The 72,089-nt window shown below is 42.9% G+C and overlaps 2 long non-coding RNA genes across 2 annotated transcripts in view; both read left to right on the top strand.

The window, feature by feature from the left end:
• Positions 1 to 12,852, top strand: part of LOC113177832 (uncharacterized) — a 17,663-nt gene extending 4,811 nt beyond the window's left edge. Inside the window, exons 2-3 of the long non-coding RNA XR_013342172.1 lie at positions 5,106 to 5,187; positions 12,652 to 12,852. This is a non-coding gene — a long non-coding RNA (uncharacterized LOC113177832). The remainder of the gene's footprint in view (positions 1 to 5,105; positions 5,188 to 12,651) is intronic.
• A 26,843-nt stretch (positions 12,853 to 39,695) lies between these two features.
• LOC144249073 (uncharacterized) lies at positions 39,696 to 45,285 on the top strand. The gene is made up of 4 exons (XR_013342138.1): positions 39,696 to 39,760; positions 43,644 to 43,703; positions 43,807 to 43,945; positions 45,205 to 45,285. It is a non-coding gene; the product is annotated as an uncharacterized LOC144249073 (long non-coding RNA).
• The last annotated feature ends 26,804 nt before the right edge of the window (positions 45,286 to 72,089 follow it).

The following is a 72,089-nucleotide window of genomic DNA, read 5'->3' as shown; positions in this document are numbered from 1 at the left end:
TGAGATGAACAGCACTATGCTGCCCACCAGTCACTTTTCCCATTCCTTTGTCTAGGACCCAGTTAAATGGCCCCAAACCAATTGCAAGGGACACTGGGAGTTGGATAGGCAAACACCTGACAGTCCCTGCCTCAGCCAACAATCCTCACTGCTGGGCTTCTCCAGTACCTCCAGGCAAGGGATCCTACATTCCCCTGGCATTTTTAGAACTAATTTCTTTTCCTAAATTCTAGATTCCCTACACTGCTGACCGTCACACTTCTCAGCTTGAAGGGGATATGGTTATCTGCCCACCGACCCTCCCAGTTCCCCACCCAGTTTGTCATTGAGGTCAAAGCTGTGTCCTGAATGGAGTATAAAGCTATGGAAGACACACCCAGCCCTTCTAGCTGAGACAAAGCCCTCAGGGCCTGTGGGCCACAACAGTCTCTGGAAAGTGAATGGAGTGGCCCTCTGTGGCCTGAGTGCCTTAGCACCTTCACAGTGGATTCTCATTGCTCAGAAGCACTTTCCCTTCCTTCCATCTGGGGTGCAAGTTCAGCAGCATATTGGGGACTCAAGTTTTAGCACTTCCACCTGTGTGTATGTACGTACCAGAAAGCCCCTGTCCATCCCTACAGTCTGGGGTACCCCACAAGCACATCAGTGTTATTGGTTCAGGAACTGACCTAGTTTTAACTTAATTACCTCTTTAAAGACACACTATTTAAGATGTTAAGACTTCAACATATGCATTTTGGTGGAACAAAAAAAAATCTCTAATCAATTTCTGAAGGGCATGGGATCAAGGTGTGAGAAAAGAAAAATGTATTGTGAAAAACATTTTATGGGGGCTGGGGCTATAGCTTAGTGGAAAAGCACTTGCCTAGCTTGTGTGAGGCACTGAGTTTAATCCTCAGCACCACATAAAAATAAGTAAATAAAATAAAAGGCATGCTGTCTGTGTACAACTACGAAAAGAATTTTAAAAAGAAAAAAAATTCATGGGATGGTTCTAGGCCCTTCTTTTGGTCAAAAACATAATTCTCAAATTCTACATTTCAAGAGAGTGGAAAGACATTTACTGTACTGCAGAATTTTATTTTCAAAATCCATTTCTAATAGAGTACTATACAGGCTGGGAAATCTTAAATTTAAAAGCCATCCACTAATAGATTTCTCTCTCTCTCTCTCTCTCTCTCTCTCTCTCTCTCTCTCTCTCTCTATCAGATATTGAACTCAGGGGAACTTAACCCCTGAGCCACATTCCCATTCCTTTTATTGAATTTTATTTTGAGACAGGGTCTCACTGAGTTGCTTAGCATCTCACTAAGTTGCTGAGGCTGGCTTTGAACTTGTGATCCTCTTTCCTCAGCCTCCTGTACTCAACTATCTTTTTTTTTTTTTAATATGAGTTTAAAGTGAGGAAAATCCTTAGAAACCAAAAACAAGGAACTGAAATTCAGACACCATGATAGTTGGCTCACAGACCCCAGACTCCAGCATAATGCTTCATGCTCAGAAGCCAAACCCTGGGGGAGACATGGCAGAGGGGACCCTCCCCAGCAACACAGTGGAATGGCAAGGAAGGGCCCTTGTAGCCTTGGATGTCAGCATGGGCTCTGAATGGAGGCACAAATCTCCTTGAGAATTGGTAAATGAGGCCGGCTTCTATGAGTGGGGTTCAGATTACACTGTCAGGTCTGGCTGTTCCAGTCTAAGAAATCCTTGGTAATGACTTTCAGGCACCTTCCTCTTGATCTAGTAGAAACAGAAGCAGCATTTCTTGAAAGAATTGCTGATTACACCATGGGCCCCATAAGATCTTCCTGACAGGCCTGGTGAAGTCAAGTATGTGATCCATAGTCGCCTGCACGAGAGCAAGAAGGAGCAGACAAAAACCAACAGGAGGACTAACTCCTAGGGCCCCAGGTGACAAAATATCTGCATATACAACTCTAAGTGCACATACAAGTCTGCCCAAATGGTTAAGTTTATTATAATGGGCAACATGAGAAAAGAAGCAGAGCCTATCAAGTAAAGACTTGATGAGTTGGAGACCACAAGGCATAAGATCTCACAGTCAGATGCAAAATGATTAGAAATGAATTCCTAGGATAAAAAGCGGATCACTAAACAGGATCCTATTTCTTTCTTTCCAAAGTAGAATGTCCCCACTCCATGAAAGAAGTGGTGGGGCACAGGGAGATTGTGGTTCCAATCCCAGACCAGCATGGGCACTGTTTAAACTGTTTAAACACAACCCTTTATTTTACTTGATGCCTGTTTTGCCTTCATCTGAGGGACAGCTGCTAGGGTGCCATTGTCCCTGAGAAGCAAGCGTCATCGTCTTCCTGAAGTCTGAGAAATTTAAGACTAATCAACTTGGAGCATGTGAGCCTGAGGTGACTTCAAAGTCCCTTCCTGTTCATCAGCATCATCAACTTGCCCTGGACTTTTGTGAACCAACAAGGTCCACCCAGATTTGGGACTCCGGAGGAGCTGGAGTGACAAATGGATGGTACTGTGGGATGTGGATGCTTCATGGCCGAAGACCCAGTAGCTGCCCTGAGTAGGGCAAGGGTGGGACTCCCTAAGGCCTGCATCAAGAAACTGGGGTAAATGCAAACAAGAAACAAGAAATAGGAAACAAGAAAATAGTTTATTTTAAGCCAAAGAGGAGTGACTGTGGTCTGGGAAGTGGCATTGCATGACATACTCCACCATGCAACTTTTACAGCCACAAAACAAAAATCAATACATTTAGCAAACATTTGGTAGGTCATCAGGTAGGCTGGCTATAAGCAGAGGGAGAAAATCTTTCCTGTAGTTTTAGCCATTACCTTAAATATGCTTAGCTTGGTGGATTCTTATAGGTCTGCAAAGCTTAGTGGTTTATTCTGAGAGTTTTATCTGACGTTATAATGGCAGATACAGGAGTTGAAATTAAGTGGCTACTAAAGAGCCTAAGAAATACCAAGATGCTTGGGATCCCGATCTGAAATCTTCCATCTCTCCTCAATCGCAGTCCTCTTGCTCAGCCAGTCAAACAGTCTGCAAGATCTTCTATATGGGTGCAGCTTCTTCAGAGACCCTCAGCTCTACACCACCATGTGAGGTCAGCTTTTTGGATATATGGATAGTATTTCCAAATTCTATCCCATGGGACACTATGGTGCTAAAAGATGATAACAGCGTTACTGCAAAACCAAAAATAGATCAAAACAAAAACTGAGTCAAATGCATCTGGGGCCAGGCATACCAGTAATCCTAGCAACCTGGTAGGCTGAAGCAGGGGGACCACAAGTTTGAGGCCAGCCTGGACAATTTAGTGAGATCCTGTCTCAAAATTTAAAAAAAGGTTTGGGGATGTTGCTCAATGGTAAAGCTCCCCTGGGTTCAATCCCCAGTGTGTCCGTGCGCGTGCGCGCGCGCACACACACACACACACACACAGAAAAAAAAAGTAAAAGAAACATCTGGGGGAGACTGCATGCTCTATGCCCCTCATAAAACTTCATGTTGCACATTACTATGCTAAAGGGCCCCAAAATCTCTCTAGAAGAAGCCCATTTGCTTTTGTTCAGCCTAGTATTTCCTATACCCATTAGATCCTGGGTCCCATGTCCCACTCTCTTTCTCCTTGTAAGATAGTATTAACATGTTAGTGTTTGGCAAATGTGAATTAAACTACTATGAAATAGCACATCCCACCCACTAGAATAGCTATAATTAAATAGACAATAACAAGTGTGGACATATGTGCAAAAATCCTCACACCGGTGAGAATGGAAAATGGCGCACAACTGAAAAGCAATCCTGGTTCCTCACAAGTGTAATGCAGAGTCAATATGTGACCCAGCCATTCATTCCTAAATGCAAACCTAAGAAAATGAAAATATGTACACAGAAAAAGTCACAAAATGTGTTCAAAGCTTATTATCCATAACAGCTGAAAAGTGGAAACAACCCATATATCCACCATGTGATGAATAGAGGAATGGAACGCGGTGAGTCTGTGCGATGGGGTGTTTTGTCCTAGAGAAGGATGGAGCTCTCACACTGCAGCACAGGCAAACCTGAACACGTGCTGTCTGAAAGGAGCTAGCCACCCAAGCCCATGTGTTTTATGATTCCATTTCTATTCCAGGTGTCCAGAAGAGACCAGCCCAAGTAACTGTTGTAACTGGTTGTTGGGAGCTGGGGGACAGGTGAACAGGGAGCAACTGTTTGTGGGTGTGGGATTTTCTGCTTGAGTGACAGAAACTTATTGTAGTGATGGTTGCATAACTTTGAATTCACTCAAACCACTGTATTATATAATTTACATGAATGAATTGTACATAAATTAGATCTTGATGAAGCTTTTGGTGGGGGAGATTGAACCCAATGTGAAGAATGTGAACCCAAGGGCACTTAAACCACAGAGCCACATCTCCATCCATTTTTAATGTTTTATTTAGAGACAGGGTCTCACTAAGTTGCTTAGGGCCTTTCCAAGTTCCTGAGGCTGGCTTGAACTCACAATCCTCCTGCCTCAGCTTCCTGAGCTGCTGGATTACATGCGTGTGCCACCATACCCAAATGCAATGAGGCTGTTTTCCTTAAACCAGAATGAACATCTACCAATAGGAGGGTTTCACAGCACAGCCTGGGAAGGGCTGCTCTGGAAATCTTTGCCACTCCTGACTAGGCTCTGTGACTAACATAGTAGCTGTTCTGTGTCACCTGTAGCTATGTCACCTATAAAAAGCATCACTGGTATTTGAGAAAATAATGCTTACAGGGTAGGACAGGGTTTAGGGAGCCCCTGTATCAATAAGATGTGCAGAACTAAGCAGCCACTGCTCCGCATGCTTCACACTTTGGTTATGTGACTGTTCTTACAAAATATGTGAGAGGTAACCAAAAAGGGACCCCAGAGTCTTGGAAAGTTTCTAAGATCTGGAGTAAGAGATAGCATTTCACAGGTAACACATTGAATCTCCTCAAAACCACACTACCCCCTTACCCCCAGTTAATGATTGTCACTGACAGGGTCTCCAAACTGACTTGTGGCCACTGGCAAACCTCCGAGGCAGTTCCCCATCTGGACTAATCATACTTGCCTTTTGTTTTCATTTCAGTGAAAGCTGGTGGAATGCAGATGGTTCAGAAACACACCAAGGAAGAAAGAGACAAGGATGACCAGGAATGGGAAAGCCCCAGGTGGGAGACGTCTGGTGACTCTTAACAAACTTTGCAAATAATGATTGTTCTGTTAAACATCAATGTTTGTCCTTCCTCTGTTCTGATAACTCCTGGACAGCTGGACCTGTGCTGTGTATTCTTGCTTTTCCTGTCAATGAGGTAGAATTCTGTGCCACTTGGGCAGGAGACAGGGCATGTAAAGTGCACCATTTTTTCTGTCGGCAACTCACGAGCCCAGGCAGGTGCAGGGACTGCACTGATGTTGGCAGGCTCAGGCAGCCTCTCTGTGCCCTGGGTAAGTCAGGGCCCCTCCCTTCCTGCAAGCCAAGGGGCTGTGCCAGCAGGATCAGGAGACCCTGGAGAAGCTTACTGTGGCTCCTGGGTCTCCAGTGGGGCACAAAGCCACCATCATTTCCCTCCTGGTCCTAGTGGAGGAAATAGGTTAATTCTTGGGACTGCAGGTCCTTTACACTCTAGGTTTCCGTTTACTGTTCCATAGAAGTGTGCACTAACAATCTGTGGACTGCAGTTCTCCACTGGAGCTACAGTTCTGAAACCCCTGGGAACCCTGAGATACTACATTAGTTGAATCTTGGCCATCTGTGCAGCTGGGATGGAGAACTTCTGGTTTAAGAAATGTTTATGAGAAAACCTTACGTGACATCTCTGCTCCCTTTGGGTCTTGGAACCTCTCTGCTTACCTTTATGTTGGGCACCTCTTTTCCTTGGAGGTTCTGAGTTCAAGCTTGGCTCAAGGGCCTCGTCCTTTGCTGTGCTTGACAATAACACTACCTATAGAATAACAAAGATGTCAGAATTTACTAATGTACATGAAAACACTGATCATTGACCTCATTCCATGAAAAATGAAATGTCTCCAATGAGGATGAAGTCTAGAAGGCCATTATGCACATAAGATAAAGCTCTTCTTTCATGTAAGAGCTACCTTTAAGTTTGTGGAAATTCAGTCTATTAAAATCACTAGGAAATGTTAAAATGTTAAAAAGTTAAATTTTAAAATGTATAAATCAAGATATGAAAATCTGGGGCTTATTTTCCTATATCTATATCCTTCTTATAACTCTTATAACTCTTGTAATCCAAGCAAATTGGGAAGCTGAGTAATTTCAGAAATTTAAATTCAGCCTCAGCAACTTAGTGTGGTTTCAAGAAACTTAGCAAGACAGTCTCAAAATTTGAAAAAGTGGAGAGAGGGATTAGGAATGTGGCTCAGTGTATAAAAATACCTAAACTTAAACTGAAATACAAAAATATTAAAGTTTAAAATATTACACTTGAGTGTTAAAAATCAAAAATAGATTTCATATAATTCTTTTCTCAGTATTCAAAAGTGAAAATAGTAATTTTAGATATAGAAAAACAATTATATTCTTTCAAAGATGAAGTTTATTCACTATGCATATATGATATTTATGACTGATATTTCTACAAAATAACTTGATAATGCTTAATAAATTTAAGCAAAATTTAAAGACAACTACTTGTTTTCTAAACTTAAATGAGTTCTGTATTTTACTGATCCTCATATACATCAAGGTGTAATATATAGATAATAACTCTACTATACTCTCACATTTATTATAAATGTTTCATTGTTATATAAGGCATACATTTTGGACAAAATCTGTTCAATGTTCGCCACTAGTATGAGTTTTCAGATGTTCAATGAATTTAAAATGTAAATACATTTTGGAAATATTATTTAACTTTTTAGGGTTTCTGGGCACAATGAATTCTCCAAAAATAAGCAGTGTTTAAGAAACATGTAGCTACATTTTTTTCCATTTGTATTTTCTCTAACCAGTGTGTGTCCACAGGTGCTGAGTGTTGCTGAATAAATTTTAGAGGAATTGTCACATTGTCAATTTTCACATTACAAAATTTTCTCTAAGCTATGGTTATTGTGGTGAGGATTAAATGTTGTCCCTTTCTTAGAGTAATGGTACAATGGTCTCATTTGTAGAGCTTCTCTCCAGTGTGTTTTCTCTGATGTCTAGTAATATATAATATATAATTTAAAATGTTTCTACATTCTCTACATTTAGATGTATTCTTTCCAGAATAAGTAGCCTAGTGGTGAAAAGAACCAATTTCTTATTAAAAGCTTTGCTACATTGTTTCAATTTGTAGGGGTTCTTTTCTGTATAAATTCTGTTGTTAATAAGGTTTAGTCTTTCTTTTTTAAGTGTTTATTTTTAAGTTGTAGTTGGATACAATACCTTTATTTCACTTATTTATTTTTATGTGGTGCAGAGGATCGAACCCAGGATCTGAAACATGTAAGGCTAGCATTCTACCATGGAACCATAACCCCAGGCCCAAGGTTTAGTCTTTCTTTAAAAGTATCATTACTTTATTCACATTTCACATTCACCATGATGTCTGCTGCTGTGGTGAATAAAGTTTTATTTTTTATTAAATGCTTTTCCACATTATTCACTTTTGTATGGCTATTCTCCAGTGTGAGTTCTGTTGTGGTGAATAAGGCCTGTTTTATTGCTAAAAGCTTTGCCACATTCCTTATATTTGTAAGGTTTCTCTCCAGTGTAAATTCTCCTGTGACACATAAGGTGTAATATTTGAGTAAAAACTTTGTCACATACTTTGCACTTGTGAGGCTTCTCTCCAGTGTGAGTTCTGTTGTGGCAAGTAAGGTGGAATTTTTGACTGAAAGCCTTGCCACATTCTGTACATTTGTAGGACTTCTCTCCAGTGTGAGTTCTGATGTGGCAAATAAAGTCTGATTTTCGATCATAAGCTTTACCACAATCTTTACATTTGTAGGGCTTCTCTCCAGTGTGAGTTCTACTGTGGTAAATAAGGTGTGATTTTTGACCAAAAGTTTTGCCACAATCTTTACATTTGTAGGGCTTCTCTCCAGTGTGAGTTCTGATGTGGCAAATAAGGTCTGATTTTCGACGATAAGCTTTACCACAATCTTTACATTTGTAAGGCTTCTCTCCAGTGTGAGTTCTGCTGTGGTAAATAAGGTGTGATTTTTGACCAAAAGCTTTGCCACAATCTTTACATTTGTAGGGCTTCTCTCCAGTGTGAGTTCTGAAGTGGTGAATAAGGTTTGATTTTTGAGCAAAAGCGTTTCCACATTCTTTACATTTGTAGGGCTTCTCTCCATTTCGTGTTCCTCTGTGGTAAATAAGATTTTTTTTTTTTTTTTTTTTTTTTTTTTACTAAAAGCTTTGCAACATTCTTTATATTCGTAGGGCTTCTCTCCAGTATAAATTCTCTGGTGATGAACAAGGCCTGATTTTTTATATGATTTCTGTTGTTCACTCTCACTTGTAGTTTTCCATATTTTCTTTTGTGGTAAATAGTCAAGATCACAACTTTCATATTTTGCACTTATCACTTCATGTAATATATGTTTTAGGCCCTTTTCTGGCTGAAATAAACAAAAATTTTAAAAAATAATACCTATTAGACTGGGATAAATATATTTTGCATACATAAGATGAAGTTAAGGTAAAATAAGTACATCAGGAGTGTACCAGATTAGTAAGTCCAAAGTCACCATAAATCCAAAAAATATATTAGTTCAATAAAAATGTACAGAAAAAATTACCTTGAGAATATTATCCAAATTCTTGTAGAGACCACAGTATCCAAGAGGAGGACATCATTAATAAGAGTAATATAATAAAGTTTAGAAAAGAATCTTTAACAGCCTTTTTTCTTTCATAAGATAGTATTGGGTATTAAGGAAATATCTACCAGCTACCTTCACTGTCAGTAGAATAAGAGAAATGTAAAACATATACAAACATTTCTGGGTTTTTTAAAGTGTGTCCAAAAATTATTTTTGTCTACCATGACATAGAGACATGAAAATAACTAGTAGATTTTGAGTGATAATACCATAAATATTCAACAAGGGTAAAGAAGCAATGAACTCTTAAAAAGAAATAAGAGCAAAAAATTTACTAAGAAATATACACATATATGTCTATAAAATTTTTTTGTAAAAACATTTTAAAAGACTATAAAAACCTTGCATAGCCTGTGGCCATAATATTTGGATGAACTCAACACATGACAATCAAGTATAATAAATTGATTTTTATATTTTTACATTCATGTGATATGAGAATTTCCTTTATTGACAAATACAACTTTATTTATAAATATATGATGGTAATTTATACTATATATACAAGGTAAAATGACTAAATAGAATGAATTAACAATCATTATTTCATATAATTATAAATTTTGTTCTTACAATGTATTGTATTCCTTCTACTAGTATTTATGAAGAACATAATACCCTCACTATGTGGTAAAATAAAACTCTTGACCCTATTACGCTCAATAAAATCAAAATATGGAGACTTTTACTATAATATCAACCCTACACAAAACACAGTCCCTGGTGACAAAATTTTGCTCACTAAATTTCTGACTTCTACGTGTTAATGAAATGCTCCTACAACTTAATATCTGCATGCCAACTTTCACTTAATTCAAAGTCCTGCATATATTTCTTATAACACTTTAAGCGACAAAATATTTTATAACTAAATAATAATAGTATATAAGTACATATTTTTAAACATTTGACATTGATGGGCACACTCATTGAGTCCCTAGCTTTAATACTGAGGAAAATGTTGGCACTAAACACAAAAGCAGAGGTATCTCTTCAATTTTTTTATTTAATTGTTCATGGATACATATTTAGTACTGGCAATTCTGGATCTTTATGTCATCCAACTTTTAATGTTTCATGTGTAATGCTTGAGATTACCCCAAAAATTCTATATCATGAACTACAACACAAGTCTTTTTAAAATTGTTTGAGCCATGCTGTTTCTAAATATCTATGACTTCTCTCAAACAAGACGTACTTTTGCATGACCTCCCAATTAGCAAATATTACAAGGATGCAGCACTGTTCTTGCCTATTTTTATTTATTTAAAAGTTTTTATAACTTTTTCGTGAAAATGGAGTATATAATCTACTGTTGGCTCCTTTAATGAACAAATAAAAAATAGTACAGCAAATATAAACAAAGAGAAGCATGGCTAAAGCCAAGTGACAAAAAAACAAAAATAAAACATTAAGAATTTAACATTAGGATACTGAAAATTATGAATTACTCAAAGAACACTATATAACTATTTTAAAAATGTTTAGACAGTGAAGTTGAAAAATATTAACATCAATGGGCACAATGTTTACGTGAATAATTTTTTTGAGAAAAAATGAGAGGAGTATTCCTAGTGTGCAAATCCGAAATTCAACAAATATGGGAGAGGTTTATTAAGCAGTATCAAGTTTATATATATATAGTGTGTGAAAAGAATCCAAACATGCCACAATAAAAAACAATGATCCAGAAATTAAATCATTAATCAAAATAAAAAATATTTAAAAATTACAAAGTAGAATTATAATGATTTATTCACTTCAAAATATTTATTACTAATGCATTATTGCAAAACACAAAACAAAAGAAAAAATTTAATAACAGAATTTAATCTACAATAGAAAATGTCAAGTAAGTTACAGCAGAGAGCATGGAAAGAAACCAAGCATGATCTGCTCCTAAAGGCCCTATTTGTTTAAAGATGGATAATGCTCCTGCCTTTACATCTCATCATTTTGCTCAATTTTTAATCAGTGAGATATAGTTTTAAATCATGAAATTTCTCATAATTTTTTGGATGAGCTTTTGTTGAGTGAGCAAATTGTATCCTAATACTTGCCTTTTAAAACAGAAACAAACAAAGATCTAGCCTCTATTATATTAATATGCATTATATATTGTTTTATTTACAGTTAATGTGCTCAATATACAACATAAAGTTAATACTCAAAATTGGTCATCTGCATTGAATAGATATTTTATTCTCAAACAGCCATTACCAATAAAATTATGTAATATATGAGGTTCCACCTGACCAGCATGACAAGCTCCTATGCCTTTGCTCACGTGGGGAAAAGCATAGACTGCTACACTTATGCTAACATGTCCTGTTTGCAATTTAGCTTCATGCATGAAAAATAGCAATTACAAATCTACATCAGTGACTTCACAAGCTGATTTCTAAGTTTCATTTAACCCTGGAAGATAAGAGTTCATCCTCAAAAGAGGAGTAACATTAAAAGAGGACCCCAAGATAATAAATTCTAGTTACTTGTTGAGATATAAAACAATTAACAGCCTCAGCTCAACAACTGTTGGCTAAAATGGGGTTAGAATGTACTCTAGATAACTTTGTTACTGCTTTGATTGCTAAACTCACACAAAACTCTGTAAATGCTTTGGTCTTAACAAGAATTTTGCTCTGTTTTTGTACACCAGCTCTGGGAAATTCAGTACTGCCAGATCCTGGACTTCAAGAACCCATTACAATATCTTGACTCACTTGCATAAAATTGTTATACACCTGCAAAAATATCTCATGGTATTCATTGTAGTCTTAGCAGAATAATGTGTCCTTACCATCCACATAGTATTTGATAGGTCAAAATCCTGTGAAGTTTATTCATAAAAGATCTATTTCTCTTGATAAAAACTGTGATGATTCAATGAAGCTTCTTTCTAAGGCAGAATTTAATGCTTTGACATTCTTTTTGCTGAGTTTACCTGGATGAGCTCTATGGGCTTATAAAACTACTATGAAACTCGCCTATGCTATCATAAACAGTACTAGTCATGCCTCCATGGATGTAAATAGGCTTAATGAAGAACAAAAACAACATTGTCAAGCCATACTTGACAATTATGCTGCAATTGATTTTCTGTTATTGTTACATCATAAAGGATATCAGAAATTTAATACCATGTGAACCTTCAATTTAAGTTATAATAGTAATTTTATTTCAAAAAACTTGGATTACCTTAAAGATATCATTAATACGGTTCAACAAGACGATGAATTTTAGACTTGTTTGATTGGTTAACTTCATGTTTACTCAATTTCATCTGGGTCAAAAATATTCATAGGTGGATGTTTACTGATGTTGGAACTTGCTGTTGTCAATGCCTGCCCTATTTTTTGCCCCCACCAGCATTAAGGAGATAAGTAATATTATTTATTCAAAAGGCCTTTAAAAAGGGGGGAGGTATTAGGTATTCTGATCTTGGAATAGACAGGAAAGTGTGGGAGTGATTGTAACTGGCACCCGGAGTCCCACAATTGTAATGCCCAGCAGTTTCTCCCTGAAGATATTAAGACAACTCTACAGGTGTACTATCTAGTTTCTGTGGTAATGTCCTTAGGGAGAAGGGGCTCTATATTTGTATTAATTGTACCTAATCTTGGTTAGCTAGCACATGGGGTTAAAGAAACACTGGGTTAGAATGTAGTCATGGTATCAGAACCTATGTAATTTTGGGGTATTATATGTGCAGCTGCTAAGAGGGGTGGCCATTTTTTTTCTTTTTTCCTTTTCACTGTGTGTGTGTGTGTCTCTCTCTTCTGTTTGCTCCTTTAAAGGTTTCCTAACAAGAAGATTTTAAACAGATCATGCTGGCCCTCACAACAAAAGCTATGTTTTGATGGCTAATCTGAATAAACTGGGACATCATTAAGAAGAAAACAGAGAACAACAAGGAATTTGAAAATGTGATAAATATAGGGCAGTATGTGTTCAATGACTACAATCATAATAAATAAACCTAAGCTTCTGAAAATTTCTTCTGCTGGTTGACTACTCTTTCAACATTTTTTAGTTTGGTTTTCTCCTTGACATTTGAATGACTCAACTGTGTCCCCTACTATGTGTAGTCTATAATAGTTTACATTACTAAATTATACTAGGTACTACTTATCTAAAGTGAAGGATGTGCAACACAAAAAGAAAGAGACAGATTAAAGAGTAAAATTATTTTATATATATATATATATATATATATATATAGAGAGAGAGAGAGAGAGAGAGAGAGAGAGAGAAATATCTGTACTAAAAATGCCCTTTTTCTTTGAAACACAAATCTGAAACTCATTTTTATAGAGAATTTCCAGAAGATACTCTGCAACAGAAGTAAATTAAATAATAATTAGTAATTAATAATTTTAAAGGGAAGTTAAACTTACCCAGGAAAGCCAAGTTTCTATAGTTCTCTAGCATCACATCTCTATATAAATTTTTCTCAGCAGGCTGAAGGCATTCCCACTCCTCTTCAGTAAAATCAATGGCTATATCCATAAATGTTAACAGTTCCTAAAATAAGAATAGGTAAATAAATAACACATTGACCACAGGAATATTTGCACAGTCTGTGATGTAAATACAGTTGAAATTAGAGTTAGTAGACTATCATGTAGGCAGTGTTTTGGAACACAATTATACTATTATCTACTTCTGCAGAAAAAGTGATTTAAGTTCAAAAAAGTATACATACTCCACATTTATGAGACACAATATAGCACCCCGAAGCAAGAAGCTTATTCTGGCCTATCCAGAAGATACTAGAAGAATCAGTGTGTCCTAAGACTACCACCTGTCCTGTGAATGTTTTGTAATAATAATAGCAAGGAAAAGTGGTCAAATAAATGATTCAGTAGAAACCCTCAGGTTGCCTTGGCTTATCTAGTTCCCATGGCCACTGGGTTAGTTTTTTAGGGTTGCCATACAAATGAGCACAAACCAGTTGCGGTAAACAGCAGAAATCTATTCTCTCATGGACATGGAGGCCAGAAGTCTGAAAAGTAAGTGTCAGCAGTGCTTTGATTCCAGGGAAGAACCTTCTCACTTCTGCCCAGATTCTGGTGGCTCCTGGCAATCTTGGCCATTCCTTGGCATTAGCTCATCTCTCTGATCTCTCCATCTTCACAGGCCCTCGTCCCTGCGGTCTGTGTGTCTTTAAGTCTCCTTATTCTAAGATGTACACCAGTCCAACCTCAAGTTAATCACATCTGTAAAACTGTATTTCCAAATTTTTAGGCCACATTCTGAAATTCCACGTTGACGTTAACTTTTTTCGGTAACACTATTCAACCTAGTATACCCACCTCAAATTAATCACTGACCAACAAGGGAAGAAAAAAAACCATAATTGGCTTAGAACTTGGGTTTGTTTCTGCATCAACCATGCATCAGAGTAGCCTGCAATTTTTTTTTTAAATGCTCAGTAAGTGGCAAAACCCATATACCCCGACCAGTAAATCTAATTTCTAGAGATAGGTCCTAGACATCTGAATTTTTTTAAAAGTTCTTCTTCATCCCCAGTGATTCTATTGTGTAGCCAGGGCTGAGACACTGGTTCAGACTCTGATTCTCAACCCTGCTGCATAGTGGAGTCCTACACTGTTAGAACAATTGGTGAAATTTAAACAAGATGGATTACATAATATCACTGAGCCAGTGTTGGTTTCTGATTTTGACCATTGTACTATGGGTCTTTAAATGAATGTTATTGTTTTTAGGAGCAAATTGTAGTGTTAAGGGGTAACAGGGTAAATTTCTCTAAAGGAGTCAGAAGAAAAGTGAGTGGGGGGGGGATGCACATGTGTACACAAGTGTATATGGAGAGAGAGGAAAAATCAAATATGGCTTCTCTAAACTAACATATTAGCCAGAACTTTCTCAGTTATAAAGCAATTTGAATTCTCTTCAGCAAAATGGAAATATATTGGCTCATAAAACTCCAGAGAAACTTGGACATCATACTTGGGGAAGGTCAGAAGGTCACACTGAGACCAGGAGCCTCAACTCTATCAGTCTCACTCTCCGTCTCTGGATCTCTCTCCCTCTCTTGTCCCCCCTCCCCTAAATCAGGCTGGTCTCTGGGGAGACCTAAGTCCCCAGCAGATAGATACTAGAGGCTCACAGTTTCCCAGCCCCACATTCCTCAGCTTTCGACATCAGAAATACTTTTGTTTCTTCCTCATCTCCAATTGTGATAATTTGACTTTGATTGACTCAGTGTGGGTCGGGTACTGCACTGATCAGCCAGCTGCTGGAGGAGAGGAGTGTCCCAAGCAACTATATGAGGACATGGCTACCCTGCTATGGCTGGTGAGTCTGGTGGGAAGTGTTGCCCACTCCACCACCCACCCAGCTGCTCTACACAGCAATATCCAAAAAAGCATTCTGCTAATAATTCTCCTTCTAGGCGGTCAGTAGCATATGAGCGGTCAAAGGACAACAGGCAGATGGGTCTGCTTCCCTTGGCCAGGCTCCGAGATCCTCCATGAAAAATGCTGGGGAAGACCTGGGGAGAAAGGTGGAAGTAAGAACCCGGGAACAAAGGAAGTCAGTGGGCTTGTGCTGAGGATGGACTCGTCCACAGAGGCTGATATCTGGATGATATCCCTAGGGGCTGCCTGATAGTACAAGCCCAAGGCCATAATGCTGCCTTGGGCTTTGCTCTTTGGTGCTTCTGGGCCCTGAGGCAAGGCAGGGCCCTCAGCTGGGCATTTACAGAGGAGCCTTCATGTAGCAGCTAAGTGGGTCTTGATGTGGATCTGGTGGGCAGGTTTCTTTTAAGCTGCACCCATAGATGAACGACCAGGAGTGTTGACTGACTTGCCCAAGGGCACACAGCTCTTGGTGGCCTCCCAAGCACCCTATCCAGGGCTCATGCAACTCAAAGTCATGCCCTATGTCACACTGCTCTAACCTGAGGGGCCTCAGTAAACATTCTGGATGCTGCTCTTATGGAGGCTTAGGGCACAAACACTACATACTACCTTTAGGACTCAGGGTTCTGTGGTCAGAAGCAGCCTGTTCCCAGGGGCACTTCAGTATGATTTGTAGAGGTCATGGAGCCATAAAATGTTAAGAGTTGGGGGCTGGGGTTGTGGCTCAGCGGTATAGCACTCACCTACCATGTGAGAGTGCTAGGTTTGATCATCAGCACCACATAAAAATAAATAAATAAAGATATTGTGTCCAACTACAACTAAAAAAAAATGTTAAGAATTCCAACCCCTGGGGCTTGTCCAACTAGACCTTCTTTTCAGATGAGAGTGTGGCATCTTATGGGTCATCTGGCCACTGCACTGAGGTTTGAAGAGAGAAAAATGTGGATATCGTAATGTCTGCCTAATTCCCAATACTGCCCAGCTAGAGTATTTCTGGAGTTCTAGTAAAGGTATTTTACTACTCAGATTTACCTGGCTCATGCCTATGCAGAGCTTAGCCCCTATCAAGCCCTTCCATCCTTCTTCTCCAGGAACCTTGAGAGGCTTTTCCTATAGATCATGAGCACCTCTGCACCTCCCCACCCCACATGCAGCCCTGGGCTGGGATAGAAGGTACTGGGTGGGGAAAAGAACCAGGAAACACAGCTTTCCTTCATGTCATCACAAGGGACAGCATTTGCAATGGGAAAACTGGTCTTCCCCAGTGTTTTTATGTAAGTAAGCCTTTTACTTACTGTTCTCACTTATGCCAAGTGCTAGACAGGAATTCCGGGAGAGGGAAGGGACAGATTCCTGAAACAGCCACCATGTTGTCCTCAGAAATGAGCTCGCCTCCAAACAGCCATGGCTTCATTATGAGATCACCCCTGATACAACAGCCTCTTCTTCTCCCCAGGATGAGAGCCTTCCCACAAGTGGACTCTGATGGACTCACTCTGGCTTCCATGAGGCCCACAGGCACAAGTGGCCTCCTGCTGGGAATACATGCTTATGCTCCTTAAAGTTCCCAGCAGGCAGGCTGGCATCAAGGGTTCCCATGCACTCCATTCTTGGAAACAATTAGGCTGTGAACTGTGATGGTTCTGGTCTTGAGTCCACAGAGAAAGTCCAGCCAGTTCTGGATTTATCTTAAATTTGAGTTGGAAATAGTATGACTTCACTGTTTATTTTTCACTGACTTGCATGACCTACTTCTGCTCATGAAAAAAATCCAGAAGCAATACCTACCCCACAGCAGTGAGCACCCAGCACCCAGATTCAGATCTCTAAATGCCATTCCCTACTAGGGGAATCAGAGCTCCTGGAGAAAGGCTGATTCCAGGGCAAGGCAGGAATGTCTGAGATGAAACTTGAATGTCTCTGCAGTGCCATAAAGCAAGGATGTCATCCTGGAAGTTTTGTCAAAGGGACACAGGAGTCCTTCAACAGCCAAAATGCCCAATTTGAGCAACCAGAAAAACATAAGCAGCTTAAGAAAGGATTTAAATCACACACACACACACACACACACACACACACACACACACACACGCTCATACACACATGAAATTGAAAGTAGCTTGCAAAATTCTTCAGCCCAGGGAAACATGAGGCCAGAGACCTGGGTCAACCAGATCATTCTGACACAGCAGAGCAGCCCTTTCCCATCTGTCACAATTCTCACCTGGAATATGTGATGTATATTTTATGAATATATTTCAGTAAATAAGTGTGAAAGAATAAAACTTTTGAAATCATTATCTGGCAAATCCCAGGAGATGATGGAGGTGGGTAGGTAGTGGTCATCAGGGCTACTAACACTGGCTAATGACAGGTTGGCAAGTATGTGGTAACAATCAGATTAAACTGCTAACACCAAGCCCCCTAGCCATGACACAACCAGACACTCTGGCTCCTGTGGTGACACAATGGAAAGCACAGGACTCCACCTATTTAACTTTTCTGAGGGGGAAAAAGTTGAACACAAATCTAATCAAGCCTCTAGGTCAGGCAAATGATATATAAGAAATACAAGGGAGGGACCAGTGTTGTGGCTCAGCAGTAGAGCACTCACCTAGCATGTAAGAGGCCCTGGGTTCAATCCTCAGCACCACATAAGAACAAATAGATAAAATGAAGATATTGTGTCCAACTACATATATATATTTTAAGAAATACAAGGGAAGAAAGACATGTTAAGAGATCCCATAAAGATAAAATTAGCTAAAAGCTAAAAATGCATAGCAAATGGTCAAGTATTTCAACAACAACAAAATGGGCATAAGGAAAAGGAAAGAGAATTTTTAAAAAATATTTTTATTTGTAAATGGACACAAATCTTTATTTATTTTTTTATTTGGTAATGAGGATTGATTTGAATCTAATGCCTCCCACATGCTAGGCAAGCACTCTACAACTGAGATTCAACCCAGCCCAGGAGGGAGAATTTTTACAGTGAAAATATTAACAGCAAAAATTCAAAAGACCCATTGAACTGATGCATAGACCACGTTACATAAGAAGCATCCAGCTTTTACCAACTGCAAAACTTGATTTTTTCCCCAATTGTAAAAATTTGAAACAACTGAGGAAAATTTCACACAAACAGGTATAAGAAGAGACTTGGGAACTGATACTCTTTTGCTATCATATGGCATTGTTCTCCCATCCACTTTAGTCCTCTGCACATCTGTAAGTGTTTCAGGTGACATGATATGATGTCTGAGACTTGCTTTAAAATACTGATTGAAAACACAAAAGCAGCAAAGGGTGTGGCTCTGGAGTAGAGCACCTACCTGCCCAGCTTGTGCCAGCCCTGGACTCCCTCCCTAGCACTTCCCGGGGGAGGGGAGCAGTTAGTAGGGAGGAAACAATGAGTCAAAAGCAGCAGAACGTTGATAGCTTTGAAACAGGTAATGGTAGGACAGGTGCTAATTATATTAATCTACTTTTTTATTTCTATAATACTTAAACTTATAATACTTAAACATTTCTATAATACTTAAACTTATTTTACCACTGTCTCTTCTCAGTCTCCATACCAGTCTTCTGCACCAGAATTCCTGAGGAATAAGGCCTGGGCATGTGTTTTAAACAATTTTCCCCACATGATCTTTGTATCTGGCATTGAAACACCTAGTCTAAAGCAGGGTCCTGATGCTACAATCCCTGGAATTCAGCCCATCACTTATTTTTATAAATAAAGTTTTATTGGCACATAGCTATGCCCATACATTCACACACTGTCTATGGCAGCTTTTCATGCCACAACAGCTGAGCTGAGTGCTTGCAACAGTTTCCATGTGGCCCACAGACCCAAAATATTTTCTATCTGTTTTTTTTAAAAAACGATTTAATCCTTGGTTTAAAGTATACTTCCTGTCTATATGGATATTTTCCTTATTGCAGCCTCTCTGGTTTCATGTTTAACTTCTATTTCTGGGTCTGGTAGTAGAAGCCCCATGTGAATATGAATATATGAGGGTTAGTCCATCTGATACAAATTTGGGGACACTGAGGTATAAAGGTTAAAATTTAACCAAGCAAAAAGTGATTAGGAGAGGCTGGGGTTGTAGTTCAATGGTAGACCACTTGCCTGGCATGTGTGAGGCCCTGGGTTCGATCCTCAGTACCACATATAAATAAATAAAATAAAAGATCCATTGACAACTAAAAAATAAATTACTTTTTAAATTTAAAAACTGGATAGGAACATGTTCCCAGCCATGAGATTGGCACAATCTAAATCCAAGAGGAAAAGCCAGGCCACCATGTATACTTGTAGTGGTTGTACACTTACAAGGACACCATATCTAGAACAGACTGCAGTAATTTATTAGGAAACACACAGGTGTGTTGTGAGATCCTGATCTTCCCCACTGTGAACATGATAGTGCACACACAGAACACATGCTAGGACAATGTGCACAGTGCTCAGTAGGCACTCACCGGAAACCTTTCCTGAGTGAGGCTGGGCTTATCTCTATGACTTATCTCTAGGTCACTATCTCTTATCTCTAGGTCACTCTCCTTCCTCACTTACCTCTCTTAGAGACCAACTTCCACTCTCCATTAGGCCCTAAATCTGACACCATCACCTCCTGCAGGAGTGGGTAAAGTGAGAGAGTTGTGAGAGAGAGAAGGCCTTAGGGATGAGGCCTAAATGGAGAAGCTCTGCTAAGGGATTTGAAAATGCTTTCCTGGAAATAGGACAGAAGCTAGACAGGCAAGTAGCAGTGTCCACACTCAACCAAGCGGCCACTGGCAAAGCCCAGCACAATGCCCCCAGCTCCTTCCCCTGGACAAAGGTCATAGTCTCCCTTTATATCTCTCTTACACTGCTATTACTCTGAGTGCTACCTCTTTTTGGCCTAGGAGTTCCCAGGTGCCTGGACCTATCCTTGTTTTAGCACTGAAAGTCCCACATCCAGTCTTGGGCAAACCAGATGCTTGGTCAACCAAGAGTCCCCTCCTTTTTTCTGCAGTTTATTCCACAAACTGGACAATGCTAGGAGGATGCCCATGCTCTACCACTTGGAGTCTCTGTAGAAGCATTCTACTGTCACAGCCCTGGTGACGTTTTTCCAAGGCCATCTGTGCCTCATTTCTTCCACTGGCAATCCCCTCATTTGCACTGACAGTGCATTTCATAGGATCTGACTCTTGTTATTTGAGCCCTTGAACCCAATAACCAGTAGGTCGAGACAGCAAGCCAACTCATTTCCATTGCTCACCAGCTCACCCCAAAAGCAGCAGTGTCACTGGCGTGCCCTGGTGTCCTCTACAGTGTCACTGGTATGCACTGGTGCTCACTTCATTCTGATGAGGCTCTGCCTTATACATCCAGAAGTCAGGAAAACGGACATGAGCATGTTGTGTCTTAGGATTTGGTGATGAGGCAAATCAAACCAAATAAATCATTGATTTACCCTTTATCCCAGACACAGGCATAAATCATCCCACTTACAACCACTGTATAGAATTTTTTAAAAAGTAAGCAAGCAGGCCTGCGGAGGCTGTGGTGCTCCTGAGACCACACAGGGGAGGAGAAATAGTGCCACTGTCCAGACTTGGTCCCTGTGACTCCACAGCCATGCCGCTTCCAGGACACCTAGAAAATGAAAGGGCAGGTGCATGTAGCCTCCCTGTTTCTCACCTGCACCCCACCCCATGGTCACCAAGAGGACAGGAAGTTTCCCTCCTGCCATTTTAATCTGACAGTTCAATGGTACCATGGTTGAGGTATATGGTTGCAAATCTTGGTAGACTGCATTCACAACTCTTAATGCATCTAGAAAGAAAACATTTGGGGAAACTGCCCATGGTTCCAGTATAATTTTCTCAAAGAAAAAAAACCTATAAGTGTCATTGAAAATATGTATGAATAAGGATAGAAACTTGGTCCTTTAGATAATGCTGGACACTCCAGGAAAACTGATTCAGTGCTAAATAATTTTGTCAGCTTCTTGAAGTCAGTCAAATGGATTTATAGGAGGGTCTCCTTGGGAAAGGCTGCCACAGATCCCCTTTGGAACAGAAAGGACCAGAAAACTGAGAAAACACAAAATAAGTCCCTCCCAAAAGAGCTTTTTAATTTAAAAACAAAACTGAAAAGTCATAAAGAAATCTGGGTGTTAGGTTCTCGGGAGATTTGTTGACTTAATGATGGCCAAGTGATGGAACAGAGGCAAATGTTATATCAAGTTTTAATCCAAATAAAAGATACAAACACTTTTTTAAAAGTACTTTTTTGTATTTGTAGGTGGACACAATACATTTATTTTATTTATTTATCTTTATGTGGTGCTGAGGATGAACCCAGGGCCTCACTTGAGCTAGGCTAGCGCTCTACCACTGAGCCCCAGCCCCAGCCCCTGGCCTCAAACACTTTTCAAAGCTTACAAAATCTATCTCTCTCCATGTCGCAACTCCTGTCCTACTTCAGCACCCTTACATAAGCAATAAGGCAAATAAAATTACATAAAAACTTTTTTTAAAAATGAGAGAGAATTCCAGAAAGAACTACACCCCAAATAACAAAAGAACAAGAGCAAGGGAGCCCAGGAGGAAGAGTCTCACCAGCACCTGCAGGAGGCAGCAGGAGGGGATACGAAAGCAGACAATCAAACTGAACTACTCACTGGCCCCAGACCTGACGTAGGTGCCCTGCACAGTGCTGACTCCGTCTTGGCATGTCTCCTCTCTGCATTTCTGTGCAGCTGATTTTCTAGGTAGATTTTAGTCCCTCCACCTAGGAAGGTTTGGAGTCCTTCAGACAAGACTGTTCAAAGGCCAGGAGGCAATGAAGCCACTGAAGATCCTGTAGGCACATCTGAGCAGTGTAGCAGGGGTTGGGGAGACAACTACTTTGGGTATCTGAACTGTCAATGGCGGCAGCCCCCCCACCACCACCACCACAGTTCCCCTGTGATGCTACAAGAACAGCTGGGAAATACAGGAAGCATCACAGCCAACCCCTGAAACCACATCACCAACACCTCCCCCCATCTGGGTAGAATGGTATCAGAGCACACAGTATGTCCTATGTCCATATTGTGGTCAGAGTGAGCCATTTGCCACACCAGGCAAGTTAAATGGCCCTTTTTCCCCAAGAGGGAACTTGCTCCACTGAAGAGGTAGAGAATGCCCCTGGGAGAACAATGGACTCTACTCCAAGACATGAGGCTGAGGAACTGGTTGATTTTGCTGGGGAGATAGCAGACCCAGCCCAAAGAAAATCAAGCAGAGGCTTTCAAATGGATGTGTGTCCAGGCCCCACTAGATCTGACTTAAGGGAGCTCCTGAGGAGGCTGCCTACATTCACAGTTCATGGGTATGGCCAGAGTCAAGACACTTAAGCTCCCTAAAGTTCTGCTTTCCTATCTTAAAAATTGAAGTGAGGGTCCCTCAAGCATGATGCTTCCAGGGTGGGAGAGGGGACATAAATCATCCCAGGTACTGCATGGATTCTTGGAGAGAGAGATGCAAGATGGTAGAGACAGACTCCTCGTGACAGATGAAGAGCTTTGACTTTGTTCTTGCCATCCAGCAGAGGCTGGATGCAGGGATGCTGTGATGGACCCAGCCCAGCTCTCAGAGTGGATGGGAGAACAGTCACAGCAGCACTGCCCCTGAAGAACAGAGAGGTGGCTTTCCCCTGAGTGAGGCATGTGGCCCAGGCATGAGGGCAGTGTTGTTGACAGGGAGGCAGAGATGGCATGTGCCTGGCATGTGCAGCTGTGCTTGTCTTGAACCAGCTGCACCTGGTTCAAGCTAGAGATGCAGGAAAGTGCCAAAGGAGCTTCAGAGTGGACCTGTCCTGTACCACTGCCATCACTGTCCTGTACCACTCAACCTCAGGAGATTCCTTTGGAGTCTGGGTTCTTCTTTGCCTTCCCACTCATTTAACTCTCCCCAAAAGGCAAGCAGTGGGTAGAAAGCTCAGCTTTGCTACCACGAAGGAATCTGTAATATTGGTAATGAACAGCTGGCATGAGTTGTTTGATGCCCGGGAAATTCAATGGCTAAACCTATGCATGTGCATAGATGACTCCATTTCAGTGTTCTTGGTCTTGAGGAATATTTGTTTAGTCATATTTGTACACTCTTCCTCTACGGCTCTCATAAATTCTGCACAATCATGAACTTACTTAAAGCAAACACCCAACCTTCTATTTGTATGGTAACATCTCATAAGGAAAATGCTAATGCAGTAAGGCCCCTTTCATGCACTCCTAGTTTTTCTCTGAGGATGTCTGGAGTCAAGATCTAAGAGGTAACCCTTGGAATGTTCACAAGCTACATTATCCTGTGTGCCCAGAGCACTAAGGCAAGGTGTAGTAGATAATCAGGATCATTTTTAGTTAACATGGCCTTTATTTTATGCACCCACTGCCTGGTTTGAGGTCTATGGCATGGGTCACAGAGCAGATATGTACCAGGGATATGTCCAGGTGATCAGTTCTGTTTAAGAACTCAAGTAAGCTTCCCTGGGAAGAGACATTTTTCATGTGTCTCTGTCATTTCAAATCTGGAAAAAAATATGTCTGCATAACCTGTGCAGAGGGAAGAAAGCCTTTGCCTGAGTTCTTCAGTCTTCACCCATGAGTTTGTTTTATCTACCATTCTGGCACTGAATCCTTTGCAATACACTTTGCTGTAAGTATAATTTTATAATTATATAATTTTATAAGTGAGTCATGTGACTCCTTCTAATAAATTACTAAACCAGTGAATAGATATGGAACCCTGGAACACACCTAATTTTAACAATAAAATTTCTAATTACTTGGAGTTGAACAAAATCCTAGATATGAGCTATTGAATAGCTTGAATACCTCACTCTAGCTTTGCTGATCTGAGAAAACCATCATAGAAACCTTTAACTCTCTGAGTCTATTAATTCTCTTTCCAATTCTATGCCTCTCAATAACAATGACATATATGCTGATGCTGATCACTGATGTTTTGGAGACATCCAAAAAGGAAAACAACCTAATTCCACTTCCTCCTAGAGAAATAAAATAAGAGGATACAGAAATACATAGGAGCAATATTTTTTGTATATTATTGAGAATAAGCTGGCATTGGTTTGAGCTAAATTGTTCTAAATGATGCTAACTAGCTGGGAGTGGTGGAGCACATCTGCTACTCAGGAGGCTGAAGTTGGAGGATCATTTGAGCCTCTGAGTTCAAGACCAGCTTGGGCAACATAGAAAGGCCTTGTCTCAAAAAGAAATTAATGAGTGAAATTAAATTCAAAATTTTTGATTATGTTAATTACAATCATCAGAGGAAATGAGAAGGCAATCAAAATGGTATCCAAGAAAACAACTAACACAAAAGAAGGGAGTAATGGAGGAATTGAGGAATAAAATGATACAAGACACTTGTAAAAAATGCAGAATTATTAGTAACTGCATTAAATGTAAATAGATTAAACTCTCCAATTAAAGACAGATATTGGCAGAATAGATAAACATCCCCCAGTCAGGTACTATCTATAAAAGACTCACTTTAGGTTTCTTTTAAGAGAGAGTGAGAGAGGGGAGAGAGAGAGAGAGAGAGAGAGAGAGAATTTTTAATATTTATTTTTTTTTTTAGTTCTTGACGGACACAACATCTTTGTTGGTATGTGGTGCTGAGGATCGAACCTGGGTCGCACGCATGCCAGGTGAGCGCGCTACTGCTTGAGCCACATCCCCAGCCCCTCACTTTAGTTTTAAAGTCACAAATAAGTTGAAATTAGAGAGATGGAAAAAGATATTCCCTGAAACATTTACCCAAAGAGAATGGGTGGCTACTAACGTCAGACAAAACAGAGTATAAGACAAAAATCGTTACAACGCATAGGGAGGACATTATGCATTCACAACAGGATCAATTCATGAAGAATATATAATGTATGTGCCTAGTAACAGAGATCCAAAAGATATGAAGGAAAACTAACAGATTGAGGCTTCTGCCATGCTCTTTTGGATCCCTCACTCTGGGAAAAGCCACCTTCCATGAGGACATGCAAGAGTCCTGGGGCAGTGGTCCATGTGGGGAGGGAACTGAGGCCTCCAGCCCACAGCCAGGACAGCTCAACAAGAATAGTTGGAAAATTCAATGCTCTGCTGTCAATAATGGATGGAACAACTCAATAAAACACAAACAAGGGGGCTGGGGTTATGGCTCAGCGGTAGAGCACTCGCCTAACATGTGCAAGGCCCTGGGTTCGCTTCTCAGTACCACATAAAAATAAGTAAACAAAATAAAGGTATTGTATCCAACTACAACTAAAAAATAAATTTTTTTTTAAAAAAAAAAGACAAACAAGGATGTAGAAACTTGAAGAACCCTTGAAACTAGACTTAATAGACATATGTAGAACATTATACAAAACAGCAGCCAAATCAATGTTGTTTTTAAGTGGCTCATGGAAAATTCTCCAGGATAGACCACAGGTGGTCCACAAAATGAGCCTCAGTGAGGCTGGGGATGTGGCTCAGTGGTAGAGCACTCACCTAGCATGCATGAGGCACTGGGTTAGATCCTCAGCACCACATAGAAATAAAATAAAGATACTGTGTCCACCTAAAGATAAAAAATAAATATTTAAAAAATAAGCCTCAGTAAAGTAAAACAAATGAAATTATACAAGGTGTATTCTCCAAAACAATGTAATAAAGTTAGAAATCAGTAACAGGAATTTTAGAAAATTCACAAGTATGTAGAAATTAAACAGCACACTCTTAAATAACTAATGGGTAAAAAAGAAAAAAAAAGAAAAATTAGAAGATACTTTGAGAAATAAAACAACACACCAAAAACCATGAACTGCAGCGAAAGCATCGGGCAGAGGAAAATGCACTGTAACTGCCTACGTTAAAAGAAAGATCTCACGTCAGTGACCAGCCTCCAATTTCAAAGGACTAGAAAAAGAAAGCACCTAAACTCAAAGCAGGCAGAAAGGCAAACAGACTAGAGGACAGAAAAACAGCAGAGAGAATCAGTAAAATCAAAAAGTAAATCTTTGAAAAGCTCAAAAAAAGAGACGAACTTTTAACAAGTCTGAAAAAGTGGTGCAGGGAATCAGGAATGAAAGTGGAGGTGTTACTACCATCTCTAGTGAAATTAGAAGGATCATAAGAGAGCTCTCTGCACAACTATACACCAACACGATCGGTCACATGGATAAAATGGACAAATGCCTAGAAACCAACTAGCAAGGCTGACTCAAGAAAAAAAAAACAATCTGAATAAACTTACAAGTAAAAGGATTCAATCAATAATTTTTAAAAACTTTTCAACAAAGAAACACCCAAGACTAGATTGCTTCACAGCAGAATTCTACCAAACATTTAAAGAAGAATTATGCCAATCCTTAAACTCTCCAACATTCAGAAAAGAGTACTTCCCAACTCATTATATGATGCCAGTATTCCCTGATACCAAAGCCAGATAAACACATCACAAAAATAAAAACTACCAACCAATAGCTCTAGAGAATATACAGACAAAAATCTTCAACAAAATACCAGAAAACTGAATTGAGCCTCATAGTAAAAGGACTATACACCATCACTAAGTGAAATTATCCCATGAATGCAAGAGAGAGTGAATGAATACACAACAGCAGCTCATGCAATACATAGTTTTAATAGAATGCAGAAGAAACACATGATTATCCCAATCCATACAGAAAGAGAACTTACCTTTCATGATAAAAATCAAAACAAAATACTAAGCAAACTAGGAAATTTTCTCAATCCAATAAAGGGATATCTATCATCACACTTAATAATGAAAGACTGAAAGCTTTTCTCCTAAAATTAGGAACAAGACAAAGAGTCTGCTCTCACTACTGCTATTTAAAAACTGCACTGAAATTTCTTCAGAGCAATTAGGCAAGAAAAAGAAATGAAAGGCACCCAACTTGGAACAGAAGTAGTAAAACTTACTATTTTTAGATGACATGACCTCACATATAGGAAATATTGACGAGTCAACCACAAAACTATTAAGAGATGATAAATTCAGTCAAGTTTCAGGTTACATGATCAATATATAAAAATCAATTGTATTTCTACACACTAGCAATGACTGATCAAGAAATGAAATTAAGAATGCAATTCCATTTACAATAGCATCAAAAAGAATATGATCCTTAGAAATAAATATAGCTAAGTAACAAGACTTGTTTACTGAAAACTATAAAATATTATTGAAAGAAATTAAAGACCTGAATATAGACACTCTGTGTTCTTGTTTGGAGACCAGTATTGATAAGATGGGAATATTCCTCAACTTGTTGTATATATTCAATGCAGTCACCATCAAAACAATGATTTTGTTTGTTTGTTTGGAGAAGTGGACAAGCTGATCTAAAATTCATGTGGTATTAGAAGAGAAGCAAAATAGCCAAAGCAACCTTGAAAAAGAACAAAGTTGGAGGACTCACACCCTGATCTCAAAATCTACTCCAAAGCTACAGTAACTAAAACAGCGTGGTATTGGTATAAAGATAGACATGTAGATCATGGAATGAGAGTCCAGAAATAAGCCCACATATTTGTGGTTAACTGATTTTCAAAAGGGAAATTCAATTGAGAAAGATGAGTCTTTCAACAAATGGTGCTGGGGTTTGACCCTACTCCCTAGAAAATAACCCCATTTGTGGGACTGGTGTCAGAAGCTCAGACTAGCAGGTGCACCAAGGCCCAGCATGAGGAATCCAGGGAAGAGTACCTGTAAAGTGTGGCAGCTGCAAGTTCACCTGCAGGGAATAGAAGAGAATCCTCGGCTCAGAAAGGTAGGCTTCTAAGAGGAAGAAAGGGTTCCATGCTTATGCTGAAATATGCCATGAAGACCAAAGCAGGAGTCCAGTGTGTAATTTCAAATTGCATATAGTACAGGTGGCTCCAGTTCAGATGAGCAACAGGGAACACTCACTCTGAGAGCAGAAGCACTTGGGAAATTATGTGCGGGGACCACTCAGGTTGCATGGAAATACACGTTTCTCCATGTGAGCTGTGCATCTCTAAGGTGACCCAACACACCCTCTGGCCAGGGCACCATTGAGCTGTGAGCCCTGTTCTGTTAATGGGGCTCAGCAGGACCTTCTCATCTTGCTTCCCAAATCACTTGCTTCAGGTCACGTTTTGCCTCTTTGCTGGCTCCTGGTTCCATCCTGTCTTGCACAATTGAAGCTTTGTCCCTTACTTCATAGTATCAGCTCCTTGGCAAGTTCTTTGACTTGGACCCTCTCCTCCAGCTCAGTTTGTACCATGCATTTCCTGAATTAAGTAAAGGCAGAGGCATGGGGGACATAAACAGGGCCAGACATAGGGGTGGGTGGGGAGGCAGAGGGTAAGAGTCTCTTCCATAACCCAGCCCCTCTCCTAGCTTAGGGGTTCCCAGCTGTATTTAGGAAGAGTGAAAAACTGAAGGGAGGCAAGATTTCAAAAACTATAACAGGGTAAAACCAGAGAAACATCCCACCATGTCTGAGTTTTCTTGATGATATGGGCTGCTCCACAAATTTCAGTGCAGCCAAGCATAATAAACACAATGAGTGGACTCTGGTGCATCATTTCCACTTCTTCCCGGGGATGCTGATGCTGAGGTAGTTCAAGGAGTTATTCTGGGGGACCTTCTCTTGCTTGCTTTTGGGAACTTTATTACTGCTGCCTTTATTACTCTCCACCCCCACCCCTACTTGTTTTGCTCTTCCTCTGGCTTCTTTCTAATGCTGAACTTACTCAGAAAGTTTAGTAAGTTTTGAAAATTTCCATTTTCCCTCCCTATTTCTATTTCCTTCTTTACACACCTCTGTCCTTTTCCTAGTAAACCAACTATTTACAAAACTAATAACAATACCCTTTCTTATCTGTACCTCTGTTGTATAATCATGTGGAAATATGCATTTTTCACCTTTGTTTTACAATATTGGAATTATTTTCCTGCCTCTGCCTCTTGCTTTTTGGGCAGAACCGAACATAAGATCATCGCTGCAAACCAGACTCGATCCTTCTAGTGTGTGTAAGATTCCAGGTTGACTGCTTTACAGCTCACACTGCCGTCCCGTGTCTGAACACACGCCTCACTCCAGCATTGGGCTGCTGGGCACTAGGCACTGGGTGTCCTCTACACACCCCTTATCCCCAACTGTGCTTCACTCCATGGCTTCTCTTCCTGGGAGTGAGCTGGGTAGGCTTGTTGTTGATAGATATTGATAGCACTTCCCAAAAGAACTGTAATCATTGTCAATTCCACTGGCAAGGGATGACTTGAGAGGGCCATTTTTCCCATGGGGGACCCTAGTTTTGCAGTACTCAGGCTGATGGGGCCTGATAAAAATGGATAAAAATGCTAGCCCATTAGGAGCTCACATAAAACCCTAAAAAGCCTCAAGAATGATATTTAAACTAACACATACAAAAGTTACCTTGGGAATAAAGGGTTATTTACAAGAGCTCATCCCTGACCTCTTATGTTTGTAGACAAGAGGATTATGTTTATTCCATTCTTGTAGGCAGCTGACTAAACTCAAAAACTTAAAAGTTAAAATGAAACTCTAATTATAAAGAGTTTTTTAAAAATTTATCACAATTATAAATCTAAAATGGAACCCTCCTCCTATACTACATTCTATATTAAGAAAATCCAAGCTAGGACTGGGGTTGGGGCTCAGTGGCAGAGCGCTTGCCTGGCACACATCAGGCACTGGGTTCAATCCTATGCACCATATAAAAATAAATAAAATAAAGGTATTGTGTCTGTCTACAACTAAATATTTTTTAAAAAAAAATCCACGTGAAACAAAGGGGAAAATTCAATAATAAAATCAGTACAAAAGCTATTAATGTAATGATAGTAAAAACAAGTTAGTGTTGTATAATGGCATTAAACTGTATAAAATGACCTGGTTGGGTGGGGTAGAGTAGGGTGGAGGTACCCCAATGACTCAGGTGTATATAAAACAAAGTCAGAATGGTTCTGAAACTCTTGTCTATCAAAGACAACTAGAAAGCATGTTAGGTTTATTAGTTCATTGCCACAAGGGAGACAGTTTGCTAAGGGGAACACATCTCCTAAAGAAACTGTCAGAAAGACTTACAAGATCTGGTCTTGTGTTTGGTGATTATGTGGACAGGGATGTGGGGTTCAAGGATTGGGTGCTGCCAAGAGCAGGTACAATCCAGTGAGTGTTCTGCTGAGAACATTCAGTGCAGTTGCTCATGTTCAGCACAACAGCCCAGGTCAGCGGCTGGTGCCAGGCCAACTCTGACTTGCCAGGAGCTGCCTTTTCTTCCTCCTGCTGAAGGTGATTTGACAGCTGTTAACTTCCATCAGATGTCTTACCTGTCAGACATCACCCCCTACCTCTGCTGGTTCAACTGGCATTTAGAGGGAAGGGAAACAGGCCAGATTGGGACATACATTGGAGGTCAGTATTAGTTTGCTGGAGCAAACTACCCTAACAAAGCACCCTAGCCTGGGTGGCTTAAACAATAGTAATTTATTTTCTTATAGCTCTGGAGGCTCGAATCCAAGACCAAGGTATCAGCAGGGTTGGTTCCTTCCAGGGACCACTAAGGATCTGTTCCAGGTCTCTGTCCCAGGCTGGCAGATGACCACCTTCTCCCTGCTTCTCCATACTGTCCTCCCTTTCAGGTGTCCGTGTTCAAATTTTCCCTTCGTATAAGATAGCATATTAAAAGAGGTACATTTTGAGGTGCTGGGGCTAGAACTTCTATATTTCAGTTTCAGAGGAGGGACACAATTCTCTCTAAAAGAGGGTTTACAAGAAAAGCTAATCCAAATAGAACAGGGCATTGTGTTTTCTGAAATCTCTTTTTTTCTTTTCCAAATGCCATGGAAGTCCAGAGAACACGGGACAGGCGGACACCATCTTCCAGCCCCCCAGCCTGCCCTCTACTGGGCTTGTAAGCAGGCCCTGTGGTTTTTGGCCTCTCATTAGCAATGTGACAGTCTCATAGCAATGTGATGGTCAAGGTTGTCTTCGGAAGAAAATGAAGAGCAGTCACCCACTAATGACCAAAGCAACTGTGGGTCAGTAGTTTGCAGTTAGCCAGAGTTACCCATTTATTTCCAGTGGTTTTAAAATTTCTTCTTCAACGTGACACAGTGTCAAGATCCATCTTTGGTCTGTATGTGGACAATGGGCACCACAGCCAGTGAGGGGTATCACAACCCAGTGAGGGGACAGGTCTGGCACTGGGAACTTCCCATGGCACCCCCACAGGTAGAGACCTCCTGATGCAGGTGAACTTCAGCTCTGCCCAAGGTCCCACTCAGCACCAGAGATGGGGTGCCCTGCTATAGCTGCACAGCCCTCTGAAATGGGTGGGACCTGCCAAGATGCCAATCAAGCTGCTGACTACAAGACATCACGTCACAAGGCAAGACTCCATCCCTGAAACCTTATCCCTGCCTTTGATGTGCCCCTTAAATAAACCACAGGAGCCACCTTCTAGCTGTCCAGCTCCAGCTCCTGTGTGGACTGGACCTATCAAGGCTCCACCTTTTTGAAACTGTCTTTCCAACTTTGTCTTTTGTTCTTCAATAATTACTCTAGACTTCTATTTCTTAGATAGTGGATACCCTCCTTGGCAGGAAGAAGAGCCCCCTAACAAGGCACGGGCCACCTCCCCATAAAGGAGAACTGTGATTATAAGGAGACTGCTGTATACCTGAAAGGGCCTCCCCAGCACAAGTTTCCTATTTCAGTTCCCAAAGCCCCAGATTTTCCAAGGGCATATAACTATTTCTGAGGAGGCTTCATGGGAAGGAAAGTAATCTAACTAGTTAGGAGTGACATAGAGGGCATTTGGGACTGTGCAGTAAGTAGTTTTTGTTTTGCTGCCATGAAGAAAGTCAGCCTGAGGACAAAACCAATACAGATGAAATAGAACTGAGAAAACTGAAGAGAAAGGGAGTTAGAGTCCTGATCAAACTACCTGAAGCCCACCCACCAGTCAGAATTATTGTGTTATTAAGTAAGTTTATTGTGTTATTAAGTAAGTTTACTTTATGGTGAATAAATTATCTCAAGCTGGGTTTCTTGTTCCTTGCAACTAAAATATCTGGAAAGATTTATCAGTCTTTGAAATGCCACTGGTGTTCTTCCAAATATGTACCAATTACTGTATCATGACATAAATTAATGAAAAAGTTGATGGATACTGATAAAAATGCACCATAGATTTTAGAAAAACCAAAGAGGCTAACAAAATGGGGAAAACTGATCTCTGTGGGTTCTGAGTGATTTCAAATTTTAATATCATCCAAACCTTCACCAAGCCAACTGGGTATGAATAGGAAAATGTTTATTCAGTGATATACATGCAGCTAGACTGAGAAAATAATGATAAGAGCAGAACAGAATGAAAGCTTGAAGTTTTTAAGAGGATACCACAGGAAATACTTAATGTAAATACAAGAAATGATCATAAAGGGGGTCTACTACTTCTTGGAGAACTGATTTTTCCATCTCTTATTTCTTTTGGCCCTAGTCAGCTTTCCATTGCTATAATGAACTGCCTGAGATTATAAACTCATAAAGAGAAGATGTTTATTTTGGTTCACAGATTTGAAGGTTCCAGTCCATGATCTATTGGCCCCATTGCTTTAGGCCTGTGGTGAAGCAGTACATCATAGTGGGAGCATCTTGTGGTGTAAAACTGAAGGGGAGGAAGGGACTGGGGTTTTACAGCCCCCCTAAGGATCTTCCACTCGACCCTGACTCTTAACAGTTCTAATGGCATCACTCTGGGGACCAAGAGTTTAACATGTGGACCTTTGGGGGATACCTACCCCAAACATAGCAGCCTCCAAGTGTCTCACATTTGGGTTCACCCAAATAAAAAGGCCAAATTATTATTTTCAATACTTACTCTGATTATGCTTCCAATGATCAGAAAGCCTCTCAGCAAGTCTCATCTCAAAGTTTCCTACCACCTCCCAATAACCCCGAGCTGGGGATACATGAACCTTTGCAGACATTCCAGATCCAAACTATAGCAACTCAGTTTTAAGGGGCCTAGTTGAGGGGGGGACTGAGTGCTACGAATTCAGGAAAATGCCCTTATGGAGGGAAAGTTTCAAGTATGTGTTTTGTTTCTAAGAATGAACAGGACAGTTTGCCCCAGAAACTATATTAGTATAACATGTACAACAAGGGGAGGATCCAACCCAGTGTTCAGAAGCAGCCGCTAAAGGAGGAGCTCCATGCTGACAAGGGAGAGGCCTTCTGAAGAAGCAAAGTCAAGTAGCCAGTGTGGAGGGAAGATGAGCAGGGGTGCAAGGGAGCACTTAGGAAGAACAAGCCACCTGCAACGAGAAAGAAGAGGGACTAAAAGGGAAACAACTTGGTATTCACTTGAGTACTTCACACAAATATGAGCATGAATGCTGGACTGCACATTCTACCAAAGATTCCTTTCAAGGTTGCTTGGGGACAGGAAGCTGGGATTCAGTCCCCTGCTCCTGCCGACTCCGTTCTTGTTCCCAGGCTGCTGTGACAGAGAAGATACTGGGCCTTAATCTCATAGACATCTTTCAAAGTCATAACACATTTCATGTGGGAAAAAAATTCCAAGATGGAGCTATCTCTTTTTTTTTTTTTTAAATCTTAGTATTTGGTAGTCGCTTAAGTTACTCTTTAGCTTTCTACAACTATTCCAATCTTCTTATTTATTTATTTATTTTTAAAAATTATAGGTGGATACAGTATCTTTATTTTTATTTGGTGCTGAGGATTGAAACCAGTACCTCACACATGCTAGGCAAGTGCTCTATCTCTGAGCCACAACCCCAGCCCTACAACTACTCCAATCTTCTATAATGTTTCAAGCACAATGCACTCACCATACATCTAATGCTGCTACTCTAAATGGCTCTGTTTCTCAAGGAAAGAAAGGCATAGGTATATCTGAGGTTATTTGCTTAGGCCACATCCGCAGAACCTAGAGAAAAGTCATCATTATCCTTCTCTAAACACTGCACTAACTTTGACATCATGTGACTTCCCAAGACAAATCAGGGATTAAGTGGAAAATCTTATGAGATTAAAGGACACAGAAAGTCGAAGAAACATGATGAAAAGGATATGGGTTTCGTTTTTCATTTGAAGATGAGCAAACTGTCACACAGATTGTGAGTTTAGGTCATTTGCTTATTTGCTGTGTCTTGGGAAAATCAAGGGTGAGGCTTATTACCCTGTGACCTGAGTTTTCTTTTCCAAAAAGTTTGGAAATTATGTAGAATGCAAAGTCACCAAAAGTCCACATACAAATAAAAATGATTTCCTTATTGGCCTCCCTAAGAAAATTAGACAAGTCTAAGAGATATTTTAGATGGACGGCATTTTAATATTAAAATCAGCTTATAAGTTGAATAGAGTTTGACAGGAAGAGCTAGCATTTCCACATCTGACTCAGGAAAGGCATGGATTAAACACAGCAGATCTGTGCTCTCACACAGTTCAAACAAAACCTCTCCTCTCCCCTTGAGGGTGGGTTTGGGGACATAAGGTGACAAACACTGAAGCAATGGCAATGCCAAAAATAACACAAAGGGTGGATTAATGAAATGAGGATTATTATTTAACAGACTCAATATACCACAAGAATTATTGCACTCTCACCTCAGGCTTGAGAAAAAAGAGCAGAGGGAGATTAAAGACAATTGTTAGATGAGATGGATGTTGGAGTCCTGTCCATGACACAAGGTTCCAAGTAGAGATTTTTTTTTTTAAAGTGAGCAGCACATTTACTAGTTCTTTGGTATTTTCTTCTTGCATTCATTTTTGTAAAATGTTAGTATTTAAGAGTTTATAGATTTTCTTCATTGAAGTATCAAAGCTATTCATAGGTTCTTCATTTATTCCTGGTTTGTAGAGATAAGACTCTTAGGCAAAAAAAAAAAAAAAAATATATATATATATATATATATATATATATATATATATATATATATTCATTCTAGCTTCAGAAAGCAGCATGTGAAACTCCTTTCAATAAGCTCCAGAAGGCAGTGAACCATGTCTGTCTCTTTCTTCTACTGTATATTTTATAGAAGGAAAAATGCTTGGTGATCCTGTATCAATCAGCATTCTCCAGAAGAATGGAACCAATGGAAGGTATATGTAATTACAAGGACATCTATCAGGCTGGCTTACACAGTCAGAGGCTGGATAGGTCAGAGAGCCCCACAAAGGCTGTCTACAGGCTGGAGAGCTGGGAAGATCAGCAGTTGCTCAGTCCAGGAAGCTAGAAGCTGGGCAGGGTTGTAGCTCAGTGGCAGAGCACTTGCCTAGTCTATGTGAGGCACAGAGTTCGATCCTCAGCACCACATACAAGTAAATAAATAAAACAAAGGTATTGTGTCCATCTACAACTAAAAAGAAGAAGAAGAAGAAGAAGAAGAAGAAGAAGAAGAAGAAGAAGAAGAAGAAGAAGCAGCTGCTGCTGCTGGTACTACTAGAAGCCTTAGAACCAGAAGGACCAATAATGCAACCCCAGTCCAAGGCTGAAGACATGAAGTCCTCTGGAGATTCCAAGTCCACATTCAGAAGCTAAAGAATCTGGTCTAATATTTGTAGGTGATGGCAGTACCCATTCAAGAAGCCTCAAATAGGTGCATGTGCAAACTTTCCACTTCTGTTTTTTGTTCCATGCGGATCCCCAGCATATTGGACAATATGGCCCACATTCAGGCAGGTCTTTCCCCTCTTGCGGATCCTTGTACCAATTGTCTCTGCAAACACCCTCACAGACACACTAGAGGTGTGCTTTACCAGTTCTTTAGGTATTGCTCAATCCAGTCAGGTCGACAACCAGGATTAACCTCACATCTATCCTATTCAACACATCTCCAATTAAAGTTACAGCTTTCTCTGGATCCAATAGACTGTTTCCGTCAATTCTTCTAGGCCCCCCAAATGACTTTTTATTCTTTTCTCTTTTTAGTTATCAAAACCATCATTGTGTTCTCAGAACTCTACTTTCATAAAATCTGATTCCCCTCTTTACATTCCATTAGTCTCAAAACCAATTTAAAATCTGAAAATTAGCTGGTCACAATAGTACATGCCTATAATTCCTGTGGCTTGGGAGGCTGAGGCAGGAGGATCACAAGTTCAAAGCTAGTCTCAGCAATTTAGAGAAGCCCTACACAACTTGGTAAGACCTTGTCTTAAAATAAAAAATAAAAAGGGATGAAGATGTTCAGTGCCCCTGAGTTAATCCTTGGTACAAAAAAAAAAAATCTGCAAACCACTCTCTTCTGCCTATACTTCCCTTTCTTCCCATTATCCCCCCCCCAATCCCAGACACCACAGAGTTAATTAACCTAGGGGGATATCAAGATGAACACACTGTGAGGAGAATAATTTTCATTCTTCCTCAGAATAATGGCAGAGGGCAACTTCCCTAGGTATGGACAAAAGGAAGAGACCAAGTAAGCTAAGATGTCACTCATAGAAAAAAAATGTCAGTTTCTAATCACCACTGACAACCCTCATATTTTATTACTATTACTTGTAGATACACTCATGAAAATTGGCATTATGGATGAACAGATAAAGAAAATGTGGTATATATACACAATAGAATATTACTCAGCATTAAGAGAAAAAAATCATGGAATTTGCAGGTAAATGGATGGAGTTGGAGAATATAATTCTAAGTGAAGGAAGCCAATCCCAAAACCAAATGCCGAATGTTTTCTCTGATATAAGGATGCTGATTCACAATGGGAAGGTGGGGGGGGTGGAGCATGGGAAGAATGGAGGAACTTTAGATAGGGCAAAAGGGAGGGAGAGGAAGACAGAGAGTTGGGGTTAGAAAAGACGGTGGAATGAGATGGACATCATTACCCTAAGTACATGTATGAAGACACGAATGGTGTGACTCTACTTTGTGTACAACCAGAGACATGAAAAATTGTGCTATATATGTGTACTATGAATTGAATTGCATTCTGCTGTTGTACATAACAAATTAGAATAAATAAAACACAAAAAGAGAGTCAATGTGCCTTCATAAAGGGTAGTGTGGAAGCATATGCAGAATACCTTACCCATGCACAAGCTTAGTGTAAGAGGAACTCCTGGTAGCAGAAGAAAAGGAGGGCAGACAATCTCCATGGCTTGCAGAAAACAGGTAGAGCTAACTATAACTAATCATAAGGCCCTTACAACCACAACACATGTTGTTCCAGAAAGACCTGTTACTAATGTGATCAAATATGAACTCCTTATTCTAGCACTCAACTTGACATCAAAATATCAAACCAGTCCCCTGAGATAGGATTTCTTACTCATTAACATGAGTCCTCAAGGGTGATCTCCCTCTAATCCAGATTTATACCTGGAATTACCTCTCCTGGACTCTCTCCTACCTACCTATATCCAAGGCCCATTTAAGCCCTACCTCCCAGGTGAAGACTTACATGAATGAAGGTCTCATTACCTCCCCACTTCTCTGACCTCCCCTGGCAGATACGGTCTGAATTCTCACCTGGCTCTTAATATACACATACACCACTTTTAGACATTTTCTTTGTATCTTCATGTCCCAGATAAAATCACTAGTTCCTTAATTTCAAGTTCTAAGGTTGTAATTACGTATAAGTCTAATGGCACCTACTTCACGACAGATGGTGAATATCAGCATTTCCTGATTACTGAGCCACTATCAGATGCTTGAGTTGGTAGAATGAAAAATGTCTCAGTTCTAGTGATGGTTAGTAGAAACTAGCACTTGTTTAAAGACTTCAAAGTGAGCATTCTCTGAGTAATAAACTCTGTCGTCAATCAGACACTTTATAGCTCCAAAGTAATGGGTCTGCTGGAAGAAATTCCAGACTCAGTACCTGGATTTCCAGAAGCTGATATATATATATATTGTTTTTGGAATTTAACTTGAGGTCTTGTGAATGTTCTAGCTCCCTTAGGAGCTAGAACATTCACAAGACCTCTTTCTTAAAGGAAGGTAATCACATGAACAGTACTTTATATTCCACTTACATTGTCAAATAGTCTTTGAACAACCTTGAGAGGTAGAGTGGTAAGTTATTAAAGACCAAGGGGCAGAGAAGATTAACTTTTTCCCACTCACTCTCAATTAAGGAACATCACATATTTTCTATTTCTTCTTGGATACCGGGACACTGATCATAGGATTTTATAATACCTGAGAACTTGGTCTCCAGAATGCCTAGACCTAACCAAAAAAAAAAAAAAAAAAAAGCTGAAAACTTCTTCCCTGGCATTCTGTAACCTCTCCAAAGCCCTCGTTCTCTCCTGGGCACCCAGTCTTTTACATCAGCCAAGTCCAGAGGTCTCAAGGGTCCCAAACCACCACCTTCACATGCCATGCATAATTAACGCTGCCAACCAGAAAATTACCTAAAAGCATGCGTGCCCTTATGCTACAGTTAGTAAACCAAGACCACTCAGGTTTTTCCAGTGCACAGCACTTTAGTATCCGCGAGGAGGCCTTCATTGGCTGGGTCATTTGGTGCTTTCCCGATAGCCCGGGACGCGGGATGGAAAGTCGCCACTATGAGGGGAGGCCTCCACCCCGACGGCTTCCTTTCCTCCTCCCTAATCCTCAGGCGGGCGTTTCCCCGCGCGGCGGCCTGGAGAGGGTGGGACCGCTTTTCCTTGCTCTACGTACGGGGCACAAGGACTGCAGTTTAAGCAAAGGGGACAGGGAGGCGTGGCTCTCAGGACTCCAGGGCTGCATAGAGGAGAGAGGAGAGAGGAGAGAGGAGAGAGGAGAGAGGAGAGGAGAGAGAGAGGAGAGAGAGAGGAGAGAGAGAGGAGAGAGGAGAGAGGAGAGAGGAGAGAGGAGAGAGGAGAGGAGAGGAGAGGAGAGGAGAGAGAGAGGAGAGAGAGAGGAGAGAGAGAGGGAGAGAGAGAGGAGAGAGAGAGGGAGAGAGAGAGGGAGAGAGAGAGGGAGAGAGAGAGGGAGAGAGAGAGGGAGAGAGAGAGGGAGGGGGAGAGAGAGAGAGAGAGAGAGAGAGAGAGAAAGAAAGAAAGAAAGAAAGAAAGAAAGAAAGAAAGAAAGAGGGAGGGAGGGAGGGATGGAGGAAGGAAAGAAGAAAAGAAAAGAATAGAAAAGAAAGAAAAGAAAAAAGAAAAAGAAATCCCTACACGGGAGCCACACTGGCTTTCCCTGGCCGCCCAGCGGCCGCACACTTTCTTCTCGCTTCAGCCGGCCGGCCGGAAGTGGGAAGGGGCCGCCGGCGAGCAGGGGGCGAAACTTGGTCTCCCGGCAACGGCCCCGGCGATTGGCCAGACCATCTGCGCCACAGCCAATGGCCAGGCGCTTTGCCAACGCTCGGCACCGCGACTGCGGCTGCGCGGGAGATTCAAATCGGCGGTGCTACTAGCTTTCCTTGTCTGTGGTCCTGCAGCCGGCCTGCGTCCTCTCGCCATGGATAACCCGGAAAATGTCTTTCAGTGAGTGTCCGGCTAGTGGATTGTGGGCGCCGCGAGCTCATGATCCCCGACTCTGGGCCCCTGAGGGGGCTGGGACAGTTAGGGCTCTGGCCCTCCGCCCCTGGGCCCTTGGCACGGACCTGCCTGTGTTCCTGGTCTGGGCCTCCCCTCGCCTCAAGGCTGCAGGCCACTTCCGAGTCACCGAGTAGAGGGTGGTACCACTGAGACCCTGGCGACTCGAGATCTGCAGCCACGCCGAGCGTTTAGGGGCCTTGCGGCAGCTTGGGAGGCCCTTGGAGGTCTTGCTGTTCCTTAAGGAAACCTATCCGCGGGCATGGGGCGCCGCTGTGGGAGGAGAGTGTCCAGTCCACCAAAACCCCGCCCTGCGTGTCTTAAGTCACTCATTTAAAAATTATACGACAGAGGGAGAGAATATACAATAGCTCTCTTACTCATAATCCTACTGCTCTTTTAAAAAGTCTTTAGTACACAGCACTTAAATGAAAAAAGTGCCTTGATTATTGTCGACTCATCTATTCTGTCCCGCTAACGGTTGTGTGACTTGCCCAGCTGGTGATTAAAAAAAAAAAAAAATTGATACGGTTAAATCATATGTGGCAGAAGTAAAACGGGTTAGTTTTACCAGATATTTGGGGATCACAAGACCGAGGTTGTCAATATACTCAAAACAAAAATCTTTTTAAGACTTTTTCTTTGGAAGTCCTATCCCTGTACCCCCATTTTTAAAGGGAAATATGTATTTCAGCCCTTATTTTGACTTACTAACGACTAATTTGCTCTAATGAACTGGTTGATTTGTTATTAGTGTATTTAAGCCATTTTCCTGGAGAATGTGGTTGGTGTGAACATGAACTACTTTGGGAAAAGGTTATGTATTACACATTTTGGAGGAAGAGTTCTGGCATTATAGGGATTTGTTCCTCTGTTATGAGGCATGAGAAAGATTCAAATTTACAAATAAACATTTTTAAGGTTTAAAAATAGATAATATATTTGTATGGTTTTAGAAAGATTTGGAAAGTATTCACTGACAATTCCTGTACCTGTCTACTCTCACCCTATCATATGTATCCTTTGTTTATTTATTTATTAGTTTTTTTCAAGTGATTCTTCTTAGACATATAAATACTTAACGTTATTAAAGTGTATGTATATGTATGTGTCTGCCTTCATCTCACATGAAATGTAGCAGAGCAACTCCGTTCTTTTTTTGCCTACGATATCCTTGGAGATTTTTATCAATACATAGCACTCTTTTTAAAAAAATTTTTTAGACAACTGTTTAATATTGCATATACCATAATTGATCCAAAAATCCTCAATGACAGACACTTGGGTTGTTGACAATATCTTGCTGTTACAAACAGTGTTGTAGTTAAAAAAAGTGTACATAATGGCAATGGTATTTTGCATATACCCAGATGTATCAGTTTTCTAGATTCCTGAAAGTGTTTTACCTGGATGAAGAGCAAATCCATCTGAGATATTGGTAAGATACCTACAAGCAAGATTTGAGTGTGCCTGCTTCCATTTCTTACCTGTATACTTTTGTTGTGTTTAAAATTTTTGTTTGCAAAATCTATTGATTAAGTTGTATCTTATTGACAGTGAATTTCTCTTATGAGAGAGGTTTAACATCTTTTCAAGTTTAAGAGCCATTTGTATTTCTTTGTGAAATGCTTTTTAATCCCTTTGCTCATTTAAAAAATTGGGTTTATAACTTTGCTTCTCAATTTTTAGAAGTCCTTTTGTTTTTCCAGTTTATCATTTCTCTTTTGACTTGGAAAGTTTTAAAAAATTTTGTTTATTTGACATGTAGAAGCATTTCATTACTATATAGTTGAAGTTTTCTGGCTTTTCCTATCATGGTTTCTGGATTTTTAGTCTTAAGACACAATGATTTCATTTGTCTGTGGAGGTGATAGCTAGAATATAATTTAAGATTCTCTACTTTCTGAGGGTCCTTAATTGAGTGTGTGGAATAAATTGACAATAAATAGATTAATAAGGGGAAAGGTATACAGATTTTATCCTGTGCAAGACCCTGGGAGCATCAAAATAAAAAACAGAAGGGAAATGAGGAGTTAAGGTGGACTTAGAGAAAATCGATCTGTTTACCTTGCTAATATGAATTGATGCAAGTTTTTCTTAGAATAGTTTTTCAGAGCCATTTCTGCCTGCAATTCTCTGACTATCCACCTTGAAATATGCCAAAGAAGTATTTTGAGGTGGGTGTTCTTGTCTCTTACCAAAGTATTCTTTAAAATCCCTTTTTCAAAAAAAATCTAATGATTTCTCAGATAGCAAACCTAGGAGACCTTCTCATCTTGACTCATACCCAGAACACAGTCCCATCAGGAAGTCCTTTCCTTTCCCTAAGAGAGGTGTCGGATTCCCCACATGTAGTCCAACTCACCACCAGTCACGGGGGTGTTTCAGTAGCTTCCTATCCCTACCATCTTCACATGGAGGAAGGAAGACTTTTAAAATGCAAATTAGAACTTCCCCAGCTTATCACACTAAAGCCACACTGGCTCACTTTCTGTTCCTGGAAGATGCTGGTTCCTGAAGTTCTCTCAGCCTTGACCATTTTCTCCCAAGATAGCTCTGTGGCTTTCTGGTGGTATCCCATCAGTGCCCTCAGATGCAGGCCTTCCCTGACCACCCTACCTGAAAATAGTAACTCTTACCCCTTCTATTTGGTTTGTTTTTTCTTCTTGGTACTTAATGTAACCTGCCGCAGTCTGGCTGGGCACAATTCAGGAGCCACTTGTCAAAAGAAACTAACTTTATTTTTAGAACTACAAACGCCAAGCAAAACAGCTCCTCAGGAAAAACCCTCAGAGCCCAACTGCCACCACCGGCTTCCACAAGCCTCCCCTCCCCACACCAACAACCACCTCCCACAATCCTCCTGCTCTTGAGGCCGATTGGCTAGGTCGCGTGGGCGGAGCCAAAGAAGTCCCCCAATGAGCAGTTCCGTAGTCTGAAGGGCAGGGAAACAGCCCAATGAACATGACCGCAGAGGAGCCAATCAGCTAGATGTTGCTGGGGCCACTGTGAGCCAATCATCAGCCGGCAGCTAGAAGTTTGCTGGCAGCTGGAAGTTTGTTGGGGCCCCTTTGGCTGTGGCTCTCAACAGTAACCTGACACTATTTAATTTCTTTTTGCTTGTTTGCCCCACTAGCACCTGAACTGCCACAAGAGTTTTGCTTTGCTTGGTTGATTTTTTTTTTTTAAGATGTGTTTGGGTATTTGGAAGTCAGGGAAACAGTTCTATGGGAATTCTAGTGACTGATTCATGAAAACTGCCAATCATCTTTTCTTCCTCAGGAACTTTGTGTTACATTGGGGCCCAGGAAATGAACTCTATCTAGAGTGTCCAGTTGTGGAATCTTGTCTATCCACCTGCTGGCAAGCCCTTATTGGATCTTATTCCAACTCAGTCTCCGCTGTGCTCCTGGAAAGCAAGAGAAGGGATCTGAGCAGGGTCTAGCTTATATCCCACTGTTAGGAGAAGGGGCAGCAAGTTTCCAGGCACTGACCCTCAGGGTGGTTAGCAACCCTGGGGACCAGGGACAGAAGCAGGAGACTCTGGGATAGAGCTAGGGATAAACTTTCCTCTGGAAAAATACTGACTGTTTTGAGTTTTTTGACCACCTCTGAGAGCTCTTTTAAATTTTATATAGCTTTTAGGTTGGTATTTAAGGTTTCTATTTTAAGGTATATAAATCACATATATATTATATAATATAATACAATATATAGATATATGATAAATATTTAATATAAACATAATATATGATATAAATCATATATAATTAAATATTTTGCTCTTATAAATTATCCATAATTTTCATGTGCATTCTTTTATTTGTTCTAGAATGTTTGAAGCCCATATGCAGAGCTACAAAGGAAATGACCCACTTGGTGAATGGGAAAGGTTAGCATTTGGATTTGGGGGGTAGGGGCATTGTTTTTGTTTTTTCCTTTAAACCAACTATATGTTGTACTATGGAAAATTAACATTATCCATATTTTTCTAGCTATATGCAGTGGGTAGAAGAGAATTTTCCTGATAATAAAGACTACTTGATAATGCTACTAGAACATTTAATGAAGGAATTTTTAGTTACGAAGAGATACCACAATGACCCAAGATTCATCAATTATTGTTTAAAATTTGTGAGTATACTTTCATATCGATAATCAAATCTGTAATCATGTTGAACTTTTGTTTTTTGACCTATATTTTAAGATCTTTTAGACTGCCTTTTATTTTAATTCCTTGTTTCCAGTCATAAATTTTTAAAAGTTGGATTACTAGAGATGCGTATAGCCTTGGCTCTGTATAGTGAATCATTGATTCAGTTTTTAAATTCTCCTTTATTTCAAGTTTGCACATGTTCCAACATGGAATAGAAACCAAAAAGTAAAAGAGGGTTTGTTGGGTAGGAAACGTGATGAGCAGGAAACTCCCAGGTGCCAGGAGAGCTCCAGGGAGTAAACAGTGGGGAGCATTCTGGCTCTCAGAAACTACACTTAGTACTAAGGGGAGAATGAAGGCTCAGGCCTGAAGATTGCATCTCTTCGACCTGGAAGTTAAAGGCTTGGAGATATAAAAAATCACGAGTGGAGTGGATAAGGCAAACATGAATTCGTTCACTGAATTACAGAGTTCTGGTTGGAGGCACCTATGGACCTTGAGCAAGCTCAGAGCAAGACACAAGTAATACTTCATGTGATGGGTTTTTATAGACTTACTGTCTAAGGAAATAGTTTGGGTAATTTGGGGGATATTGAATGGCAAGTAAAGGAATGATCCTAACTTAGGCTTGTGACCAGAGAACCATACACACCTTTGCCTACATAGTATATCCTCAAGCCTCCACAAATATAGAAAGGTGGAGGGCCAGCTAGATTCTGGGCTGACCCAGATTAGCAGTTCTGTGTTTTATTATTTTTGTTGTTTTTTAATTTATTTTGGTATTTATATATTTTTAAAATTTTTAGTTGACACATTATAATTGTTCACATTTATGGGATACAGTATCCATCACCTCATAAATTTATCATTTCTTTGTGTTGGGAACATTCATTCATAAATGCCAGTTTGGCTCTGTCTCCTGCATGCACCCCTTTATTTTGAAATATTATTTGCCAACCATAGTTACCCTACTATGCTCTAAAACATTAGAAATTATTCTTCTTATCCAACTGCACCCCTGTAGCTCTTAACATCTTTTTTTTAATATTTATTTTTTAGTTATTGGTGGACACAATGTCTTTATTTTACTTTATATAGTGCTGAGGATGGAGCCCAGGGCCTCACACATGCTAGGCAAGTGCTCTACCTCTGAGCCACAGCCCCAGCCCAGCTCTTAACATCTTTCCTCCACCCTTGCCTCATTGTTCTTCTGTGCTTTTCTTCTGGGTTCCTGTAGGCTGAATACAACAGTGACCCACATCAGTTTTTTGAGTTTCTGTACAACCAGGGGATTGGAATCCAGTCATCTCCTCTGTACATTTCCTGGGCAGGGCATCTGGAAGCCCAGGGGGAGTTGCAGCAGGCCAGTGCTGTGTTTCGGAGAGGAATTCAAAACCAGGCTGAACCTCAAGAGCTCTTGCAACAGCAGTACAGGTAGCTTCTACGTACAGCTCCTCCTGGCATTTCCTACTTGGAGAGGAAATGTTTGCTTTTACATTGTATTGTTATCTATTTTATGGGGAAACCTTGTGGAAAATTTGGTCACTACAGAGTAAAGAAAAGAAACTGCTCAGAAATGTTACCGTTACCTACTTTCCATAATTATTACATTTGATCATGTTTTTTCTGTGCTAAGGACTTTTATAGGAGATTCGAGTTAGCTAAATAGTTTATCCCAATTATTATTATAAGTTCTCCAAAAGATTATTTCTTACAGAATCTTAGTAGATGATCTCACCTATGAAATTAAAAGTAATTCTTCAGTATCACCTAATTTTCAGTCTTTCCCCATCATGTAAAATGGTTTTGCTACCATTAGTTTGTTTGAATTAAGAGCAAAACAAGGTCTAGCATTTGGTTGTGGATCTCTCCTCTTTTTAGTATGCACTCTTGCTTGCATTACTCCCCAATGTCAGGCTTAGGAATTGCATATAATTCCACAGAGTTGATGTGTAAAAATGCTGTGAAGTGGCCCATTTGAGATGTCCTCACAGAGCATGGGCAGTAATGGATCTAGATACCTTTTGAATAAGCTTTGTACTTTCACTTCTTTCTCCCAAATGTTAATATTCATTTTGTTCCAAATGGGTAAAATAACCAAAGTAGGAGTCCAAACACTATTATAACATTTACAGACTTGAGGAATTTTTTTAATATATGTACATCAGATATGAAAATATTCCTAGCATTTTGTCTGACTATATTACTTCAACCTTGGTCTTTATTAACATATAGTAAGCTGTTACCTTTAATTTCTACTTTAATACAGTATATATTAGACTGTAAACTTAAAATCTATACTAATGCCTTTTCTATCATTTAGTTATTTCAGACACGTCTCACTGAAACCCATTTGCCAGCTCAAGGTAAAATAATACTTTCTGCACTGTCAGATTGTTGGTAATTTAGTTACTAATTTTTGCTGATTTCTTTTCCCTTTAAAAAGCAAATCCTTCTAGTATTTAATGAAAACTAAACTATACTGTCTCAGGTACTGGGGAAGACACTTTGGTAATAATGCACTTTAAAGGAGACAAATCTACTTGATGATTACACTCTATTTTGGGGATTTAAAAAACAAAATCAAAAAGAGATACTCTGAACTCCATCTGTTCTGAATTGAATCAAATGTATTTGATGGCAACTTTAGGAAACATGGCAGGGCTTTATTTCCCTTAGAAATAAATGCCACATTTCAGCAATTTGCATTGACTATCCTATCCTGATTAAATAACCAGTTTTACAGTTATTTGGGGGTACTTCTTGAACATTTTGATTTGGTCAGAAATTGTCTCTAAAATACTTACTTACAAAATATTTTAGTTCCATTTTCTGAGACAGTGTGATTGAATTGATTTATTTCTTGTGCTGCTTACTGCAAGATCAAGGGGATGTATTGTGTGATAATTTTGGTTACTGTGATTTTTCTCTTATTTCTCCTTATTTTATCCTGTTTTCCCTTATAGCTAGGACCTCGGAACCTCTGCATAATGCTTCAATTTTAAACCAAATGGTACCATCAAAATCAAGTCAAGGAAAGAACTCAGCATCTATCTCTAAGAATCAGGTAATGGTGACTATTATAGGTTGTACAGAAACTAGGAGTGGTATTGAACGGTCCTCCTGGCTCCTTTCTGTATCCACCTTGGCATCTCTTTTCTTTAACCTTGTTTCCTGTGACTTAACATCCATGTCAGCTTCCCGTTCCCATGTCAGCTTTCTGGGCCCGTGGCCATCTACCCTAAATTTATACTCAACTCACAAATATAACTTGTTATGGGACCTAAGGGCCCCCTCCATACAACCTCTCCTGTTCACTTCCTCCCCAGCAGTTTTTCTCCTACCAAGATCCTCTTCCTCCTTGTTCTGCTTCCCTCTTTCATAGGCCCAGGATTCCTACCTTGATTCATACCCAATTGGAGCCAGTTTAAAAACCCAGAGCTTCAGCTGTTGGCATCCACAACCTCAGTAATACCAGAAGAAATTTTTAATGGATTTTTTTAAAGGTTTATGGGCTCTTTTTGTTGCAAAAATTATACTACCAATGATGATGCAAACTAAAGCTTTAGCTATTAACTGAAATTTTACCAAGAACATGTAGAAATCTACTGGAGATTAAGAAGCCTTTCTACTCATATATTGTCATATTGATTTATGAGGTAATTTGTGTAAAGTTTTCTTTTCAGTAAGTTAATGCTTCTGTTTGTTTTCTGTATTTTAGGGTTCAGAAGTGTCTGGAGCAATACCTTCAGCTTGTGATAAAGAGTCAAATATGCAAGTACAATCATTGCATAGTTCTATTACTTAGTTTCCTTCCAGAATTATTTCCATACACTGTTGTAAGTGATGTGTTTTCCCCTGTAGGGAACAAAGGGTGATCGTGATTTCTAAATCAGAGTGCTCTGTGCCCTCATCTTCAGCAGCCAGAGCTGATGTTCAACAGGTCGTTATGTATTGGAAGGAAAAGCTTATTCATGGAGAATCAGAATTTTCCTTTGAAGAACTGAGAGCCCAGAAATACAATCAACGGAGGAAGCATGAACAATGGGGTATTTGGTCTTATAGTCTTATATTTTGAATTGTTTTTATGTCAATTAAAACAATGAGTAATTACATTTTTGGTCAAATAATTGACTATACTGAAAGACTTCAAAAAATGTCTCTAGCTCGTCTTGTCAGAAGCCTAGCGGTCTCTGTTAAACACCAGCGTAGCAGCTATGTTTGTTCAAGACTTGTATTCACCTATTGACAGCCGAGCCCATGGCTGAACCAGCCCTGAGCTAGATATTCATGCCAGTGTCACCTTAGCCTTAGTCAAATAGTATTTTAAATGTTTTCAATATTATCTGTATGGAGTTCAACTTCTGTATATAGTTATTCTAAAGCTGTAAATCGTTTGTACTGTGAAAGCAACTGAAGTTCAGAAGAGATTTTCCAAGTTCTGCACTTACTACAAACAAAACATGCTGAAGGAGACCCCTGATCAAAGTGTTGTCTTAGGGGTTAGGGTTAGGGTTAGTTATAGAGACTGCAGAGTAGACTGAGATTTGCTCCCTACAGGGAACAGGGTGTGCCTTAATACCAGCGTTTGCACTTGGCTCTTGCTATAACCATGTGGAAGATGGACCCTTGCTCTACTCGGGACTTTTATACTGTCTATAGTGTTGGACCATATGTACTCTGTGAGCCTTTTTTTTTTCTCATTATTTTTCATATTTGGTCAACAACAAAAAGTCAGTCAGTATTCTTGGAGGATCCATTTTGAGTTATGTGAAGTCAATTTGGTGTAGACTCTGAGCTCTGCATTTCACAGAGGAAGACCTGAAGCCCCCACAAGGGGGAGCCCGAGGGCAAGAAGCCATACTGCTGTCCCCCAGCGTCCCACCTGCCTGCCCTTGTTCAGACCCTCCACCCACTTAAGGCAGCAGGACAGTATTCTGCTCATTTGCATGTTACCCACTCACTCAGTGCCCTTCACTCTGCCCTCAGGCCATCCCCTGACCTCTCAGGGGTTAGAAGGAAATTCTCCTTCAAAGAATAGCCTGACATTTACAAGAAACAGCCTCCTGGGAGACATCCTGCCTGGGAGACATCCTGCAGCTACCTATCTCCCTGGAATATCCTGCAGTTATCAGGATCATCAGACATCTTGCAGCTGGCAGTTTTACCACCCATATCCAGCAATTGCTGATTAGAGAGCTTCCCCATCCCCTGTGTGAACAATAAAAGTTTGCAGCTTGATCAGAACTCCTCTCTTGCTGTCCTCCCTCGTGTCTCTTGTCCCTTCATTCCTCCCCACCTAGGTTTGCTGCCCACGTTGATGTGTCCTGCCGGTCCTTCTCCCCACCTCCAAAACGTATGAAGCCGATATACTTCTTCTTTTTTTAGTACCAGGGATTGAACCCAGGGGTACTTAAGCACTGATCCACATCCCCAGCCCTTTTTATTTTTTTATTTTGAGACAGGGTCTTGCTAAGTTGCTTAGGGCCTCTCTAAATTGCCGAGGCTGGCCTTAAACTTTCGATCTTCTGCCTCAGCCTCCTGAGTGCTGGGATTACAGGCATGCACCGTGGCAGCTGGTGAAACCCATGTACTTCTACCTGGGCCCCGACCTTCTTCTCCACCCACCTGACTGCCTTGTCCTTTCCCACGAACTCTCAAACCCATGGCCTCGTCACGCTCACCCTCTAGCCCAGGCCGAAAAGCAGGTGTGTTTTCTCAAACCACTTGGACCCACTTGACTGATGAGCCAATGGTCCCAAGAGCTGCTGAATGCCTGGGGTCCTATGTCCCCACCACCCTGTCACCTCTCTCCCACTTGGCCAGTTCCCAACTCAGTTAAAGAATGAATGTCCAGTGACAGCATATAACTTAAAGAAATGTCATCAGTGGATGGAATTGAATGTGTATGTGTTAATCCAGAAGATTCAGCAGATAGGACAGACCAAAGAAAATCAAGACCGTAGTAATTTTTTGTTAAGAAGGAATTTGTACCCATCTGCCATGTAATGTCATAGTTTAGGCATCAGCAAGCTCTCATTAAAAGGTCCAATAGTAACTACATTAGGCTTTTCAGGCCATCATCTCTGTCAGAACTACTTGATTCTGCCATTAGGGCATGAAAGAGGCCATGGAAAGCACATGAATGGATGCGCATGGCTGTGTTCCAATAGAACTTCATTTATAAAAACAGGGAGTCCCACTTGGCCAGTGGACTGTGGCTGGCCCATCCTTAGTGTAGACCACACTGCCTGCCTCATACTCTCTTTATTAACAAGTATAAGACATTACACAATGTACACATGTGTCAAAACATCACAGGGTACCCGATAAATATACACAATTTTATGTTATTATGTATCAGTTAAAAAGTAAAGATTAAGCTGTCGGCTGAGGGTGTGGCTCAGAGGTAGAGCTCATGCATGAGGCACTGGGTCGGATCCTCAGCACCACATGAAAATAAAATAAAGGTACTGTGTCCACCTATAACTAAAAAAATCAATTTTTTTAAAAAAGGAAAGATTAAGAAAACATTTGAGACCACAAAAAGTAGATATCACTAAGGAAAAAAAAATTATAATTCTACTCCACCCGTTTTTTCTGCCCTTATATTTTATGCTTCTCTGTTTAACACTGGATTCAAGTTCCAACACTCTGGGTGCTAACAGGATTCCTGTGTCAGCCTTGGAATCCACAAGTCCTCACATCTGCTGACCCAGTGGGGACATGGGACGCTCCACAGCACCCTTTCCCTCCTTCACCTGTTCCGAGGTGAGACCGAGTGAGGTGTGTAATTGAAGACCTGTATTATTAAAACTGTCTTCTGAAAGTAGCACATAAGGAAGGAGCCACCAGTCAGCAGAAAGCTCTGCTGTAGCCTGAAAAACATAATCAACCACCCGCAAGCCAGCAAATTTGACTGGTTATCTTCCTCAAAAACAGGTTGGCCCAGGAGTGATGTTTACATTGAGGCAGCTGTTTGTTAAAGGCAAAATACTGGGGAGTCTGTTCAACCCAGCGGCTTGCTGGCATCTTCTCTTCACCACATGGATGGATCTTTATAAAAAAGGCCATGACTAATTCCTTTTGCAAATCAGGTGAACCTTGGTCTCATTTAACTTATAATCATGATTCAAGTGACAAAATAGAGCCGGCTAAATGCTGAGGACCTGTCTTGCCGACTCACACCTGTGATCCCAGTTACTCAGGAGGATCACAAGGCCGAGGCCAAGGTCAGCATCATGGTGAAGCTCCAGCAACTCTGCCTATCTCATCTTAAAATAAAAAAGATAAAGGGCTGAGGATGTGGCTCAGTGATTAAGTACCCTAGGGTTCAATCCTCACTACCATTTTTTTATAAAATTTATTAATTAAAATAACAGTCATCCCTCTGTCTTGTGGGTTCCACATTCCCAGACTCAACCAACCTCAAGTAAAAAATATTCAGGGAAAAAAATGCGTCTGCACTGAACACTTGCAGACTTTTTCTCCTGTCACTACTAGTGTAACAAGGATTTTCGCAGCATTAACTACTAGAAGAAATCTAGAGATGATCTGAGGGTACAGGAAGATGTGTTGGGTTTTGTGCAGTTGCTCTGCCATACCCCCCATGGGGCTTGACATCCTGGGATTTGGTGTCTACAGGGATCCTGGGACCAACACCTCAGATCCTGAGTGACTGTGCAGCGCTGCTGCTTTTCCTATCGCTTATTTTATTTTATTTTTTAAGTTGTAGATGGACACAATACCCCTATTTTATTTATTTATTTTTATGTGGTGCTGAGACTTGAATCCAGCCTCTCACCCACGCTCAGCAGGTGCTCGACCACTGAGCCACATCCCCAGCTTCCCATCGCTTTGGGAAGCACAGTGAAGAGGGCCATCAGAGGTGATGGCTCCTTACCCACGTGTCCCTCTGTCCCTCGTCTGAGGTCCTCAGAAGTAGCTCCAGGTGGGAGGTGCTGATGTCGGGCACCACCACCTTCACCAGCTGCTTCCACGCAGCCTCCTTTACCGCAACCTCGGTGCCCACCTTGAACTTCAGAAGGCGGAATGCCTCCAGCACCTGGGGACATTTCAGAGAGGCCAGTTTTCGAACCCCGTTCTTAGAAAAGCAGAGTGGGGTATTTTAAGAGAAGATTCAAGAAGATGTCCGTTTCTTCAACACCAAACACGTGGGGGTCAAGGAGGAGTTCAGGGAGAGTCACTGACGGGTCAGCCAATGACCAGGACGTCACCCACCCTGCTCCACGTCAATTTTGCTGACCACGCCTGCGGTCACAGACTCATCTTACCAAGTGTCAATGAGGGAACCCATGGAGGACAATCTGTGGTGAGAAACAGACCGACAGCAGAAGGCTCCAGACTCCACTCCGCCCCAGAGGAAGGATTCCAGAAAGGAAGGGGCTGGGGCACCACTGAGGGGAGAGAGACACAGGGAGAGGGACACAGGGCTCCATTAAGACAGCTAGAGAGACGAGGAGACAGCCGAGGCTGCCTGTTGCCCCCTCCCCTGACTCAGGCAATGGCAAGGCCCTACTGAGGTGGATGGCGCCAGGCGTCCATCACCTGGAAGAGCGCAGTATGTTTCTGGGAATGGGCTGGTTTGGTTTTGTATTCCTTTAATAAGTCTAGTTGCGACTTCTCATATGACCATTAAGTATGAAGGAAAAAACATGAATTTCCCAATTAATGCAACTACTTCTAAAGAATAGATCTGTTTGCTCTAAATGCAATGATTCAACTGTGGAACGTAAATTGTTAATGTTTAATGAGAAACCCCCTGTAGGAAAAACAGTCGAGGAAGTTTTTGAGAAATTAAATTAAAATCTAAAGAAGAAGAATTAATGTTAAGAAGACAGATTAGTGCTTAGTACTGGGCAACTTGTTCTTATTCCTGTGCACAATGGTTTGTGCTCTTGCTCTTGTTTGATTAAAATTAGTAGCCTCTCTTTCAAAGTTAACCGCTTACCATAACGGTGGCACCAATTCTAGTCAAGAAAGAATAGTCAAGGTGTAGGCCAGTAGTCTGGGACATTTCTAACTTATTAAAAACTAAGTGGAAACAGCTCAAAGCAAAGTGAACTGAAAGTAAAAATGCTTGCTTATGCATAAGCCAAGATACATTCTTCTATTCTAATTGTAGCTATGTAATACTTTGCTTCTTTGAATAATGATTTCTGTTTTGTAACCACAAAGTACTGTGAGCCTGCCAAAATGAAAAGTATATATGATTAACTTCACAAGTAAAGATTGGGTTCAGCACCTTCATCTTGGTGTCTGCGTTGTCTCTCCACCCCCTTTCGAAGACTCCTCACCATCTGTTCATCTCCTGAAACCCCCTGTGGGAGCTGGACTCCTACAGCTGCCATCTGGTCTGACCACAGGGAACTTTCCAGAAGGAGAGGAAACTCAACAACGCCCCTCAGGTTAGAACCAGCCATCCAGCTTCCCTGCTCAGTCCTACTGCTCCCTGAAGCTGTCCTGCAACACGGCAACCAGGTGATGGGCTCCCACAGCTGGATGGTACCAGCTTAAAGGGTCTCGGTCACTGTGGATTCCGCAGAACCTTGGGTGGTTCCAGGCACAGAAAGCACATCTAAGACATGTGTGCTGGATGATGCATGTTAAGGAAGGCTGGTTTCGAGGCATAGGAGGCACATCAACTGTTTGTCCAGCAGTTCAAGTGAAGAGAGACCCAGACCTTGAGGAGCAGCCTCTTCCACCAGGGGAGGCCTGGCCTTGGCGCCAGGAGGCCCCGAGGTTCCTTGGGACCCTGATAGAGCCAAATGTCTTCAAAGTCCAGCTCTGAGACTCAGTTCCACTGCTCTCTTGCCCTCTACCGCAAGCCCTGTCCTTCTCCCCAACTTTCTACCTGCCCCCAGTGGGGACACCCCTCAGCAACAGGAAATTCAAAACAGGACCAAAAATTTAAGAGCCAGAAGGAAAACTGACCTTTCAGGAAAGGTTTCTCTGTGCAGTAAGTTTTACAGTAAAAGAAGGTCCGTGCAGCGAGGGAGTGGGACGGCTGGCGTTGGGCAGCTCCAGGCAAATGCAGCTCCCTAACACCCGGGCACTCAGAAACCTCTGCCCAGCCTCTGCCCCCAGGAGGCCAGTGGTCACAAGTAGAGCACACAGGGCTTGCTCTAGAGTGTTCCCTTCCGTTTGAGGGGGAAGGGGTGGAAGCTTGGAGAACATCCCCAGTCCCATTGCACATGCACACTGCAAAGAGCCATGAGCTTCAGGAGGCATTAAAAGCAACAAGCAGAGCCAGGAGATTTGCCACACAAGGGTGGGTATCCTGGCTAACCACTGTCCTTCGGATCTCCTCGGATACATCCTGAGCCCCACCAGGAAGACTGGTAAGAGACTTCCGTGGAGCAGAAAGGAGCAAGACGTCAAAGGAGCCCTCAGCTCCACCCAAGTAAACAATAGGGGACGCCTCCAAAGGGTCAGCAGAGGCGCTCCCACCTCCCGGCCCCCAGCTCCAGGTTCAGGCACTTATCTTCAGGTCATTGTTGTAGACCAGGAAGACGGACATGAAGATGTGGCTGTTGATGATGATGCAGGTCATGAAGTACGAAGAGAACAACCAATGCAAGGTGTAGGCAGGCATCCTAGGAGGATTGGGTCATGTTTCCCAGTGCCCATCCTGGTTCTGTGGCCTTTCAGGCTGGCCTCAGGCGACATCCCCCCTCCCACAGGCCCTGGAAAACCTGCCCACTCTCCCTCTCCCCTGTGGGCTGCGAAGGGTCCTCAGAGCCATCCCCGTCCCTAATGCTGAAGCTCGCTCCAAACCTGCCCTTCTGACATTCTCGGTGCCTTAGGAAGGCGCCAGCATTCAACATGGACAGGACCTGAGCCATGTCGCTCTCCAACTCTCTCCCTTGCATGCAGTTATGGAGACCTAGGAGGAGAGCCACCTGCCCTGAGCGATGGAGGGAACCGGAAGCATGGTCACGCTGCATGGCGGGAGGCGCAGATAGATTCCCCCGACGTCAGCAAGAATGAAAGGGGCACCCACAGTGAACGCTTGGCCAGGAGGAGACGCGACAGTTAAACCACTTCCATGGAAACTGGATTTCCTACAGGAGGGATTGGAGGGCTGGAAGAAAAGACCCATGAGAACACAGCAGGACAGGGACTTCCCTGGCTTATGTTTTCACCAGGGCCAGCCCCAGAAGGAGCGAGAGCCACACTGAGGGTCCTGCCCATCACTCCATGACAGATGCCTTCCCCTTCCCCAGGCACTTCAGGGACTTGTGCAGGGAGAGCCCCGCCCACACTCTGGAAGGGCTTTCTGCTTAGAGCAGCAGGGCTCCATCACTTCAGCCCCAGGAACCAGGCAGATCCATAACAAACAGGACGCCAGAAAGAAACACAGGTTTTCCTCCACTGCAGCATCCACACAGGCAGAGAACTGGCACGTGGAGGGTACGGTGATGCCAACTGCTGATCACCTGCCTCTCCTGTTTCCTGGGGCCAAACGACGACAAGCGTGCTTGGGAGAACCCACCACGGCTCCCCCCCCCCAAAGACAGAGCAGGTCCTTAAATCAAGACTCAGAGAAGATTCCAGAATAGAAAGTGGGTTCCAATACTTAAGAGCAGAATATCTAGATATACCTCTTGTAGCTTTCCATTTTAAAAGAACCCGTCTAAATTTAGGCTACCATTACTGTCAAATTTTATATCCTTCAATGCTTGTACAATAAATATGATTAAACAGCAAGTCCGCCTTTTCCCTCTCTGAGCGATGCTCTGTCAGGAGACAGCTGCTTCGTCTGTCTGTCTGTCTGCTGGTTGGATTGTAGGCACATACTGTCCTTCTGGATGGTTCAGCAGGAATCTGCTAGGTCCTGATGGTTGGCAAGGTCATGGTCAGAGAGAGAAAGATGGGCAGAATTACAGCCCCAAGGATTCTATCCCTTATCCCTGGAAGTGTATAATCTATTTCTTTTCAGACAAATGAGGAGTTTACAGATGTAATTCAGGTTCCTAATCAAGTGACTTTAAAAATAGGGAGGTCACCCTAGATGACCTGTGTTGGCCCCATGGAATCCCAAGGGCTCTTAATGTCAACAGAGGACAGAAGAGGAGGTGAACCGCTCCAAGCCCACCAAGGACACTGGGCAGGTTGGAAAGCTGTTACCTCCACCTGCAGGGGCAGCCCCAGGCCTCCAGGAAGGAGCAAGGCTCAGCCCGTGCATTTATGGGCGCCTGTGAGACCCCACTCAGAGGATGCGGCCTCGCCTCACGGACCTCTGGCAATACAGCTGTGTGAGAAAGTACTTCAGTCTCCTCAGTGTGTTAAGTGGAAACCTGGCAGAATGCTGGCCTGCACCTCAGAGCCCACATCATTCTCCAGTCACAAGGCTGGCCCGCAGTGCCGACTGTGTGGCCTCCGCTCCTTGGGCGGTGTTGACAGGAAGCCAAACCGAGACCAAAGGGACAGAATAGAATGCCCAGAAGTAAGCCCTGGTGTATGTGATCAAATGACTCTTGATAAAGGACACAAGACCATTCAGTGAGGAAAAGAACAGTCTTTTCAGCACATCATTTTGGGGAAAACGGGACATACACATGCAAAAGAATGAAGTTGAACTCTTACCTAATACAACACCTACAAAAGAAAACATAGGGCAGTAGATTCAGGGCACCGGAGTTGACAATGATTTTTTTTTTTTGATAAGATGCCAAAAGCACAGGCAACTAGAAAAAAATAGAAATATTGGACTTCATGAAAACTGAAGTTTTGTTCATAAAAATATAACATCAATCCACTAAAAAAAAAAAAAAAAGTCCATTGGATGTGAAAAATAATGGCCAACCACATATTTTTTGCACCACCACACCAGGTGGGAAGCGTAATTCTTACCAGTAGACTGTGTATAAAACAGGATGCTGACTTTAAAAACCCCAATGTTTTATAATGGTCATTAGTATGCCTGCTGTTTTCTTAAGCAAGGCATTATCTTTTGATGTTTTCCATAATATATTATTTAAAGATCCCTCTACAACAAATACAGACTTCTTTTATGAGGGGTAGAACCATAGAGACGTGAGGAAAATTATAAGAGTGTATCGGAAGTAACCTATAAAATTACTAAAATTTGAGTGTGCACCCTATTTCCCCTCTTTTGCCCTGGGGAAGAGGTTTTGTTTCATTTGCCTTTGATGCTCCCAACACTAATTAGTTAAATGTAATCTGTGAATGGTGACAATCTTCACACACACACACACACACACACACACACACACACACACACACACCCCTCCCCTCCCCTCAAAGCTTGCTTAATCTCAGGCTACACATAAACAAGTAGCTAAATGACAGACTCTGGGAGGCCAAGGCCAGGTCTGTGCTGTATCCCAGAATGTTGAACAGTACCTGACAAGTAGTAGGACCTCAACATCTCTCTGTCCAGTGTATATAGGACCAGAAATACCTGACTCCCTGTAGAGCAATGTGTTCAGTTGGATGCACCATTTATAAGTGAGATTTCCAATCCATGAAACTACAGAAGGCCTGAGGGCTGACAGCTCAGGAATACATCCTATGAGAAAGGGTGAGGGTACAGATGTTTGTAGCTCACAGATGTGATGGTTTGTTGGTGTCCCTCAAAAGTTCCCGTGTGAGACAGTGCAAGTGAGGAGAGCCTTAACCTAATTAGTGCATTGAACCCCTGGTGGGGACTAACTGGGTGGTAACTGTAGGCAGTAGGGTGTGGCTGGAGGAGGTGGGTCTCTGGGGACTGCCCCTGGGGTTGCTACTCTGTCCTGGTGAGGGGAGCACTCTCTCAGCTTCCCGGGTGTCCTGTCCTGAGCTGCTTCCCTACTCCATGCCATTCTGCAGTGATTTTTAAAAATAATATAATAATAATAATAATAATAATAATAATAATTGTTGTTGTTATTTTGTGTGTGTGCAGTGATGTTCTCAACTGTGAAGAGGTGTTTGAAAATCAACTCAAATACGCCGCCCCCCACAGCAAGGAGAATGGCAGGCGCCTTTTCAGGGGTTAAGTGATTTTCAAAAGGGTGTCCCCAGAGTTTTTATTGAAAACCCCGATGTTTCCTGATGCATGTTGTTGTGGGAGATAGGCTTCCATTCTCCTGTGACCAGGGATTTGTATTCAGCTTGGCAGAGAATGGGATGGTCGCCTGTAAGGAATGTGAAGTAGCATGTGTTCTGACTGCTCAATGGACAGTTAGATCAGAACCTAGGACACGTGAGTGTGTAAAAGAGTACGTGTAAGAGGTTGTGGTTGCATGTTGCCTAATGCAAGTTATTGAGTTGAAGTTGCATTTGTTAATTCTAAAATATGGAATGAAGTATGGTGTTTGGTCCACTTGAGGATTCACTCAATAGAGTATCAGACTTTGTTTCTTTTTTGGGGCACTGTGGAAATGTGAATGAGAACAAGTTGGTGACATCTTTCAGGTGGAAGCATTGTTCGAGGACACACTCATCAAGTTGGCCAAGAAGCCATTTTGTGAAGCCCCTGTTGTCTCAAGGCTTTTGACGATGAATTCATGTATGGAGACGGTAATTCTTCATGGACCTTTGCATTTGGTGAGTCACAGAATGTAGCTGAGTAGATAATCATTTACCAACATGTCCACAATAATCTCACATATTATGCATAACAGGTCATGGTTGGGTAAATATTACCATTTCCTTTTTTGCATTTAAGAAAAGTAATAATGACATTATATTTTCTCCTTTTTTTGCCTTGAAATATGTCAGTGTCTTAACCAAGCATGATTGTTGGTAGGTAGGCTAGCAAGAACTTGAACTCAGGGATTTTACTGTCATGTAAATCTATTGTTTTTCATTGATTTCTATTAATATATCCAGGTTGGCATCCATTACCTTTTAAGCATTTCACTTTCCCAATTGTGGGCACCCTGACAGCCCTCAACCTTCTGTAAGCACAGACAACTCTATAAGGAACCTGAGGATAAATTTCCCTGTGCATGTCCCCTTGTGAAACTGCTTAAGCACCACCTGGTTTACACACAGGTGGGATTTCTAGGTCAAAGTGTGCATGTTTACTTCTTTGACTAAGCACTGCCAGGTGGCTCTTCTGAATAGCTCTACCTGTGGCCAGGATTGTATTATCTAGCTTTCTAACTTTTGCATGTGGAGTAGATACATAGTGGGAGCACACGGTTTTTGTTGGTATTTTTCTTGGTATCTATTCTGATGCTTTTCACTGGGGGATTTTCTCCTGTGAAAATGGGCTTCCTCTGGATGCCTCTGCCCGTTCCTCTACTTGACCTTATTTTCTTCTTCTTTTTAAATTTTTTTTTCAAAGTGACTTTTTAATTTTAGTTTTATTAAAGACATTGTCCCTTGCTTGCATAGTCTATACCTGAAGCACTAATCCTTGCTCCAAGTCCCAGCTTGCTCTCAGCTGCCCCGGGAGTGGAATGGTCTTTGGTGATAGCCAAGAGACACCCCTACAGGGGGCACAAGTGCTCTGGCCCTCTGGTATCTTGTCAGCAGTGCTTCCCATGCTTACAGAGGGTTTCAGACATTATAAAATTGAATGAGTTCATTCAGAAATTAGAAGTTCTATTGAAAGATATTTGCATGAGCCAAATAAAACCTATTTCTAGGCATCCTGGTGAAGACAAGTTTTTATCTTTATATCTATTTTTTTCTATGTTTTGTTGTTGTTGTTAGAATGAAATTCATATGTTGCCAGACCATTCTATCAGATGTAACTAGATGCCATTTAAATTACCCACTTTTAAATGGCAGACATTTTTTTTTAATGAACACTGCCTATCTGCACCTTTTTTAAAAACAGGACTGGGCTGAGAAGCCCAAATACCAATGGTTAGCTGGAACATATTTTTCATTTGGCCTGTCAGTATTCCCTGAGGTCATCTGTGCAATCAGCTTCATTACTCCTGCTCCCTCACTGGATTTCATAGAAACCATATGCTATGTATGAATCAGGGACACCAATCCCTGATTAGATGCTACCCTACTTTCCAGAAAAGACTGGGCACACCATGAGTCACACAATGATGGGACCAGGGTCCAAAAGCTGCTGAGAAGGAAGGACTGGTTGTGAATGCATTTTTGAAGGCTCCAAGCTGGAACTCTAGTGGCACCAAGCAGGGCAGATGCTGGTGGGGGTATTTGGGTAGTTGTTGGTGAACACCTGAGATGGGTAGGCATGGAGGAGAAATCAGCAGCCCATAGGTCTTTTGAAAGTGGTCTTATGTGAAAAGAGGCTCAGGTATGGGCACAGGAAATGACATCATTGCCTTGACAATGGATCAAACAGAACATGGAACCCTGGTATCCAGGCACCCACTTCACTGACCAAGCCATCCGAGCTCATTTGGATGGAGACACTGAAGTGAGAAGGATGTTCCCCTGTCCTTGCAAACAATGCCGAGCCTCAGACTCCCAGGAATCTCAGGGGGGCCAACTAGCCCTTTTGTGGTTACACTGGGTGAGGCTTCATCTTAGACGCCAGATCCTCTGGCAATTGTCGCAGAGGAGCTCAAGAGTAACAGTGAGTAGCACAGGGCAGGTGAGCCCAGCAGGCCCTCTAGTCTGATCCCTGATGAATAGCAAAGGACTCCTATTCTTACTCTGTGTGTGTTTGTGTGTGTGTGTGTGTGTGTGTGTGTTTGTGTTTGTTTGTGTGTGTGTGTGTGTTTGTACTGATGGGAACTGTCCCATTGTGCTTTGACTCTAGTGTATTGGCACAAGTCATTTTTCTGTTTGTCACCATTTCCATTTTGAACCCACCCTTCTTGGTTCCAACCCAGGGTGAAAATGATCAGAACACGGAGGAGCCCTTCAGGGTACAGAGCCTTGACCCTTACAGGCAGGACCAGCTTAGGAATGAGCTTCTGCCTGTCATTGGTGGGAGGAACCTACATTTCAGCAGCAACATGGGGTTAATCTCCTGGGATTCCATCCCCACCCAGCAGGTGCTGGATCTCTTGTTCCCAAGGTAAGCACCAGACCACCAAGCCCAAGTGTGCAGCCCCCTCATGCCTAGGTCTTGCGGCTTCCATGTACCTCTCAGGGACCCAAAGGTGTGTGATACCTAATGAGATAGAGGACCATACTCATAGTGGAATGTCAGCCCCGAATGGGACGAGTCCTGGAGGTGCCTGCCACAGCCTTGCAAGGGGAGTGAACTTTCCCTCTCAGGCAGAGAAACCATCCTGACTCCAGCTGATCCACAGAGGTCCGTGGAGCAGTCCCCACACACTGGGAACCACAGTTCAATGGTGTGCACTGAGCTCATTCCCAGGTGGACTCAGCGAGGCCAGGTGGCCTTTCTGGTTGATGTTGGCTTTGTGAAGAACGTAGATCTGTGCCAGAGGCGTCTCAAACCTCAGGCCTTTGGAAAAGCACTTTTGGGTTAATAAAGACATGTTAGTATACATAGTGGGACAGAGCATCCTATCTGGGATATAGCTGGACAGGGGCTTTGGACATGGCAGCTCCCACACCCAGAGATATGTGGGAATCAGCAGTTTGGGCTCATTCACTGATGAACATGGAGAAAGCACCCACTGTGTGAAGACACGTTTCCAGTCACGTTTCATAATTCAGTGAAAAATGGGGTGCAAATGACTGCCATTGTGTCCCTTTTCATGGGGGTCAGCCTAAAACCGCAGGTGCCATGAGTACATATCCTACATGTGACTGCATACCTGACTCCATGAGGCATAACTGCACGTTGTCCTCTTCAGTGACTATGGTGGACCCCTGAACCAACTTCAACATAGAATGGGCTTGGGGTCAAGAGGGTGGGCTCCTGTTTCCAGAATAGGGACCTGCAAGGTGATTTGACTTGGGAAGGCTGAGGAAAGACTGCTCTCCCCAATTCAGTTTTCTGCCTGCATTGTAAGGTGTGGGGCTTCAACAGTAGGAGGGGTAAGGCGGGGAGTTGTAGGTGGAGTCATGGTCCTCTGGGAAGCCCCTGGGACAAAGGATCCCCCCACACTACACCTCCCTGTCCTCCCCCAGGGCCACAGAGATGTGGTCTGCACTCATGGGAAAAGAGCGGTCCACCGCTACTCAGGGGGACTCAGTGATAGCTCACAGAGAATGAGGTAGCATTGCAGCCCACACCAGGGGAGGAGGTGTCTCTTGAGCCCCGAGAAGAGTGGGCAGGAGGAAAGACGCTCCCGGAAGGTGCATTCCAGGTTGGAGAGCACGTAGCCAAGGGGAAGAAGAGTGTCAGGCCTGCCCAGAGGAGGGGAGAGCTGGTCATACCATGGATCTAACGCTCCTTGGTTGAAGGTTCTTTGCCTGTAGCCACCTGTCCTGTCCCTGCCTGTACAGCCACTGTGTCTTGTCTGAGGTGGACTGGTGTGTTCAGAACCAGGTACGGTTCAGAAGTGTAGGGTCAGAGGTTCTCTCTGAAGGCCATGGCGAAGGCAAGGCCAGGGTTTTGCTGACTCCACACCTGCCTCCCCACAGTGCCTCACCTTCCTTCCTGGGGACCTGGGTGAACTTCTACTCCGAGGCTTCCCATCAGCCTCCAGGCTCTCTGAGTCTGCAGCAGCTGCTGCCATATATGGGGCTATTGCTGGTTGGCTTGTACCTGGAGCATCAAGCACACCACCTGCTGGCCCCAACTGAAGATGGCATATCAAGCCAGGCAGAGCCTGAGAGCCAGGCGGACCGGGGTGAGTACCTAAGGGTATATGAGGAAAGGTCCGACTCTTGTCCCACTGCGGGGAGTCTGTATGCCTGGTGTTGGGCTGGAAATTAGGATAAGCCTTTGTCCATTCAGGAAGTGACCCCAGTCTGCAAAGAGGTCCTGTGTGGGCTAAGGGCCTGAGTCCTTCCTGGCAGCAGGGGTATTGTCTGTCTGTGCGAAGCTCAGGGCAAGGCAGTCATGTTGGCATCTTTTCTCCTCTAGCTACAAGCTCAGTTCCTGTCACGGCTCCTAAGCCAACCCCAGATCCAGAGCCTTCTCCTTGGGAAGGGGCAGAGCCAGAGTCCAGGACATCAGGGGTCTCCACTGGGTACTCCCCACGGCCCCAGTACAACAGGCGGGTGAGAGGCAGGTGCCTCATTCATGTCTACCTGGAAAATGAAAGGACGACACAGTATAAGAGCATCCTGGTGAGTCTTCGAGCAGGGGAGTCTCCTGGGAGCCCACACTGGGGAAGACCGAGTCCACAGCAAACACCTTGGACTAGGCCTGTCTTCTTGAACTGGAGCTTATGGAAGGTCAGGAAGGAGAGGATAAAATGAGGAAGAGAGAGGCGGGAGAGCAGCACCATGCCAGGTCTGGGTGCAAGTGGGCCTGTGTGTTTTGGGGTGTGCAGGTCAGAAGTGCAGGAGTGAGTGCTGGGTTCAGAGGAAGTCAGAGAAATATCGAGGGTACAGGCCATCCTCTACTGATTTTGGTATTGAGGAGGAATATATTGAACCGTGGAGGTTGAAGCAGAGGAGTTGGCAGTCATTTTCTTGTGTGTGGGAGGGGATATGTTGCTGGTTGTTGAAGGGAGCTATTGTAAAATGATTAGGGTGGGTAGGTGTGGGTCACAGACAACTGGGTGCCTTGGAGGGGCCCATTAGTGTCCTAGTTTGCATGTATGTGAATAGAGATTTAGCGGGTCTCTCTGCAGAATTTTCCTGGGTGTGGAGTATCCATCCTGAGACTCTGGTGTCCACCTCCAGGGGAGACTTTTTGAACCACTGCACCTGCTGGGTCCGAACCTCCTGACACCCCAGCAAGCACTGACACTCTCGAGCCCAGAAACTTCCATGCCTATCATTAAAGAGTCCTAGTGTGTGTTGTGCCCTGGCTGTCAAGACCAAAGCACCTAGGGTTTGTGCCTGGTCCACACAAAAATGCAGCTGCATCCCAGACCAGAGCAGGGATATGGAAGTCCACTGGACCATTCCTCCCATCTTGATGGGACTAGAGTGTGTCTGTACAAAGCCTTTTGGTCCTTATTCCCTTGACCCTGTAGGGCATAGCAGGTTGAAGCAAACTCTTGTACCAAGATTGGACTAGAGGCTCATAGGAAGACCCCACATGATCACATGAAGGCCTCAGGTAGCAGGGTAACAAGATGGTGCCCTTGTGTTGAGAGCTCTCTTGTCTCTGATTGTCCTTGAGCACTGTCCTCTGGGTAGCTACTCCCAAATTCCCTCTCTGATGAGCTTTCTCCAACCCTGCTCAGGTGACCTGCCAGGACAGCACTCCAGTCATCATCCGCAGGGCCTTAGATGCACACTTGCTCCAGCAGGAGGATCCAGAAAACTATGAGCTTCTGCAAATTGTCTCAAACCATCAGAGTAAGTGGAACCATCAGAGGGTAGGGAGCAGTGAGTCACAGTGGGCTCACGATAACTGGGAGCCAAAACACAGTGTGCATTGACCCAATGCCCAGGAAGAGTATGGTGGGACTTGTGCACAAAACAAAATGTAATGATGAGGCATAAATCTGCAGGTTCTTCATGTTCCCCAGGGTCTGTGGACCTGCCTATCATGTGTTCTTACCTTGGCCTGAGGAGGCATTGCAAAGCTATTATCCACATGGGGCCAAGAAGAGAGGCTTCTTTGTCTTGTGTCAAAGAAGACAGACAACCACAGGGTGCCTACTTTGGCAGCCTTTCCTGACCTAGACGAGTACATGAGAAAAGCAGTTCAATGAAGAATCATTTCTGGCTTCCAATCTTTCTATTCATTGCAAACTGAGTCCACTTAGGACCAGAGGCCATTTCTAGAGAGAAGTATGTAGTAGAATAGATCCCTTCACAGCTTGTAAACCCTTCTTGGAGAGAGAGAGAGAGAGAGAGAGAGAGAGAGAGAGAGAGAGAGAGAGAGAGAGAGAGAGAGAGAGAGAGAGAGAAAAGAAGAAGAAGGAGAAGGAGGAGGAGGAGAGAGAGAGAGAAAAGAAGAAGAAGGAGGAGGAAGAGGAGGAGGAGGAGGAGAGGAGGAGGAGGAGGAGGAGGAGGAGGATTAGGAGGAGGAGGATGAGGAGGAGGAGAAGGAGGAGTAGAAAAATGAAAATAAGTTGAAGGAGGAGACCATGAATAAGAAGGTCAAGATGACTATAAGAAGAAGCATGAGGAGAAGATGAAGAAGAACAAGAACAAGAAGGAGAAACACAAGCCGAACAAGAAGTATAACAATAAATTGATTAAAAATGTGAATGAGACTTATACTAATGAGGATGAAATGCAGAAGTGGGGAACTCAAGAGAAATATATTGCTCTGGATGGCACAGCCCTGCTGTGGACACCCTCCACCCACGCTCAACACACCTCCAAACCACACCCCTCAAATTAGTGTAGCCCTGTATGAGTGGATGAATCTACTGGCAAGGTGGAGGCACCCACCATCAAGTGCTTTTCCCCAAAACCACCTGTGATCATTGCTGCAGTGGGGAGAAAACCTTGAACACATGAGTCTTTGGGGACCAATCCAGATACAAAGTCTAGCTGTTTCTCTTTGGTGGGTCCAACATGAACTAAGAGGTTCTGGGGTACAAGGGGCTATTTCCTTGAAAGGTGTTCCTGTAATGGACCTCCTGTGCATAGAGGGTCCTCAGGGAGGAATCAGTGGGGAGTCTTTGGTGGAACAGTAGCTGGATTCGGGGGCTCTCAGGTCTGTGTGTGAGACCTGAGCTGGCAGAGGCTCTCAGTTGTGGGGGATGTTGGGTAGTGTATTCCTTGAGTGTCACCTACCACGCCTCTGCCCCTGCCTCTCCAGAGCTGAGGATCCCTGCTGATGGGAAAGTATATTACGACCTGGATGGAGGAGTGGATTATAACTTTCTTCTTCGGGAAACAGCTGCCAGCAAGTCGTTGAAGTTCAAGCCAAATGAGGTAAACAGCCACCTTCTTCACTCTTTACTCCTGGTGCCACTCCACATCCTCCAAGGGGACAAGAACCTCAGGTTCTGGATGGATGTTGTAGAACGCCCACAGAACCAACTGCCAGGGTGGGTGGGGTGCAGTTTCTGGGCTTTGCTGATGTTTTCATCCCCCACAGTTCTTGGAGCCTTCTGTGGCAGTGGCATCCATGAACCCAGCAGCTGTGAGCAGCAGCTCTGCAGTGGCTGCAGGATCATTGTCCCAGGCCACCCAAAGCAATGAGTGCTGCATGAGAAAAGTCACCAGTAGCAGCTCCTCACTGCTTCACTCCAGCGAGCAGGTGGAAGACAGCCGCTTTGTTCACGTCCTCCTAGAGGGACAGAGCCTGACGGAGACAAAGTGCATCCAGCAGGACTGCCTCCAGGGTGTCCACACAGTGGAAGGCAGGAGACACAGCCAACCCCGGGGCTGTGGTGGGAAATAAAGAAGAGAGAGGTCCGTCTTAAGGGCTTGACCTGAGGAGGGAGAGCATCAGCATGCCCAGCTCCAGTGGTGAGTGGGCCTGTGTATTGTGGGTTTTGCAGGCCAGAAGTGCAGACGGAAGTGCTGTGGACAGATGAAGGCAGAGATATGTCCAGGGTGCAGGCTGCAGTGCCTAGAACTTGGTATTCTCAATGAGTGAAGTTGGAGCAGAGGAGGTGGCAGTGACTTGTCACATGTGTAGGAGGGGATGTGTTCCTGGTGGCAGGGAAGAGAACCTCCTTAGCACGACTAGGTGTAGGAATTTGGGGTCGGGATCACCTGGGGGGTCATGCCAAAGCTTCGGAATGTTAGCCTTTGCATGTATGTAAATACGGAGCTAAAGGGGTTCTTGGCAGAATTTCTATGGATGTGCAGTAGACACGCTAATGCTGCAGGTGTCCAGCTGCAGAGGAGACATGTTCAGTGACTGCCAGTGCTGAGTCAAGTACATCATTACAACCAGACCCGCACCAAGCTTCCAGAGGCCAGGGCCTCTCAAAGCTATCATGAAGCACTCAAGTGCACACTCTTGTATCTGAGTCTGTTTTGTGTCGTGGCAGTCAGGACCAAAATTTTCAGTGCATCTGCCTCTTCCACCCACAAAGGCAGCCTGCATCCCAGAGCACACTTGGTGTGCAGATCGATGGCCCATTGCTCTCATCTCAGTGAGATGAGAGTGTGTCTGTGCATAGGCAGTTTGGTCCTTTGACATGAGTGGAATGTGGCTCCCCAGGGGGAGGGGAGATGGCAGGTACAGGCAGATATTTGTACCAGGATTGTTCTAGTAGCACATTGCAAGAACCCAGGGGGTATATGGAGGACACACTCGGGTAGCAGGATAACAAGATTGTGCCCTTGTATATGTAGCTGAGATTTCTCCTAAATGTTTGACCACAGGCTTCTGGGTAGCTCCTCTAAAAGCCATTCTCTGATGACATTTGTCCCACCCTGATCCAGGTGACCTGTCAGGAGACGGTGACAAGCCTCATCCGCAGGGCCTTGGACCAAAATTTGTTGCAGCATGAGGATGTGGACAACTTTGAGCTGCTGAGTATGATGTCTGAGGATGAGAGTAAGTAGGACAATCAGACAGTGGGGAGACATGATCCACAGTGGGCTCAGGATAACTCACAGCCAAGAGAAAGTGGGCCTTGGCCCCAAAATACCAAAGTGTCATGGGCCTGGCGGAGACTCTCAGGGGTTGTGGGTGTTTTGTGGTATAATCCTTGAGTGCCACCTAACAATTCTCTCCACTTCACTCTGCAGAAATCAAGGTCTCTGACCACTCACTCGTGTGTCTGTCCATGAATCCGGGAATAAAATATTTCATCTTGAGGAAATGCCCCCAGGTCAAGGGAAAGGAGGTAAACACCTACCTTATTCAAGCTGTACTTGTGCTGCCATTCCACTCCCACCTGAGGAAATAAGAAGCCTCAGCACCTGGACATATGTGCTAGAAGCCCATAGAGCCAACTGACAGGCTGGGGTGGCTTTCTGTTTCTGGGTTTGCTGATGTTCCATCCCCCACAGTTCTCAGAATCAACCTGCAAGTCCTCCAGGCCGCTTTCCCACAAGCAGGTGGGAGACACCTGCTTAATTCGTGTCCACTTAGAAACACAAAGTCCAAAGATGGCCAAGAGTGTTCTGGTAAGCCTGGGAGCAGGGGTGTCCCCTGGTGCTTACACCTGGGTGGGGAGCAGACACTGGTTCAATACCATGAACTACTCATGCCCTCTTGAATTTGGAGCTTCTGGATGATCAGGAGGATAGATGGGAATCAAGAAGGGAGAGGTCAGTGTGAAGGGCTGGAGCTGAGATGAGGGAGAGCAGCAGCTTGTCCACTGCCATGTCTGAGGGAGTCTGTGTGTCAGGTGGCAGCATGCAGTCCAGAAGGGCAGGGGCAGGTATGGGTGACAGATGAGAATAGGACAGGACCTAGGTTGCAGGTTCCCCTGTATGGGATGCTGACGTCTATGGAGGAGGACAGCAGTGTGAGGTTCTCCATGTTCCTTGAACAAGGAGCTGAGAGAGTCTCTCTGCAGAGTCGATATGGATGTGGAGCAAGCACACTAAATGTCCAGGTAACCCAATGACCAAACTTGCCGGATGAGGTGACCTCCTACATCCCAGCCAGCACTGAGCCTCTGGAGGCCAGGAGCTCTCATGGCTATCTTTCAGCACTCCTGTGTGTGGTCATGTTCCTGGGTCTGTTTTTGGCCCTGGCAATCCAGACCAAAGCCTCTAGGTTTTGTGCCTAGGCCATTCCCAATGCCGCCTGTATCCTCGGGCAGACCTGGGATCTTGGAGGCTATTGTCCCATTCCTCCCAACTTGTGGGATGAGATTGCATCTGTATGCAGGTAGTGGGGTCCTTTCACTCCGAGAGGAGTGCAGCTCCACAAAGAGCAATGGCAAGCCCAGGAAGTCCTATGTACAAGGATTGGGCTAGTAGCCTATGGGAAGAGCCCACACGATGAGCAGGAAGTCAGCCTCAGGTAGTAGGGTCATGGATGTTGCCCTTGTATTTAGAGTGGAGGTGCCTCCGGAATGCCCCTGCCCACTGTCCTTGAGTAGTCACTTCAAGGCCCATTTCCTGAAGGCCTATCTCCCATGCTGCTCCAGGTGACCTGCCACGATAGGGCTCCTGTCGTCATCCGCAGCGCCCTCGACCTACACTTGCTTACTGAGGAGAAACCGGAGGATTATGAGCTGGGCCAAATCATCTCTCACCGTCAGAGTAAGTGAGACAATCAGATGGCAGAGAGCAAGGGTCAGGATATGGACTCAGGTCAACTCTTAGCACCAAAGAGTAGTCTCTGATCCCCAAGAACACTCCAACAGGTGTGTTGGGTTCATGCACAAAGCCAACTGCACTTCTGCTGGTGGAAGGTCTTGAGGTCCAATAGTATACCCCAGTGGATATTGCAGCTCCCAACCAGGTGCCCTCCCCTGGACATGAACAGGCATACAAAACTGACATCATTGAGGAGTGAGGAGGAAAGCCTCTTTCCAGGAGCAGTATGCTTTCATGGTCTGTGATAGGAGTGGTTTCAAAGGAACATGGGAATGCATGGGCTAAAGATGGAACTGGCATTTTGTGGACTGAAGCAGTACTATTGAAAGCCTTCTGTGTGACCAGAAATCCACTGCCTGGGCAGAGCATTGCCAGGATTCTAGCAAGCAGTAACAGGAAGAAATTGGGAAGAAAACACAGCCTGGGAGACAGCCTGAATCATTTGTTTTTGCATAAATTCCATGGTCTTCCGCACCTGAGTCCACTTGCCAAGGAGTGATCACAATAGCCAGGTTGTGAGATCCCTAACTAAAGTCAGATGAGGGCTTCCTGAGCACTTAGCCACAAAGCTCATCTGATAATAATGCCAGTGCTTTTTCTTTGGTTGGTTGGTTGGTTTTTGTGAGCCAAACACCACAGCAGCCATTATCCCAGCCTATGTACCCTGAAGACCACCATCCCTATGATTTCTAGGATCACTTGTCTCCTATCTTAACCTACTGTTAGGTTAGTAGAGTCTATGGAAGAGGAAGTCTGTCTGGGGCCTTGGTAGCCTAAGAAATTCATAGCAGAGATCCTCACATCCAACCCAGAAGTGATGGAGAACAGGCTCTAGGTTAGAGGAGGGCGACAGGAAACAGGTGTTCAGAGGAAGGAGAAGCAGGCTGTTGTATTCCCCAACTCGGGGTCATGGCACCACTGGGCCATACACCATGTTGGAGGGAAGCAGTCCCTTTGCTGTTCTTTGGAACCATTGTTCTCAGTAGGGCAGCATTTGGAATGTGGCCTCCATTCTCAGAAGCCTGGTTCACATGGAAGCGGGCTCCACCAACGCAAAAGCATGGCTCTAATGTGGTATCCGTGCTGGTCAGCCTGTCCTCACTGTGGCCATACTTGAGGAAAATAACTCAGAGGAGGAATCCTAGGCCTTTTCTCTGGGTTTCATAGCTTTCTCTTTGGTTGTGCACTGAGGCTGTCCTTAAAGCTCTAGTGTGTGGTAGTGGAGAGCTCCTCAGCCCTTGCCACACAGGCATAGACTGGGAGAGAGAGAACGAGGCTGGCAGAGAGGGAGAGAGAGAAAGATGGAGAGGAGAAGGAGGACCTCTACTTGGAGAATGAGTATTCAGTGGAGCCAACAGGAGCAAGGTACTGTTGCCCAGGGTGCAACCCTGTTTAGGTCTTCCTCCAACCATGCTCAGCCTTTCTTCCAGGCCCTCCCACCTCCCAGTAGTGTATTCATCTTGAATGAGAATTTCATGTTGACATTAGAGCACTCACCATCCAATGCTTCCCTCCAAACCTACCTATGAAGATGGCTCATGTGGGGACTGAATCTTTGGCACAGGAGCCTCATGTGGGAGATTTCAGATGTAAATCTAGTGGTGTGCTTTTGCAGATGCAAGAGGACCTGAGATGTTCTGGAGTCCAAAGCCTTTGGTAGGAACAGACATTAGGTCTGTTGAAGTGCTCTGCTTAGTTCTTCCTCAGGGAGGACTGTGGAGGCTGTCTTTGTTGGTATTGGTGCTGAATTGGAGAGCTCTCAGGTGTGTGGCTCTGGCCTTTTCTGGCACAGGCTCTCAGATGTTGGCGTGTCCTAAGGAGCACCTCCTGAGTGCCACCTTCTTTTTGTACACCCCTCTCTCCCCAGAGCTGAGGATTCCAGCGCAGGCCAATGTATTTTATGGCAAGAATCCTCACAAAAAATCCAACTTTGTGCTGAGGAAAAGGAGCCTCTCCCAAAAGAATGATGAATGGATCCAGCCTCAACCTCCCTCTCATCCTGCAAAGAAGGCTCCAGCCCTCCTGAGGATGCTTGCAAAACCATTCTGCTGCTGTGTGCCTGGGCAGGGCTGAGGCAGCCCAGGAATATTTACATTGATGATTATTTGCTTCAAAGTTTGAATCTATAGTTTGCCATTGTCCTTGACCTTGTTTAGTAACACAGTTGTTACTCTATCCTGTATTTGTTGTTTCCATTAATATATTATTATTTTAAAATATATATGTTTTTGTTACCTGATCTACTCTGATGATTTGAGTATACTAAATGTAGCAGTGATTCCTAAAGGACACATCCAAACCAACAGGAAGGAATGTTTCATTCTATCAGCAAGAACTTTGGTTATTAGGAGTTTGGCAGATGGCATTATCTGAGTCAGTTTTCCAATGGGGGCAATGAAGTATTGGCTATCATTGTACAAACACAAACAAAGACACACAAACACACACAAGAGCACACACACTCACTGAGAGATAGATAGACAGATGGAGTTGGTCTCTGCTGAAATACTTTGGAGACGTGGTTCTGATTTCTCCCCTTTTGGAGTATTTTCAAGTGCACAAGGTGTCTTGCAAATGAACCCATGTCTGAGGAAGACATGCATGTGTACTTCACATGCCACTTTTCACATAGCAGGAAGGTCATGTCATGTAATATTTTTCATGCAGCTGTCTTTTGACTGTGAACCATCCCATGAGGTCAGCTGTGGAATTTTCAACTTGTAGCATCACAATGGGGATCCACTCTTTGTATTTGGGGATATTTCCGATTTTCTTGATTCAGATTGGAATGATATATATATTAGTTTTTGATGAAAATTCTGCATTTGATGGTAATGAATGCCATGCATCTAGGAATCTGTAGACTGCAGACAATGAATGGATGCCTACTGTTGCCTGGACTGGTCTGAAAAGTCCTGTAGCATCTGAGCATGTGTGAGGGCTGTACAGGTCTTGCAAAAAGTCCAGGTCAGATGATCC

The sequence above is a fragment of the Urocitellus parryii genome, chromosome 11 (genome assembly GCF_045843805.1).
Source record: "Urocitellus parryii isolate mUroPar1 chromosome 11, mUroPar1.hap1, whole genome shotgun sequence".
NCBI lineage: Eukaryota > Metazoa > Chordata > Mammalia > Rodentia > Sciuridae > Urocitellus > Urocitellus parryii.
This window is presented reverse-complemented; position numbering and strand designations above follow the sequence as displayed.